At 43.2% G+C, this 70995-nt stretch overlaps 5 protein-coding genes across 7 annotated transcripts; 3 read left to right on the top strand and 2 right to left on the bottom strand.

Annotated features, from left to right (window-relative positions):
- The first annotated feature begins 1045 nt into the window (after window positions 1-1045).
- Window positions 1046-13222, top strand: nfe2l1b (nfe2 like bZIP transcription factor 1b). Of its 3 annotated transcripts, none has more exons than XM_063221649.1 (6): window positions 1046-1171; window positions 2253-3215; window positions 6330-6599; window positions 8508-8600; window positions 8893-9105; window positions 9763-13222. In XM_063221649.1, exons 2-6 carry the CDS (start codon window positions 2589-2591, stop codon window positions 11254-11256), a joined length of 2697 nt encoding a protein of 898 aa, XP_063077719.1. In that variant the 5' UTR covers window positions 1046-1171; window positions 2253-2588; the 3' UTR covers window positions 11257-13222. The 3 variants fall into 3 exon arrangements, with proteins under 3 accessions (XP_063077719.1, XP_063077721.1, XP_063077720.1); XM_063221650.1 differs by lacking the exon at window positions 1046-1171 and adding an exon at window positions 1511-1682; XM_063221651.1 differs by lacking the exon at window positions 8508-8600.
- Window positions 13223-16732: 3510 nt separating this feature from the next.
- Window positions 16733-25371, top strand: phkg2 (phosphorylase kinase, gamma 2 (testis)). Its single transcript, XM_063221648.1, has 10 exons — window positions 16733-16987; window positions 17220-17333; window positions 17622-17797; window positions 19959-20013; window positions 20471-20536; window positions 21686-21849; window positions 22534-22624; window positions 23132-23285; window positions 24328-24450; window positions 24921-25371. Exons 2-10 carry the CDS (start codon window positions 17239-17241, stop codon window positions 25164-25166), a joined length of 1170 nt encoding a protein of 389 aa, XP_063077718.1. The 5' UTR covers window positions 16733-16987; window positions 17220-17238; the 3' UTR covers window positions 25167-25371.
- A 4203-nt stretch (window positions 25372-29574) lies between these two features.
- On the bottom strand, window positions 29575-35370 carry cfap119 (cilia and flagella associated protein 119). The gene is made up of 9 exons (XM_063221645.1): window positions 35220-35370; window positions 34954-34988; window positions 34778-34843; window positions 34523-34689; window positions 33677-33747; window positions 33409-33525; window positions 32402-32474; window positions 31950-32063; window positions 29575-29805 (listed from the first exon to the last, which is right to left on the bottom strand). Exons 1-9 carry the CDS (start codon window positions 35241-35243, stop codon window positions 29642-29644), a joined length of 831 nt encoding a protein of 276 aa, XP_063077715.1. The 5' UTR covers window positions 35244-35370; the 3' UTR covers window positions 29575-29641.
- A 645-nt stretch (window positions 35371-36015) lies between these two features.
- Window positions 36016-43685, top strand: LOC134467191 (piggyBac transposable element-derived protein 4-like). Its single transcript, XM_063221100.1, has 4 exons — window positions 36016-36100; window positions 36992-37055; window positions 37332-37483; window positions 40181-43685. The coding sequence occupies exon 4, from the start codon at window positions 40388-40390 to the stop codon at window positions 42395-42397; it is 2010 nt and encodes a 669-aa protein (XP_063077170.1). The 5' UTR covers window positions 36016-36100; window positions 36992-37055; window positions 37332-37483; window positions 40181-40387; the 3' UTR covers window positions 42398-43685.
- A 10522-nt stretch (window positions 43686-54207) lies between these two features.
- On the bottom strand, window positions 54208-67826 carry nptx2b (neuronal pentraxin IIb). Its single transcript, XM_063221099.1, has 5 exons — window positions 67328-67826; window positions 62405-62624; window positions 59765-60015; window positions 55910-56089; window positions 54208-54993 (listed from the first exon to the last, which is right to left on the bottom strand). Exons 1-5 carry the CDS (start codon window positions 67751-67753, stop codon window positions 54766-54768), a joined length of 1305 nt encoding a protein of 434 aa, XP_063077169.1. The 5' UTR covers window positions 67754-67826; the 3' UTR covers window positions 54208-54765.
- Between the last annotated feature and the right edge of the window lie 3169 nt (window positions 67827-70995).

Below are 70995 nucleotides of genomic sequence, written 5' to 3'. Positions count from 1 at the left end.
AATGGTCAGTTGTCCCTCCCAGGTCCGGAGAGAGGACTGGATAGGCAGGCCCTTTCATATGACTTTGTTCTGGGCTAACTCAAAGCGAGTCCTAACCCTCTCAGTGGAAGAGCCATGGCTCGCAAAAAATGATCTGAGGGTTATTGCCAGATTGGTGGGGGAGTGCTCTCCCCCATCCCACTCCGTGACACAGAGCATGGCAGGTTCCCAGGTGGAGTTTCTGTCGTTCACATTTTAGACTCTGAGGGTTCCTATTTGTATTTGAGATAAAATATATTACATTCCTTAGGTAGCCTATATAGATTCTGAATTGTAACACATCATAAAGCAGATTTTGAAGATGTTTTTGTCATTGAAACCCCAATTTTGATGTCTTTACAGGCTAATGCAGACTGATTTAGAAACATTGGCTACCCATAGGAACACCCATATGGCTTACAAAAGAAAGACTCTTCTCGAAGGGTGACGATTTACACTGATTGTTAAAACCTAGCCTATAGCTCTCTAGCCTACATTGCATTCACAGCTGCTGCTTAATCACTTTAAAGGCAGCAGGTGGTAAGATCCTTAATCCGTATGCCACCATGTCAACAAGTAAATTTGAGCTGAATGTAGATCTGTGGACGGATGGAGCTAAGGCTGTCATACAGTGAAAACAAGTGAATATAGGCCCTACAGTGAATTAGGCCTACACAGTGAATAATATTAGGGAGCCTACTGTGAGAGAACATGGAAGTAGGCATAGGCCTATACTGGGGCTTGAAACTTGTAATAAAGCATTTATTTGACCATTATTATGTATTCATAACATTTCATTAGTTGAAATAAATTAGAACTGATATATGACCTTAATTAACCAGCCTATACCATCTACCTTAATATAGTGTTTTGTTTTGAGTGTATGTTGACAGGCTGGTGGTGCGTAGGTTGAGCTTGCAGCGGGATTCCCCCCAATGATCTCAGACAGCACGCGCCCTAGAAAATTCTACGCATGCGCGCTTCACAGCATGCTCGCCTGTATTAAACTAGCGATTGAATAGCTAAGCTAGCTAGTTGGGTGGAAATTCTGCAAGTCATGGTGGGCCATTCAAAGCGAAATACGACAAATAACGTCGAGGATAGCGTGGACAACAAAAGAAACATCTGCTGGATCTGATAAGGGCCACTGCAGGTGATGAGACACACAGAGCCTTACACTGATGTGGCAATTCCTCATTGTTAGTGTGATAATAGACTTTTAAGCTGCAAGCGTGTGTGCTAATAGAACCGGCCGGTTAGCTTGCTAGGAGCATCAGCTAGCGTGGTGACTTGATTCTGTGGTAAAGATGTTTAGGGGGATAACGCTTCTGCTCAGGCGTTGACTCATAGGAGGTGAAATTGGGTTTGAAATGCAAACAACGAGGATACGTATGCCTGCATTTTCTATTTAAACTTATTTTTTTTGTCTGTGCAAAGATCCGCGTTACCCACCACGTTCCGCCCCTTGTGATTCCTGATTGGCTGGAGTCTTGAAAGGGCCGGTAGATTTATTTCATGTCTGTGTTCTGGGTGGCTGCTGAGGCTGTCAGTCACTGTTACAACACTTGTTGCTACTGAGGATGTTGGGTGCCGATAGCGGAAGTGTGCATGATCAATACTTCCTGGTTGTTTGGCAAGTGTTCGTGCTTTGTGATGCTAGAATGGTAAGAAAATCACTGCTCATAACCTGCAGTAATGTGTCGTTCATGTATTTAGTGCAGATGCGAAGGCATAGTGTGCAGGAGTGCTTCAGAAGCCCACGAGAAGTTTGGCTATTGTTGATAACGACTATCTCTTGCCATGGATGGGACCTAACAGGGATGGGTGGGAGAAATCGTATGACTGGTTACGCACGCTATCTGCCCAAGTTAGTGATTACAGTTGGTTGTGTAATTTCAGAAACGATGGGCCCTTCGGACACAAGTGCCAGTTTATCCGGGAGGAAAGACAATGCATTGAATCTATTTGGTGCATGCAGCAAAGTTATAACCTAGTTAGACAGCTGTTCTAGCATTTGTGATGAATCTCTAAATGGGTATCAGTGGCTAACACAGCCAGGTTCACTTTTGACGATGGAGTCATTATGCATGTTTTGTTGTTAATCTCGGCCAGCGGAGTAGTTAGGGATAAAGTTATCTTGTCTGGGTTGTCTCTTGTGAGTTCTATGAATCTGTCATGTGCCTCGTGAATGTCACATCAGTTTTGATGTCTCTCTTGTGTTCTTTTTGTTGCAGGCTTGGGCGACGACATTGGAAGGACGTTTGCCAACAGGTTTTGGGATATGACCACCGTTTTGACATTTTTTTGAAAGCTCGCACTACCACAGATATTTATCAGTGACTTTCATAAAGCAAGTCCAGAAGGCGGACGAGACACTGATTGTTTTGCTTTCTTTTTGACCTCCCTTTGAGACTGCTGTCTTTCATTTTCCATTTCAAGTGTGTGGTGAAAGCATAAGAAACAGCAGGCCTCTGGGTGTGAGGTTTGGTCAATTTTAACATTTTTAGTTTTTTTTATTTTTTTACTTTTTTTTTTACTTTCTTTTTTTTCCGGGGTGCTTTCGCTAAGAAATGCTTTACCTGAAAAAGTACTTCACAGAGGGCCTGATTCAGTTCACCATCCTACTGAGTCTCATCGGGGTGCGGGTGAACGTGGACACCTACCTGAACAGCAACCAGCAGCTGCCCCCGCTGCGCGAGATCATCCTGGGCCCCAGCTCGGCCTACACGCAGACGCAGTTCCACAACCTCCGCAACACACTGGACGGCTATGGCATCCACCCCAAGAGCGTGGACCTGGACCACTTCTTCGCCACTCGCCGGCTGCTGAATCAGGTGCGCTCGCTGGACCATCTGCGCGTGCCCAGCACCGAGCTCAGCGCCTGGCTGGTGCACCGCGGCGACCCCGAGACCGTGGTGTCGGCCGCCGGGCAATCGGGCCCCAGCATCACCCCCCTGGACAATGGCAACGGAGGCGGCGGCGGCAGCCTGGAGGTGGACGTGAGCAACCCCGAGGCCTCCACCATGAGGGGTGGCAGTGGCGCGTCTGAGACAAGTGGTGGTGGTGGTGGTGGAGGAGGAGGAGGAGGAGGAGGGGAGGAAGGGGACAGTGGCCTGGGAGCCGTGGCCTCCGATGACAGCCAGGAGCAGCCGGCCGAGCGGGACGGCAACAACAACAATGACGATCTCACCAAGGAGGTATAGCAACACCTGCCGTACCACTCTTCCACACCCTGCCTATGCTATTAGCACTAAGGAGTTAGTTATAGTGGCATTGTAGCCCACCCTACCTTACTATTTCATTGATAATCTCACTAATGAAATATAGTAACTAAAAGCTATGTTTTACCCTCCCTACTTTTATTTATGATCTCAACAAGGAGGTATAGTGACACAAGCATGGTGCACTACCCACACTACCATTCTAGGAACATGAGCACATTGGGTTCACCCTTCCACACTCTATTCTATAGATGGTCTCCCCAAGGAGACCATGCCGTACCCACCATACCAGACCCTATTCTGTAGATGATGTTATCAAGGAAGAAGGAGCACAAGCATGTTGCACCCACTGTACCACACCCTACTCTATAGTCACTGTCTGACTGGACATGTCTTTTCCCTCCTCTGGACATGTCTTTATCAAAGTGGATTAACATTCAAGATCTCACCAGTAACACAAGCATGGTGTTACTCAATCTATCACACCTGAGCTTATTAGATAAACAATTCTATTGTCATTGTCTGAATAGACAGCTAGTTTAAAAAAAAAAATATATATATATATATTCGTAAAAGCGAGTTCAAATCTATACACAGGAAATGTTCTATCTCAGTGGGAAGGAAATTGAATTATAATTTATGGATCTGTGTGAAGGTTCTGATTCAGAATTGTAATGTGTTCCTTCCTCCTTGACCTGTCCTTCCCCTTCCTCCTTGCTCATCTCTCCTCAACAACATTGAGAATTGCCAGGCAGGGTTTGCATTACAGCACAGACAGAACCGCACAAGTGGCTAACCACATCTTTCAGTTTCATGTTGTGCTCATGAGTCTATCCTGTGGTTCTTGTCTACAATTGTGCTTTTTATGGGTAATTTGTATTTTTTAAGGGATACACTTTTACTCAAGTAGATTTTGACCCAAGCATTTTAGTTAACTCATTTGAATGAACTCAAATTGTGTTTTCACATTTTTCATAAATTGATCCATCTTGAACCAATGTGCTGGATAGTCAGCCAGGTTCCAACAGCCCATTAGTCTGACCGTACACATAGAGATGCAAGTAACTGGCTATGAATAGCGTTTGTAAATTCACAGTGTGCGTTGAATTGTCCTTCGTCAAACAGTCACAGCATACACTGAGGACTCCAGCTGAGGGAGGAGCAGCACAGCCTGACATAAATCTTTTTAGGAAATAGGCAAGACTTATTCATGAATTGATCCTCACAACATGTACTGGTAGTGTATCGAAACGCACCACACTATTTCTTTTGGTAGGTTACCTAGCCAGTAAAATTCAAGGTCCCACACCCAAATGCAATGAAATCTAGATCCCAAGTTTGAAGTATTGGGCTATCGGACCAATGGCCGACCCCGGGCCCTCACAGTCTTATGATGCTGTACAAAATTCCATGACCTAGTCAGTCTGGCAAAGATGTTGCCAGGCCACACCCCTTCTAGTGACAACACCTTCGGCAGTGCATCTAGTCAGGCCAGGAGCAATATCTAGATATTGTTTCTGAGCTCCAGAGAATTCAGGAAAGCCACAACTTCGTCGGGAAGCAGTCAACTTTGAGCAGCTCCAAAAGTAAAGTGGCATTTTCTAGATGCAGTTTGAAGGTCCTCTGAGAATACTGTTTTCAAGGCAACTTTACCAAACTGCTCACAGAGCTTTGTAGTCATTATAGCCAGGTTATTGGATGATGGCTTGTGCTGAGACTTTTTTTATTTATTTATTTATTTTTATTATTTTTTTGGTGATTTTTCACCTTTATTTAGCAGATAGAACATGAGTGGGGGTAGAGAGAGGGGAAGGATCGGCAAAGGACCTGGTCGCTGGCATAATGGTTCGGCGTCTTGCCTCATTTAGCAACTGCGCTCCCTGAGTAAAGATGCCATTTCCTTAAAATTGTTCAGTACTCTCTTCGCCTCTAGTTCCTATTACCCCTGCTTACCCCTTCTCCTCCAAGATGTATCTTTCAAAGTTAGGGTCACAGGGTTTCCCCCAGCTCTTAATAGTTATGGCTGCCACCCAGACAACAAACACCTCCCACCTTTACTAGGTGGCTCTCCTGGCAAAAATAAGGATTTGATTTTGTGTTTCATTACATGTGAAGTTGCTTTACTGCAAAACGCACAAGCTATGTATTACTTTTGAGTGGTTTCATGCCATGTTTCCTGTGAAACTTCTTAACATTCCAAATATTACCACAGTCACATGTCTGTTCCCCACAGACCCAGGCAATCCCCCTCAGCCACTTTGAGTGCCACGGCTCACGTGTTCTGTGGGAAACACTGGGGAAATGTATACTCTGGGTTGGATTCAACTGTGGGGAAATTGATACTCTCTGGGCTGGATTCAACTGAGGGGGGGAATTGACACTCTAGGTTGGATTCAACACTGCAGAGGGTGGTGGGGGTGGGGGGGTATTGGCAGAGCCAAGGTCATGAGGTCAGATTACAAGACGTTTGCTTTAGTTACTTAACGTGCCATTTCCTATAAGCAAGCAAGTCATTTCAGATGCATTACATGGCTGTCAGGTGACGAGAAGTTAAGACGGAAAGGAATTCTGATCCCATGCCCCTTTTTTAACACCCGTGCTTCCATAGAGCTGTAATGTAGTTTAGTAGAGTCTGGTGCTTCTTGGTGTTTCTTTCTGTATGAATTTTGATGAGATTTTGTCTGTGTTGCTGGTCAAATTATGCACAAGCTATCCACGGGCACGCCTGTCTAATGTTTCTCTTGTGCCAAGGACACTCTGTCCTTCTGTTGTGATGACCTTGCATACCTGGCAATGTGTTGAAGAGATGGACCAGAGAGGGGTGGGTGGTCTGGATATGACCAAGGTTAGGTTGATGTACAACCTAATACTTCATTCATGTCTAATAAAAGGAAGTTGTCCAGCAGTAGTAAGCAAAATAAATAAAGCAGATTTAGAGGCATCTGTTTAGGCATGCACTTATTTATTCCCTTAATCCCTGTGCGTTGGAATGCATATTCACTTGGTCTCAGTGCAAGCAGAACATAAAGGGGGGAAGGGGTTTGAAGATCAAGTCAGCCAATGGCAATGTTTATCTGTGTTTTCCCCCAGGACATTGACCTGATTGACATCCTGTGGAGGCAAGACATTGACCTTGGCGCCGGGCGGGAGGTGTTCAACTACAGCAGCCGGCTGAAGGAGAGCGAGGCCGGGAGGCTGAACGAAGGGGAGAAGCAGCGCAGTAGAGGTGGTGGAGAAGGAGAAGGGGAGGCGCAGCAGCACCAGCGGGCGGAGACCTGGAGGAACGGCATAAACCTGGGAGGAGAGGAGCAGCCAGTGGCTCCTGTGGATGGAGAAACTGGAGAGAGCATACCTGAACAGGTGGGCCCACTAGGCAAACACACCCCTCTCCCACTCCATCGTCCATTACCAGTGGCATTTTACCCTAATAAGAGCAAACCATCTGCAGTGTTTATAAATATATTTGTGTGTCCTGTGCCAGGGAGGGCCCTTACTTGGTCCTCTCACTGCAGTGGATTACATTTCAGACTGCGATGTAATGCACGTAATTGTACAAAAAAAAAAGAAAGGAAGGAAAGAGAAGAGGTTAAGACAGTCTGCAGTAGCGTATTTTATCATGAGGACGAAACGAAGCAACTGTCGTTTAACCCATTGATGCCTGATGTTGCGTTGCGCAACATTGGCCCTGGCGCCTGGAGCAGCATTACGCAACATTCAGGCTCATGAGATTTGAGACAACTTTATTAAAAATCTCTGTTTGTTTGAGATGAATGAACACATTCCAATGAAAGATGGGGGTCTTAGCGTTTAAATGCAACTTAAGTGCATATTTTTATGTGCTTCAGAAACTGAAATATTTAGGTTTTTATAGGCTGAGGGCAGCTTTTCTTAAAAAGGGCTCAGGCATTCAGCGCCCTTTTTTGCAGGTGCCTTAGGCGTCAATGGGTTAACTCTTCATTGGGAGTTGTGGAAAAAGCTTTTATCATGGCTGTGGTAAGACATGCAAGGGTGTCACTGTCAATATCTAATCTTTCTTCCTCTCCTTTTGCCTGTGGCCTCTAGTTTCGCTGATGCCCCGCTTCAGTGAAGAAAACTAGTTTCCCAGCTGTCCGCCTAGTCACAACAACTTTTACGGGACTTCTACTCATTTAACATCCCGATTGCATATGTTGGAAATTACCAATGAATCGTAGCCTGACAAGCCAGACTAAATGTGAATATTTAGTCTGGCCCCAATGAATGACATCGGAAGATTGTTGATTGAAGCAACCCATTGTTTTTCAAACTGTGTGCCTCTTGATCACTCCCTCAAAACTCTTTCCGGTTTCATCAGAAGATTCAAAAACAATCAAATTAAAGTCTCCTGTGTTGTGTTTGATCCGCCAGATTCAGGGCATTGGGGCATTGTCCGAGGCTAGACCCACTCGCAGGCAAGAATAATTTCGCTGCTGGCGGGTGGGGCTAGTTTATTAGGCTAAATGAATTGTGCTTTTGTAAGATATTGAATAAAGTATGTCATCAATGAAGTCATGCCTCGCATCACGAGGCCAAACGCAAAAGGAGAGGACAGGAGGTTAGATATTGAAAGGGACCTGTTATTATGGGGCACCTAACCCCCTCTACTTCCGACCCATGGGGCTGTAGCTCTCCAAATTTTGAATGGGAGTAAATGGAGCGAGTCAAGCAAAACACTCGTCCCGTTTGGAATGTGCTCTGGATTTCACATATGATGGCAGTGAATTTTAAAGGTTTGGATTCGCGTCATGAGACCCCTCGTTTTCGGCACGCAAGGTGCAAAACTGTGTTAGAGACTACAACGTGCGCCTCAGGTATTTGAACCAAGGCTGAAGGTGCACAGCCAGCCCTACCGCTGTACCGCTGCTTAAGTGGCTGCACGTCAGATATGCGACTTCTGTGCTGTAGTCCAAATAATTACATATTTTTGCACGTGCACAACTCAAAGCTTGCCAAGTGAAGTTGACAAGCACACCATTGTTTATCATTAATTCTGAGGTACATTATATGTGTGATCGAGGGGGGAATGCAAGGCGGATCGGAAAATGGCTTTGATCAGTCCATTGCAGCCCAGTCAAAAGTTTGGCTTTCACAGCCCCATGAGCCGCCCGGAAGGGGTGGCGACTTAGGTACCCCATTAGCTAGCTGCACAAATCTGGCATGTGGTGCTTAATCCTGTTGAGGCCTGGCGTAGCGTGGTGAGGCGAGGCGAGGCGATGCTGACCACCATCTGGGTCTTATTTGCTCTCTCAGCTCCCCAGCAGCCTGGGCGCTCAGACCTCTCTGTCCCTCCAGGAGTGTCTCAGGCTTCTCGAGGCCACCTTCCCCTTCGGAGAAGAGGCTGAGGTAAAACTCCTCACAAAGACTTAAAAAAAGACTTCATAGACAACAGATCAAGACCAGTTGCAGGGCAAATAATGGTGTTTTTTTGTGTGTGTGAAATCAGTAACTATTTGGGCCCTGTGTTGTAACACATCACAAACAAAATAAAGCAAATAAAAAAAATAGTTTGATCTCAGCTAATCTGAACAGAAGTTTCAGTCATGGTTTGATTCTTCATCAAATTAATTATACATTCAAGTGCTCATCGTTTCTATCCTGTTCTTTTTTTTTTTCTTTTCCCTCCCTCTCATTCTAGTTCCAGAATGCAGACGTGTCCTCTGAGCTGAGCAGCAGTAGTAACAGCAGCAGCAGTAGTGGTGGAGAAGAGGAGGTGATCCCATCCACATCCACCCAGGCCCTGCCACTGCTGCCTGTGCTGCCCCAGACTGCTGCTGCAGCAGCTGCCGTCGAGCCCCCCCTGGACCTGGAGCAGCAGTGGCAAGACATCATGGCCATCATGGAACTGCAGGTGGGTCTTTTGCCTTGCCGTATTTACCATGCTTTGAACCAGTTTTACCAATTGGCAGACTAGGGAATTGCCTAAGGCCCCAGCAAAACGGCTCACTGTAGAGGGGCACCCCAACTGTCAGCCCTGCCACGGTAAATGACAGCAAAAAAAATAAAGAGGGAAGGTCCTATATTAACGTCGTTTGGGTGGTGTGTATGGGAAACACACTGTTGAGGGTAAAACTCACCAAAGACCAAACGTACCTTTTTGAAAGGGTGTATGATGGCATGGCACAGATCTTGCCATTTTTTCAGTGTCTTTTGCAGAAGATGGGTTAGTTATAGCTAATACTGTTATGTTTCTGTTGTGATGTGAATTGATCTGTGACTCACAAGCACCGGCTTTGTTCCTGATGCCACATGGCTGTGTGACATCAGGTTTCCTTAATTGGATTATAATTAACTTCATAGTCCTGGATGAATCATCTTAATGAATAATTTATGTTAATTTATTTCTAAAATGAATCAGATTAACAGACCTATCATTCTTGAATCTTTAAAAAAATAATTTAATGACATTTCAGTTTTGAAAAATAATCTGCACTACAGCTATAATAATCTTTTCTTACAGTAATAACAATAAAATCTTGAAATTATCTTTCTTTTCTTCCCTTCCAAGGACATGGAAGTGAACGACACAGAAGAGGGTCCCTTCATCGGTCCAGCCAACACTGGCAGTGGCAGCAGCGGTACCACCACCACCACCTCCACCGCTACCACCAGCAGCACCACCAGCGAAGTGCCGCCCGACTCAGTCGCGCTGTCGCGCTCCTCCACCCTAATCAACCAGGACGTGAGCCTGCACCAGGCCTCCCTCCCCTTGCCCGGCTGCAGCCAGGACTTTGCCCTTCCGGCCGCCATCTTCAACCCAGATATGGCGCGGCCCCCCGGTGCCCTCCTCCGCCTCTCCTCCAGCAACTCCACCAACATCAACTCCACCTTCGGAGCCACCAACCTGACCGGCCTCTTCGCTCCGCCCGTCCTCAACGCCACCGGCAACCTCACGTCGGGCCACCACGTTCTGGCCGACCCGTTCAGCAGCCTCCTGGAGGAGTCCATGCTGGACGAGATCAGCCTGCTGGACCTGGCCATGGAGGAGGGCTTCAGCCAGGCGCAGGCCACCCAGCTGGAGGACGAGCTGGACTCCGACTCGGGCCTCTCGCTGGAGGACTCCAGCAACGCCTCCCCGGCCTCGCCCAGCAACTCGGAGACCTCCTGCTGCTCCTCGGCCGCCTCCTCCTCCTCCACCTCCGCCACCTTCTCCGAGGAGGGCGCCGTGGGCTACAGCACCGACTCTGAGGCCTCGTCGGCGGCCTCCTCCTCCGCCGCCGAGATGGAGGAAGGGGCTGTGGGCGGCTACCAGCCGGAGTACAGCAAGCTGTGCCGCATGAGCTACCAGGACCCCTCGCAGTTCGGCAGCCTGCCTCAGCTAGACAACGTCAATCATAACCATACTTACAACCTGCCGCTGGCCTATCCCGACCACCCCCAGTTCTCTGGTGCCTCCAACAGCAACGGCGGCGGGAAGAAGAACGTTGGGCGTGACACCAAGCCCCTCTCCGGCCACCACCACCACCACCACCAGTCAAAGCTGCAGCCCCCTTGCGATTTCCTCGACAAGCACTCGAGCCGCGACGAGCGCCGCGCCCGCGCCATGAAGATCCCCTTCTCCAACGAGAAGATCATCAACCTGCCCGTGGAGGAGTTCAACGAGCTGCTGGCCAAGCACCACCTGAGCGAGGCGCAACTGGCCCTCATCCGCGACATCCGGCGCCGTGGCAAGAACAAGCTGGCCGCCCAGAACTGCCGCAAGCGCAAGCTGGACACCATCTTGAATCTGGAGCACGGCGTGCAGGACCTGCGGCGGGACAAGGCGCGGCTGCTCAAGGAGAAGATGGAGTTCCTCAGGTCCATACGGCAGATGAAGCAGAAGGTGCAGAGCTTGTACCAGGAGGTGTTCTCCCAGCTCAGGGATGAGCACGGCAGGCCATACTCAGCCAGCGAGTACGCGCTCCAGTACGGCGCGGACGGCAGCGTCCTCGTGGTGCCACGGAGCCTGGCGGCGGAGCAGGGCCGCAAGCCTGACAAGAAGCAGAAGGATAAGAAGAAGTGAAGAGTGTGACTTGAGATGGAAGATGGAATGTAACGGGAAGAAAAAAAAAATTGGAGTTGCTGCTGTGTTCTCCCCTCCTTTTTTTCCTCTTTCTCTCTCCTTTTTTTGCGACGGTGTCAAATGAAAAAGAAAAAAAATCTAAAATGCTGCAGAGAAAAAAAAATCCAAGGTTTCATGTGCAGAAAGAGGAGTGTTTCTTTATTTTGTTGATGGAGAAGATCCTGAAGAGGACGAGTGAAAAGAATTGGTGATGTTCATTAATCTTTTCTGCGTTAGTCTTTTCTTTTGCCGTTCCTTCCTTTTTTGTTGTTTTGTTTTTCTTCTGAAAAACAGCGTTGAAGCAGAAGGTCTTTTGAGTAGCTCTGTAGGGGGATCTCATGGTTTCTATTTTCTTCTTTATTTGCTTTTTGTCAAAAAAAGAGATGGTTAAAGAAAAGCATGGTGACTTGAATACTAGCCGATAATTCTAGGTTTTTTCAAAAAATATATCCTACATGGGCTAAGAGTTTTTGGCTAAAATCAGGCTCGAGTATGGAGTGTCGTTTTTGTCAAGGAGAAAGGGTTGAGTCTATTTGCAGAAAAACTTTTAGCCGACAATGCCACCACCACCAACAGGAATGCTCTGCTGAGCTTCGTGGGGTTGCCAGGCGGTTTAGGTTTGGATCTTTTTTTGCCAAGGTTGAACGAGGAAGGGAGGGATTGAGCTGTGTAGCTCCCCCAAGGTTACTGACCAGTTTATCGGGTTGAAATGAGTGTTTGCTTAGGATGTCGTGACTCTTATCAAAGAGTCATTTTTATTTTTGAGAGCAAGGAGATAAATGTTAAGAAGTTGCAAAACTGGAAGAGAGACTCTGAAGGATGGACGAGGGAGGGTGACGGCCAAAACCTTCAACAGGGACACTCGTGTATTATTTACATGTTTGGGCCGTCCTAATTAAGGATTGCATCCGTTTAGTTTGTTTTGTTTTGTGGCGTACCTCCTGGTCTCCAGATCTCCGCTGTCTCGATCGATGGACATTCTATGTATGCACCTTACATCAGATTGAGCGTGCACTTCAAAACTGACAGTTTCTCTCCCCCCAAAACCCATCACCCCTCAATTCAACTGGACCGTTATCTCCACAGGGTGCATGTGTGTACAGTACAGTATGCATACTGTGTACTTCCTCTCCCCGGTAGAGACTTCACTACTGCATTTTAAACAGGAACTGAGACGAGGAGGAGGAGGAAGCCACAAGGACACAAATGAAGAACAGTTTGTTTGAGATGTGAAGGAACAGGAGGAGGACGAGGAGGAGTTGGAGGAGGAGGGGCTGTGTAATGCCTGAGTATTTTCTTTCTTTGTGTTGCTGAAGGTTGTCGTCCAAGACAGGACTGATAACAAACTGGGAAGATGGGAGGACTCTACAGGACTCTTTATCTCTCTCTACTCTACACCAAGATGTCTGTCCTCTTGCAGTGGCTACCAGTGCCCACTGGACAGACTCTGCCACCCTGCCTGCCTGCCTGCCTGCCACCAAGGACAACCATTCTCCTGGCAGGCTTCCAGTCACACGTATCATTTGGTGAAGGACTGCTCCCTCCCTCCCACACAGTACATGTGAACGGGGGTGGAGAGTGAGTGCAAGTGTCAGGGCTGTGTCGCCTCGACTCGAGGCAGGCAAGGCGAGGCCGGGCCGGGCAAGGGGTGGGAGGCGATGGCCGATGATGCCACCGCGTTGGCATTTCCAGGAAAGAACGGCCGGATCAGCTCAGCTCCGTGGAGGACGCATCCCCAATCATCTCCTGCTCTGCTGACACGCCCGCTGGGGTGGCTGTTAAAAAAAAAAAGAAAGAAAACACACCCAGAAGGTCATCGCCGTGCTACCGGAGCAGCACACAGACAAATTTAGACACACACACACGCATACACTTTCTCACACACACACACACACACACACACACTCTCTCACACACACACACACACACACACACACACACACACACACTCTCACACACACACACATTCAAACTTTAACTCACACGCGCGCACACACACATCCAATCATCCCCTCACTGCTTGGGATAGTCCCCAAGGACCTACTGTACAGGCTTTAGCATCTGCTGCTCTTAACTGGCTAATTTTGGATCTGCTGTGTCCACAACTGTACTGTTTCCTTTTTCAGCCCTCTGCTCTGCTCTGCTCGTTCACACCGCGTGGTGTGTGGATGGCACGGCAGCGCATCCAGTTGTCATGGTGGAGGATACTGGAGCATGGACACTACGCACACATGCACACACACGCACACATACACACACACGCCTCATATACTTTACACATGCACATGCATACTTGCATAACACACTGGACTACTTCAGCTGTCTGAATGGCAGACTCATCTATTTAAGGAAGGTTGAATTCTACCGATTTGAAGCACTGAGGATGGACTTTTTAAAGAATGTTGAAAGTTAAAAGACTCTCTTCATTCAAACACGTAGCTCTATTTCTGTCTCTCCATGACAACGGACTTTAGTTTACACTGCATTCAGCAGTTTTTCTGAACGCCACACCACACGCTTGCATATTCGGGTGTGTCACTTCATCGATTGCCCCCACTCCCATTTCCAGCATACAGTAACAATATCAAGCGAATGTGTGACGAGATGAACTCTAAGTGTGTATGTGTGTGTATCCTATTGCCTTTTTGTTCGTACAAGCACACTTGCATTTAGGCAGTGTGTTCGTGTATATACAAAATGTATCTCTCACCAGAAACACTACAATCCGTTTTCTGTTCCCTGCTGGGTTTGTTGGTGAGGAGGGGGGTCTGTTGCATACACACACAGGCTTGACTGTTGTGCGTGTACAGTAAGTAGTTCCCCACCTTAAAACCATCTGGGCGATGCAGCATATTGACCCCCCACCCCAGAAAGGCCTGTTGTAGAGACATGCCCCCCATACCCCATTACTCACTCCACATATCTGGATTTGTGAGGAACTGAGCTGTATAAAATAGCACTGATACGAATGCCTACTCTTGCTAAAACTGTTGGTTCTTCTCTCTCTGTCTCTCTCTCTCTCTCTCTCTCTCTCTCTCTCTCTCTCTCTCTGTCTCTATCTCTATCTCTATCTCTATCTCTCTCTCTCTATCACCGCCTCTCTCTCTCTTTTATCTTCTTATTAGTCTACGTAGCTCTCTTGCACTCACTTCCCACGAAGGAACCATGCAGCATACCTTAATGTGTGTCTGATGCCATTTAAGAGAAATACAAAAAATATGCAAGGTTAATGTTACAAAAAATACAAAACAAAAACATTCATTTTTAAAATCTCAAAATGAATAATTATTTAAAAAAGATAAGGTTGACTCAAAATAGTTGTGTAGATAAATTGGAGCTTCTTGGGGATGGGGTGGGGTTGGGGTTTGGGGGGTTGTTGAATTGCGATCTTTAGGATAGGGGAGTTGATGATGTGAAGCCTTGTTTTGGGACAAGAATGTTAAAAAAATTAGGCCGCACTTGTACTTGCATAGCTACATACTCCAAAGCCCTTTTCTTATGTTGCTGCGCCCTAAGAGCTTGTGTTTTTTGTCAATGTTTTGTAAATATTTTTATGTTTTTCCCCACTTGTTTGCAGTGTAAGAGCTTGTCTCTGAACCTTTTTGTGTGAATGTAAGTGTGTGTGTGAGGGAGTGGAGAGAGATTATGTGTTTGTGTGAGTGTGTATCACACAGCTGTTTTACTTTTTGCTTTGGATTTAGTTGTCCGGGTTACTTTTTTTGTTTTTCTTTTGATGAATTTGCTGGCAATCTGGGATTGTTCTTTTATTAATTAATAAAATGTTTTTATTTTCAGCCATGAATTAAATGGTTTGCTCTTAATTTGTATTGGTGGTCTGATATCTTTCCATTTGGTCTTTTTCGACCTCTGGTGAAATGTTGATATATAGTTGAACTATCAGTAAATGCTAATCTTAAATTAAATTGCAAGGGATGGTGTATTGGTTTCAAGACAAAGGCACTCGTGCTCGTTAGTCGAAGATTATGTTGATCGAGGTGCAGGTTTGATAAATAGATTTTTTTTTTTCTCAAGGTGCTCCATCAATAATAATGCCTTTATTTACAATGATATTTTCAGACACCCTAAAAATTGCCATTTTTGGACGACATTTATGGGAAAAATCACAAGATATTCATCTGGCCATTTGTCATAATTGACCGGGTCAAATTTTGCTTTGTTAAGCACAAATAGTCTTCTAATTACACCACTACTCAAGTGTTTGAAGATTCTTGAAACTGCATTACATGACAGCTTGCTGGAACTTCTGTCCATATAGAGACAGTTACTCAAGTGCAGTTACCGATCTGTCTGAGCAAAATGGTTCTGTTGTGAGGTGATGTTTTATCATTTTCACAGACATGGAGGATTCAGTTAAGCATTAGTTTATTCCCCATAGTCTTCCCTCTGGTACTGGAAAATGTATTTTGTGTGTTGTGTACTTAAGACAGCTGAGGCATTGTAAACATTTTAGTTGTGAGGTTGAAAATTAACTTCAAATACCACATTCTGGAGGTTATTTTGTCAAGAGGAGCCTCATTCTTCATAAGAGGAGCCTCATTCCCTTTTACAGTCATTCCCAAACTGTAACACGACTCGAGTATAATACTATTGTTGAGTCCACTTGCACATTGTGGGTCCTTCGCTAAGTAGGATGGTCTCGTTGAAGATAGACCAATGGGCCACCACCTGTACATTTTGGGTCGGTCTTTAAAATAGGGGCCTTTGAGGATGAGGGAAATTCCCGGTATGCCAGATGGCCAGTCCAGCCCTTTCCATTAACATACTTCAGCACAGGAAATCAATACCCATGCATGTGCCCCTGCAAAATCGGTCTGGCGATGACCCTGCTTGAGACAAACACATTTGAAAGAGGTCCCCACACAATACACACTGATGATGACCCAATTCTGTGCCTATCAATCCTTGGGTCTGGGATCAGGGCGACTGACAGCTTTCGCTGGGCCCAGAAGAAAGTAATCTAAAAGGGCCCCCTACCCAATACATAAAATTTAATGGGTACCCAATTCTGGGCCACTTGTCTCCCTTGGCCCGGGACAACAAACCCCTTTGTCCCCATCTGTCTCCATTTGGTTTGCTTTCCATTTGGTCCCCAAGTTGTCCTGTCTTCAACGCCCCTTGTGCCTTTGTGACTTCCCCAAATCTCAACCAAGCTGTAGTGGACATACATTTCATGCAATATTTATGTGCTATACTTTGTCTTTATTACAACATTGTAACATAAATTGAACTGTAAACCAATCGAAAGGTGAGAACCCTATGAGAGTAGTACAGTCGTCTATCATTATGAGAAGATTAAGAACCCCTTTGAAGTATATTGAGAAGTTTTACAGTATCACATCCCGTCCTGTTGGTGGCAGTATTGTTTCGAACGTGCGCCTGTCAAGGCCAAAAGAGGAACACATGCGTCATCGTGTGTTTACAAAAATTGACTGGAGCTGCAAATCGAAGTTAGAAGTAGCACCATCTATTTCCCCGTCCATTTCTCGTCGATACCAGCGTAAAAAGAAGCGCGTGTTTCGAGAGTTTCAAGTCTTTGGAATTTAAAACTATAATATGGGTGCAGGACGTACGTGACTACTAGTTGCAAACATGGACGTTGGGTGTTGGGAGTAGCTGTTTGCGCAAGGCCTCGAACGCATAGGCAGCCTACAGTTTCTCACTTCCTACTCGGGTAAGTAAATTGTTCTACCAAGCAACACATTGTATTTTGATTATAGCCACATGTCAAATGTGCACATGCCTGGCGTGGTTTGTGAATTTGCAGTGCAATATCTAACGCTTTGCATGGTAGGCTACTAATATTGGTTAAGACAACCCCGAGTACATGTGTACTCGGCGCCATCGCACAATCTTACACATGATTGTAACACATGAACGAACTAATATGTTTCAAATATTTGCAGGTAGTCCAAGTCCACCAATATGACGCGTGACATTGTGGTTGGGGATGAACTCCCAGACTGGGCAGGAGCGAAGGAGTTTTATCAGAAATATGACCCCAAGGAGGTCATTGGGAGGTTAGTACTATGTGATACACTGTTTCTCTGTATGTGGAAATGACCTTACAAACATATCTCTTAAATGATGGTGTTGACAGATGTTTGCATAGTGTAATGGCATAGTAGGCTTAACGACAAAAATGTATTCCATGCTCCACAGAGTACACACACACACACACACACACACACACAGTATCTGTGGAATCAGTTCAGTAAATGTCCCAAGTATGACCCCTGTTACAACATGCTGTGTCACCCTCACCCCCATCAGAAGAAAAGCAAGAAATGTCCCATGTTGTCCTTCAGGGGTGTCAGCAGCGTGGTCCGGCGCTGCGTCCACAAACACAACGGCCAGGAACTGGCTGTAAAGATCATCGAGATAACAGCCGAGAAGATGACAGAGCAGCAGCTAGAGGAAGTCAAGAACTCCACACTCAAAGAGATCCACGTCCTCAACCTAATCAAAGGACACCCCTCTATCAGTAAGCATCCCAGCTTCTCACACGCACACACACCCACACACACACCCACACACACACACACCGGCAACAGGAGGAAGTCAAGAACTCCACGCTCAAAGAGATCCACATCCTCGACCTAATCAAAGGACACCCCTCTTATCAGTAAGCACCCCTGCTTCAAACGTTCACACTAGTGTTTCTCAAAGGGGGCATTGTGGACCCATAGGGGGGCGTTGAGATGGACACAACAGAGTGGAGTCGAGGCTTACTCACCATTGGGGGGCATTAGTCTATTTTATTTTTCAATTCTAAGGGGGCGTTGGCAGGCCAATGATTAGGCCAGGGGACGTTGGGAGGCTTATGAGGACGTTACGATACAAAAAGGTTGACAACCACTGGTACACACGCATGCATGACGTGCGTGGCCACATACACACATACACACATACTCACCAGGGCTTAACACTAACACACGCCAGGTAGCCAAATGCGGGTGAAAGTCGGCGTTGGCTAGTAGATACCGAAGGTTCACTAGCCATTCTGGCGGGTCCGTCACTATTCTAAATGATGAGGCACCGCATTTTGTAGTTTTTTCCCTCGGACCGTCTTTGCTACAAACGCAATGCAATGCGATTTCGCGAGCCTACAATACCCATGAAGCACCTGTGTCACGTGTCACCTGTGTCTCACGCAGGAGAGGAATCTGCAGATAGAGCTAGAATATGAGTGGCAGCAGCGAGCTACCGGCACATCAGCGCGCGTTTGGAAATGTCACTGAAAACCTTCACGTGAAAATAAAGTAGCGAAGTTCATCTCAACTGACCTGTTTTGGGATCTGTCATTAGTACAATGCATAGTAGTAGTGGACATTAAAATGACCAAGGCGAGAGGAGAACACCTCAGTCTTGAGAAAGTCTTGAGACTAATTAGCGCAGTGATAAGACAAGGACACATGCGGCATTAATAATGTTCGGTTTAAATCATTTTCTGATTTGCCTGTATGTCTTCATACCTTAATATTCCTCCATGTTTCTTGTGCCGTTGTTCCCGACTGTCAAACGGGGCAGTAGTAGCCTTCCAGACAGTACAAAATCATGTCCCATGTCCCTTCGCATGTGCCCATCTTGCTTTGCGTCCGTTTATATTTTAAACAACTCAATATTAAGCGGAATGAAAGGAAGTCGTAGCTCCTTCTGTAGTTACCGGCCGCATATGTGTGTGCCTTCTAGTAGATAGCCTACTTTTATGAGAAAATATTCCAGAAGAGGTGTTATTCCACATCCATGACCGAGGACATGCGAAGCTTGGCAATGACTTTGCACTATCTACTTTGCGCATCGAAAGTGCCCTTCAGATCAAAGACGGAAATATTTTGCTCTCATGTAGCTTACAACTGTGCCCTTCCACAACACTGTGCTTGGTGTTTCTGCACGGCTATGCCATTCCTCAGATGAGTTGTTCTTATAGCATGCATGCATGCATTGACCAGTTAACAACAATTCTAGTTATTAGGCCCTATATTATATTATATTATATTATATTATATTATTTTATGTTATATTATGTTATATTATCCTACATTACATTATTACAGCCTATTATATAATTCATTAAAGCTGCTATGATGGTTAAGAAAATTATGGCTAGTGAAAAGGCCCAATGGCTAGTGAGTCACGAAAACCACTAGCCAAAATGGCTGGTAAGCGAAAAAGTTAGTGTAAAGCACTGATACTCACACTCACACAGAACGTAGTGAAGACCTCCAATCTCAAGAGATCCATGTCCTTAGTCTAATCAAAGGACACCGTTCTACCAGTAAGCACCAAACACAGCTTTACACACTCACACACACACACACACTGATATCTTCATGCTTGAATCTAATCAAAGGACACTCCTCCATCAGTAGGCACCTCAGCCTCAAACACACACATATACATACACACACGCAGCCACATAAACACACACACCCCCTTCAGATTATTTCTCTTTCTTTCTCTCTCTCTCGCTCTCTGACCCACTCGCTCACCGGCACGTACGCAAACACATTTACTTTAAACGTGCGCACGTGCACGCACGCACACACACACACGCACACACACACCCTCTGATGTTTTCATGTTTGCACTGCACTTATCTGACGGTTAATGGTAAACATTTCTGCTCCTGCTCTGCCCCACAGTAACTCTGATCGATTCCTACGAGTCCGCCACTTTCATCTTCCTGGTTTTTGACCTGTGAGTATGTTATCGCCTACACACTAGTGTTCTGACATCCAGGATGTTATTGATTGCCTGTAATGCTTTATCTTTTTAGTATTTGACCTTTTAGTATGTTATCGCCCACACAGTAGATTTCTGATATTGAAGATGTTATTTCCTATTTTGTCCTGAGACGCCACACGCCCATCACAATCATTTTTTTTAACCTCCACCAAGGAAGTCATGTGATTTTCTGAGTCTGCAGTGTGTTTGTTTGTTCGTTCGCTGCTGTATGCACGGCCTGCCTCTAAGGGGCTGCCAATTAGATTATGAGCTTGTCTGAATTTGTTGGTGTTCGTGGTTCGTGTGTTTCTGTCCACCAGAGGGCGGAGGTGCGCTCTCTGAGCGCTTTTCTAGTTATGTATAAGATAAATAGGATTCTCTTAATAAGAGGATTTTAGATGAGTTATTGATGTGCACACGCTTTCCTCAGGATGAGAAGAGGAGAGCTGTTTGATTACCTGACTGAGAAGGTGAGACTCAGCGAGAAAGAAACCAGGTAAGAGATCAGGTCAATACAGAGCTGTATAAAATGTGTTTTCAAGGTTTGTTGATTCTCATGACATATGATTGTTACAGTGAATAATAAATGCCACATCAATTCATAACTTCACTGTCATAGTAATCCGTTATTTAGTATGGGTATGACTGGCTGGCTAAACATATGATCTTTTACAGCCCCACAGCTAATTATTTTTTTGGGTGCACAAATGTGTGATATGACAGACAGACCTGTGAATACCTACAGTATGACCAGACAATGGCTATTTTTGTTTCTTTCGTTGTTTCTTCCGTGGTCCCGAATAATATTGCCTTTGTTCTGTGGTCCAGAATTCGGTCTTGTTTCTCCTATGTTCCAGAATCATGCAGTGTTTCTTCTGTGTTCTAGAATCATGCCATGTTCCTCCTGTGTTCCAGAATCCGTTATTTAGTATGGGTATGACTGGCTGGCTAAACATATGATCTTTTACAGCCCCACAGCTAATTATTTTTTTGGGTGCACAAATGTGTGATATGACAGACAGACCTGTGAATACCTACAGTATGACCAGACAATGGCTATTTTTGTTTCTTTCGTTGTTTCTTCCGTGGTCCCGAATAATATTGCCTTTGTTCTGTGGTCCAGAATTCGGTCTTGTTTCTCCTATGTTCCAGAATCATGCAGTGTTTCTTCTGTGTTCTAGAATCATGCCATGTTCCTCCTGTGTTCCAGAATCATGTTGTGCTCCTTCTGTATTCCAGAATCATGCCATTTTTCTCCTGTGTTCCAGAATCATGCCATGTTTCTCCTGTGTTCCAGAATCATGTTGTGTTCCTCCTGTGTTCCAGAATCATGTTGTGTTCCTCCTGTGTTCCTAAATCATGCCGTGTTCCTCCTGTGTTCCAGAATCACACCGTGTTTCTCCTGTGTTCCAGAATCACACCGTGTTTCTCCTGTGTTCCAGAATCACACCGTGTTTCTCCTGTGTTCCAGAATCACACTGTGTTTCTCCTGTGTTCCAGAATCACACTGTGTTTCTCCTGTGTTCCAGAATCACATAGTGTTTCTCCTGTGTTCCAGAATCATGCTGTGTTCCTCCTGTGTTCCAGAATCACACCGTGTTTCTCCTGTGTTCCAGAATCACACCGTGTTTCTCCTGTGTTCCAGGTATATGATGCGTGCTCTGCTGGAGGCCGTGCAGTATTTACACTCTCTCAACATCGTCCACCGAGACCTGAAACCGGAGAACATCCTCCTAGATGACCACGGCCACATCAAACTCTCCGACTTTGGGTTTTCTGTGCAGCTAGAGTCCACAGAGCAGCTCAGAGGTGAGTGCACCTGGGCAGGTGAAGGGATTTAGATCGTTTGTTACATTTAACAGACGATTGTAATAAACGTGTGTCAAATTAGATAAAGACATTTTTTTTTAAAACTGATCAGAACATTTCAATTTCAGAAATATGACAGATACTTACATGTTTATTTTCTCCTAGCATAGAGTTGTTGTGGACTGTCTTGTGGATCAGAAGCCTTTCTGTGTTTTACCTAATAATTTGTGTTTGTGCTAAACTAAGACGGGGATGACATAACAGAACTACTCAAAGGCACACTGTGTAATATTTTGAGCAGTTTCTTTCCGAGATTCATTCTGCCCATTCACAAATGTTGCCTTTTTGACGATTACATGTACTTAGCCACCATCAAATTCTAAGTATTCATTATGACTGTGAAAATTGTTCTTTTCGTACATGAAGAGGTGAATCCTCTCCATGTCTGCCATTTTGAATGTCCAAAAATTGACATTTTTTTAGTTGCAAATCTTACTGTACTTTGGCCATGCTAGTAAATATTAGTTTATTATTTTGTAAATTCGGCAATAGGCAGCACAGTTTCAATGAGCAGCATAGTTGCAATACCTACTCTGACCACCATCCTACACAGTGCACCATTAAACATTAAGTGTTTGCTAGATTCATGTCAGTGCTGGCAGTGACATCGATATTCTAAATTAGAGCTCTGTGGCACACCTGGCTACCTCGCACCTGAGATCCTGAGATGTTCCATGGATGAGACCCACCCTGGCTACGGGAAGGAAGTTGACCTGTAAGTCTCCACAGACACTTATCATCAACTTGTCACCTTGAACTTTTCTTTCTTTCTTTCTTTCTTTCTTTCTTTCTTTCTTTCTTTCTCATGAACTTCGTATAGTTTCTTATTTCAACGATTTGTCTGTGATTTCCCCATGGTATCTGTACCTAAGCCTTGTGCCAAAAACGTTCAAAAAATAAAATGCATAAAAAAACGTATTAAAGTTATTTCTTATTAACTCTCAAAATTAGTGAGAGGATCAGTGGATTTTACTTTTTTTTTAAGATATTAGAGGAAAGTACTGTGTTTGTTTTCAGTGTGTCGTCGCTGTTCCTCTCCTGTTCTCTCCCTATTTCGGTGCGCAGGGTGATCCATACCTTTTGCCGACAGTTTTCCGTGGATCTCAGATCAGTGTGTTAACTCTCTTCTCTTCTCTTCTCTTCTCTTCTCTTCTCTTCTCTTCTCTTCTCTTCTCTTCTCTTCTCTTCTCTTCTCTTCTCTTCTCTTCTCTTCTCTCCCTAGTTGGGCGTGTGGGGTGATCCTGTACACTCTTCTTGCCGGCTCGCCGCCCTTTTGGCACCGCAAGCAGATGCTGATGCTGAGGATGATCATGGAGGGCCGCTACCACTTCAACTCGCCTGAGTGGGACGACCGCTCCGACACCGTCAAGGACCTGGTAAAGCCATCAATCAATCAAATCAATTCATCAATCCATCGATACCAATCCATGAGAGTGCTGCTGTAGCCGTATTTTGTCATAAGCCCTGACGGGTGTTTGCGTATCAGATGTGAACTAGATGGTCCTCCGACACAGACAAGGACCTGGTGAGGCCATCAAACTAGTCTTTAAAAATGTAGGATTGTGGCTAGAGTAGGTATTTCAACTTCACTGCTCATTGAAGCTGTGCTGCCTATTGGTAAAATTTGCTCTTTTCATGAATATTTACTAAGTAATAAACTAATATTTACTTACTACTAGTATGAAGTACAGTAAGATCTGCTGTAAAAATGTCTATTTCTGGAAATTCAAAATGGTAGACATTGAAGATCCACCTTTCATGTAACATTTGTGAATGGACAGCATGAATTCTGGATATTAACTACTAAAATTACACAGTGTACCTTCAAAGCCGTAAATGAATGCACATCCCTCCTCGCTGAGGCCAGGTGCAGGACAAAGACGTATCTATCAAATAGAGACTTAAAGATTTATTGACATACTCTTACATTGTGAATAAACCTTTTAGTCAGAGTTTCTGTGTCTACTCTCTTTAAAGGACACCAAACTATCAATCAATCCATCAATCCCTAGCGAAGGTTCCTCTCCTATCCATGAGAGTGCTGTAACAGTTTTTTCACAACTCCTGCCTCCTGCACTCCAGGTGTTTGTGCACCAGATGCCAACTAGCTGCTAGCTGAGTTCAGCAGGAGAATATAAGTAAACCTCCCTCCCGACCGTTCATTCAAATGTGATTGTGACAGAGCTATCATCCTAGCCCTGGAGCGTTAGCTCAGTGGTATTGAACCTGTGGTTGCAAAGAGATGGTGAGTTGCAAGGAGATTCAAGCCCAGAGTGGACTACTGTGAAGGAAGACCTTGTTTACATATGCTTGTTTGCTTTACCCCAAATTAATTTGAAAAAAAACTTGCCTGTCAATATGTTTGCAATATTTTGTAAGTTTCCCGACTGTGTTTTGTTTGTATTTTTCCCCTCCAAGATCAACAGGCTGCTGGTGGTGGACCCCAAGCAGCGCCTGACAGCTGAGCAGGCTTTGGCTCACCCCTTCTTCCGCCTCTACCAGAAAGATGTGCGGCGCTTCAGTCCCAGGAAAAGCTTCAGGGTGTGTGTGTGTTTTGTTTTTGTAATTTTTACGGATGTTGGCTCTATGGTGCTTGCTTGCCTGTTTTGCTAACTTAAAATTTCACAATGGCAGTATAGCACACAATAATATTATATTTATCCAAATCTTCTGTTTATTTCAGATTACGACAGCAGTTTAGTCGTATATTAGATACTAAACATATATGAATCACATCGCTATAAACCGTTTGCTATACAAGTCATTGTAATATATGGTTATTGTTTATTTATCTTACATTTTTGAAGTAAGGATAATTAACAATATACGGTGTAAATGCACCACAATAAAACTACTACTGAGGCACTTTTTTGCCTTAAGACATTACATTACAGTTTTTATCCTTTACCTGACACGTTTCGATGGTGTTACTTCCGTCTTCATCAGAAGTTCAGAACTACTACTATTTCATCTTATTCTTGTCCCCCCCCCCCCCCCCCCTATCCGATCAGGTTCTGATCTTGACGGCGCTAGCCTGCATCCGCATCCGCCTCCGCTACATCCGGAGCCGTCCGGTGACCCGCGAGATCATGGCCCGCGACCCCTACTCCCTGCGCGGGGTGCGCAAGCTCATCGACGGCTGTGCCTTCCGCATCTATGGCCACTGGGTCAAGAAGGGTGAGCAGCAGAACCGTGCTGCACTCTTCCAGAACACCGCCAAGATCGTCCTGCTCGGCTTCGAGGACTTTGACACTTGAAGTTCGAAAGGTTAAAGGTTACGGTAGCTGTTCCGTCCGACCCCCTTCCCCCCCAATTAACCCCTCTAGAACTCCACAGCTCCCCAGTGAATGGATTGAGGTGCCATTTCCAGGTTCAGGAATCTCAGAAAATCCTAGGTGAAGGTAGGATTAAGTTTAGGTAGGATAAAGTGTATTTTTATAGTGCATTTTATACAGCAAGGTAGATCTTGTTTGACTAAGGGCCTCCGCACATTGGCTCCGACAGCACTGCAGAGCACTTTCGCTTCCAACACAAGTCTGACCCCCAAACCCAATTTCACACAAACATAGCATGGATAGTCAATGGGCGGCTCCGACAAAATAGAACTCGCCTCTAATAGCTTGCTGACATCCGTGAATGTCCGCGGACATCGGCGCCGGTGTGCAGGGTTGTATTGACAACAATGGAATCGAACTTTGGCGGTGCAGTGCTCTGCACTTTGTCGGAGCCGATGTGCGGAGGCCCTGAACCAGCTGCAACTTCCTGCTGCACCCACCAGGCTCTTTGCCAGGTTTTTCTCATAAATGTAGTCACAGGTACAGTAACATCAGTAGTACAGTGCGTCCCAAAAAAACCACACTTTTAAGTTATTTAAAGTACGTAGGTATTTATTCAAAATTTGTGTCATTTTGAAAGTGAAATAGAATTTAAAGATGTCAATTTATTGGGTCACCACTTATTTTGAAAATGGGAGCTAAAGTCTATTGACACCTGAAACAGTCACTTAAAGTGGATACAGCCACTAAAAGAGAATGCGCAAATGTGTGGATTGTGTGTGATTCGCATGGTCAACAGTGCCTGAACCACATTGGATACAAAACAATATAATACAAAACAACATGTATTTATATAGCGCAGTATCATATCTATGAAGATGACTCGAAGCGCTTTGAAAATACACATACAGGCGCATTCTGTACACGTGTACATTCACACACCAGCTTTGGAGGCTGCCGTATGGCACCAATTGTCTGGGATTCACGTGAGCACACACACACACACACACACACACACACACACACACACACACACACACACACACACACACACACAAATAATAGTCCTAAAGAAAAATGACTCTTGAAGTGATAGTAACATAGCCTAATTTCATAACATCAAGACCTACTCTACTAGTACAGGGTGATCTACTTTGTGACACCACATGTGTATGTAGTAGACTGAATACGTGCCAAGGTTCTGCAGCTTCTGAACCTGGGGCTGATGCCTCTTCCAGCAAAAAACACCCTGCCACCTCCCTACACCACCTCCCTCCCATCCTCACGCGCAACACTGTATTGAATTTGCATTGTCATTTTATTATTTTAATGTCATCTTCAGGTCACTGTTTTGTTTTATTTGTATTACTTGTTTATCATCAAGTGGTCTTAACATGTCGTGTGGAGTTGATTGGTTGGTCAATTGATTCAGGAGTAGCCAGCCACCCTGCCGGCCTGTGAGAGCTCTTGTGATGTTTTCATTGCACCCTGCACTTTATTTACCAACGAAGAAAAGAGTGCATCGAATTCCTATGGTGGCCATCTTGCTCTGACATCATAGACCTATTACGGATCTATAGATATACGTAGATACTGTATGTCTATGATCAAACTGGGAACAAAGTGGGAAATTAACATTGATGACCTAGAAACACTGTTTTCCATCAACCGGTCAGCCTTGTCAAAGGAACAGTCCAACACATTTGAAAATATTTTCATTTTTCTCCTCTCCAATGAAGTAATTTAGTTTCCCCTTCGTCCTGTTCTTCCATCCGCTCTCTGAGTCTGGTGATGTTACTTCTTGGCGTGTATCATTGAACTAAACAGGGCCAGTTGGGATAGAAGGGAGGTGTAAAATTAGCATATTTCCTAAAATGGTGGGCTGTTCTTTTACTGAGCTAGTGATGGCAATATAATCCACAAGCCTAACCTTACTTTAATGCTTGCAGGGCTTGACACTGGCACCTGCGAACCGGCCAAATGCTGGTAAAACTTGGCTGTGGCTAGTAATACTTTCAGTGTCACTAACCACTTTGGCTGTCAGCTTATTCCTTGGTATAAGTTTCTATTTGCTTGATACACTTCCATGTAGAAAGCTATGCACGCATCTTGCTTTAGTACCTCATCTTTTGAGGTTAGGCGTACACCATCATGATAAAGAAAAAGAAAACAATATAAAATCAATGGATAGTGAAATACCTGAATGGCTAGTGACTCGGAAAAAGACAAGCCACAGTGGACGGTGGGTGTAAAAGTTAATGTCAATCCCTGAATGCTTGTGCCAGCCCTGAATACCATTCCAGAAAATGTACAGGTGACATCATGGGCACATTCCCACCACAGAAGTATGATTTCAGAGCATTATGTCCTACCTGAGAATTCGAGTAGTGGAAATAAAGGGATAAATTATCATATGCAAGGATTAAGACACTGTGAAATGATATCTTTACCAAGCAAACAACAAAAAAAAGCCTAATTTCAGAGGAACCGTATGCACTATGTCTTTCAGGGCTTAGGGTGGCCAGCTTCTGTCCTGTTGTGTCATACAAACTTGAACTTGAGGGTCTATGTCAGTACTGTAGGTAAAGTAAACAGACATCCAACAGACATCATGGCTTGTAACCGTTAGGATTCCTAACTTAAGAACCATGTTGGAAACAATGATGAACCTTACTGATCCAGTCCAGTCATTCCTGATGTTCAGAAATGATTCCTTTTTAATTTAATTTTACATTACATTACATTTTAGTTGTTCTTTGATTATTTTTTTGTTTGTTTGTTTGTTATTGCTCTACAACTTTTAGAAGTTTACAACTAGGCTCATTCCCATTTTCTTTCCAAGGCTGGAACATTTTTCTTTTCATTCCTGGTGTTGAGCAAGAACAAAACGGAACTGGGTCCATGATGTAAAAAAAAAACATTAACTATCCAACCATTGTTATATTTTAGTCTATTACAAATGTTTTAAATACATATTGTTAGAACGTACGTTACATGCTGTAGGAAGAGCATACCAGTTAGATAATTAATGTCAAAATGTCTTTTAGTAACCCCATTGGTTGAACAACTAGCCGATTAATGGGATTAACTTCTTAACAGGTGTCCTACTGATACAGTGATACATCAGATGGTTAGGTATCATTTATTAATCCTTAAGAGAAATTAAGGATGTTGTAGGCTGTAAAGGACTAGATGTATGACGTTCATTATGTATGTGAAATCAATTCTTAAAGTTTTTGTTTTGTTTCAGATATGTAGTAAGACTTTTTACTTTTACCTGACATGTTTCGACGGTGAAACTTCCGTCTCATGAAGGGGTCATATGGATGTTTATGTGTGACATGCTTTAAAATCCGAAACATGTCAGGTAAAAGAACAGCAAAACGTATGTATGTCTGAAACGAAAGAAAACTTAAAGTATTGTTGTAAAAAGGACTAGCTCAGACTCACTTGGGCATAGCACACTGCTGCCTACCTCTGAAATGATTCCTGCAAGGCTGCTCAGCACAAAGCATCAATGCACAATAATGTATTTCTTACAGATCTTTAAAGGTGTGTGTGTATGAGCATTTTACTGTTTGGTGTGCACAATGCAGAGGCAAAATTCACTTATTTTTGTTCAACATGGGAGCTGCAGACCGTGTGCATAGTTCTCAGTCTACCTTAAGCACACATACTAATTGCAAATAGTAACAACTGATACAATTGAGCAGACAGACTTGAAAGATCTTAGTTTTTGTTTGTTTTTGATTATTTAATTGTATCCACTGCTGGAATGTATTAACATATTGAGTTCTCTACAGTGTGTATAGCAGCACATTCCACTTGGTAACAGTGAAAAATTGGCTTTGTGGCCAGTTAAGAGGTCTAAGGTGTTTTATATTGTTAATTGGAAGTGTTTAACCGAATGGAATGCAAGTTCCCTTACATTTAAATGATCAGCATTCGAAATGAATTGTCATTTAGGGTCGAATATGTCTTTTTAGAGGAATGTTTTATCCCAGTTTGTCAATTAGAAAACTGTTCAAAACTTAACATTGTACTGTACAAGGCAAGAACAATAAATGCTAACGTACTAAACCCACTTGTCCAGTTTTGTAGGTGGTCTGCTAAATGTAATGTTTTGAAAACAAGTTGGTAAGTGCAGTGTATTTTGGAAATCACAGTGTATTTTGTCACACTCTGATGGACATGTCAGGATCCAACAATTTTGATTGACCAGTTCAATAAGATTGGCTTGTGTTTTTGTACGATTTTGTGACAAACCTTCTAATTTATTGGTTGGAATGCAGATTCGAAGAGGATTTTAATCAGTTTGGTTTAAAAAAAAATGCTCCAGAAAAATTGCAGACCACACCTGTACAATAATGAGTCACAATCAAACCAGAGCTATGGAAATAAATCTCTATTTTGGGGTTTGAATTACAAGCATTATCCTGATCACAAGTGCAGGCAGGTCACTTCTTCTTGGGGGTTTGGTTGGTCTCCAGCGTGCTGAGCATGGAGTTGAGCTGATTGGTGCTCTCCTGCAGGCGCTTCTCCAATTGGCCGCTCACACGCTGCACCTCCCGCCTCACTTCCTGCTGCACCAGGATCTGGAGACCCGCCTTCTTTGCCGAGACTTTCACAAGAGACAAGATGCAGTATTTAGCACAAAGATTTTTAATATGGTTAGTAATATAAAGCAACAAATTCAATTTCTATTGAACTCCATACATCCCTGGGTGCGTTCCAATTAGAGGATGACATTTTTCGGGAAGTCCCGTGGGTAAAGATGAACGGGAGTGGGCAGGAGCGGGAATAAAGATGAATAGGAGCGGGATTGGTCGCTTATTTTTTCATTAAAAAAAAGCCTTGATTTTTGACGAAACGGGTGTGGGATTGATTTTGAGAGGGAGTGGGCAGAATTGGGAAACATTCTTTTCAGGAGTGGACGGGACGGGATTTGTTTCTTTTACTCCAGTCCGGGCTGGGACGGGATGGGATTTTTTTTCTCTGACTGGGATGGGACGTCACAAGAGTGAAAATCCACTCCCGTGTCATGGTCTAGTTCCAATATGCGACCTTGCATCCTCCACTTGTGCTTGTGGCCTCATACCAGGAAGTAATACGTCATGATGACATCACTGACGGCATTATATTTCAAAATCTCCCAAAAGATCAATTGTAAAGTCATTTTCTCATTTGCAAACTGGATGGTGAATGAAGAATAGCCCCTCAAAAATTGTTTTGGCTAGGCTGACAGCGGGGGGCCAGGAGGCGGGGTGAGGCCGCAAGCACAAGTGGAGGACGGGAGGCCGCATATTGGAATGCAAATTGGAAGGCCAATATGTGTACTTCCGTCCTCCCTTGCTCTCTGCCCTGCTTGTGACCTCATGATGATTGACAACACATGACATTAATTAAATATCTTGCAAAATCACTATTCTAATGCCATTTTCTCATTTCAATCGAGATGGTGAATGAAAAACAGTCCCCCAAAAGTTGTGGCTAGGCAGACAGCGGGGAAACGTTATTTTCTCCACGGAGGCGGGGCGAGACGAGGTGAGGCAAGGCCGCAAGCACAAGTGGAGGACGAGAGACCGCATATTGGAATGCATCCTTAGTCTCCCAAAGAGGCATGGCTGCACATGGATTCTGGAAGAAACTCCATTACTGTCTCCACCTTATTAATCATTTTTGTTCTTTAGCACATGTATTTTTCACCCTAGGGGAAGTGTATGTTGTCTCCCAAAACATACAGTATTAAAAACAGCTGACAAGACAGAGAGACAGTAGATGTATCACAAACATCCCAACCTTATCAAATACAGAACTAGAAACAAAATGCACTCTCTTCTAGAGCAAAGAAAAAACGCACTCCACATTTCTGAGGTTGACATTGTGGTGCAACACGAGCAGGACCAATTATAGAATAAAAAAGGGAAAAAATCTAGTGCCACACTGATGTCTTTGTGTTATTTCTTACTTATTTTTCACAGTGCAGATTAATGTTTCAACGACTGATTCGGATGAAGACTGTTGTCATCAGAATCCTGAACTCTGATGAAGATGGTTGTCATAGAAACTAGGGATGCACCGATACCGATACTGGTATCGGTATCGGCTCCCGATACTGCTCATTGTACTCGTACTCGTACTCGTCAAGCACTTGCCGATACCAGGAATGATGCTGCTATTACACGAAAAAATGCAAAATCTTGTAACGTTCTGTGGACTTGAAAGCAGCATGGAAAAAAGTGTCACCTCTTACATTTACTAACATTTAAATCTACATGGAAATGGACAATAAAAATATCACAGGTGGAAAAAAACAAGGCCATGCATTTATTTTTATTGTATTTTGGTGGTAAAAGGTATCGGTATCGGTACTCGGTATCGGCAAGTACACACATTAATGTACTCATACTTGTATCGGTTTTCAAAAAAGTGGTATCGGTGCACCCCTAGTCTGCACTGTTAAAAAAATTAATAGAAATGACAAGAAGACATCTGCGTGGCACCAGATTTTTACCTTTTCTATTCTACACCCTCTCCTATTCAGTTCTCATTAACAGTGATGGGCAAAATGGATCCATTAGCTATAATCCAGTGCCGTTTTCCAAATGACTTAGCTTTATACCAGTCAAATTCAGCTAGGTGATTGGCTGGTTAAATTATCACCTGGTTGAAGTGAACAGGTTTAACAAGGTCATTTGGAATACGTGGTAGTAGAAGGTAACTAATGAAACATTTTGCCCTGCTCATTAACACCAAATGAGTCACCTGCTGCCTCCTCTGGAGATTCTGTGCTGAGGTCCTTCTGCTGGCTGGCTGTGTCACTGAACTCCTCTTCCTTGTCATCACCATCTGTGACATGCTCGGACTCTTCCAGACTCTCTGAAACCAAGCACCACACTCAGTTTTTTAAAGGCATTACCCTTGTTTTAATTATGTACGCAGAGTAAAATTAGCAGTATTAATTCAACACTTCAATAATACTCGGGCAATAAATTAAATCTAGAAGATGTTAAATCGGCTCAATGTTGAATTAACACTGCGGGTTTCTTTTTAATGTGTTGGACTAATGAACAGCAGAAATTGGGGATATCAACACATTGCAATAATTCATAATGATTCATGTTGTTACACCTCCACATTATGGGAAGAGTACATAGTTTATAAGCTAGGCAATGGAACAGTAACTTACCATTTTTGAGAGTCTCATACGTACGTACCTGGAGTTTCTGTTTCTTCAGGGTCGAGGTTCCCTTGTGTTCCAGTGTAGGTGAATGAAAGGTCTAAAAACATCTGGGAGAGCGAGAGAGGGAGAAATAGTAAGTGTACTGCAGGGGTGGAAAAGTAACTTTTTACTTTTACTCAATATTGTACTTTAGTAGCTTTTATGAATACTTTGTACTTTTTAAGTAATTTTTTTAAATGAATACTTTTACTTGTACCTGAGTACATTTTGACCCAAGTACTTTACTCAATTACACTGGAACCTGGCCTGAGTACTGAGTAAAAAAAATTGACTGAGAGACAAAATGCCATGCACAATAATGCCACAATCCGCCAGAAATGAAAGATTGTGCAGGATGGCACACAGCATTTCCACTATTTTACTATCTTGTATCAATGTATTGGATGATGGCTGGTGCCAAGCAAGAGATAGAGGTTATGGAGGACGATATTCAAGAAAAATAAACATGACATTCTCAAGAGGAAAGCTAATTAAAAGTAACTAAGTACTTTTTACTCAAATTACATTTTAAGTGAAGTACTTTTTACTTTTACTTGAGTAGATTTTTAGATAGGTACTTTTACTTGTACTTGAGTAGAATTTAGGCAAAGTAAAGATACTTTTACTTGAGTACACATTTTCTGTACTCTTTCCACCTCTGGTGTACTGTATATCCATACTCATGATTATAACACCAACACAGACGCGTTCACATGTGCACACACACCTACCTACATTCACATGTGCGCATACACTGGCCTACTTTGTTTTGTTTTGTTACTTGTATTTGCATGCTTTGCCAACACTGTAACCTAAACAATTGTGCTAACAAGGCACCCTTTGAATCTTGAGAGAGAGAGAGAGAGAGAGAGAGAAAAGAGACGACAGAGAGAGACTAGAGGCAGAGACACAGAGAGATAGAGATCAAAACATCAAATGACAGATCACAGTATTTCCCAAAACACAAAGGCACACCACACGAGAGATATTGTTATTGACTACCTGTGGGGTAAAGATGTACTTGTACAGTGCATAGTGTCTCATGTAAGTGTTTGTAAAGTACGTCAGTATATCCGTCATCTGACTCAGACTGTAAAGGCCAATGCTGAAAGGTGGTCTCTGTAGAAAGAGATTTTCACGACAGACAGAGAGAGAGAGAGAGAGAGAGAATGGAATAAATAATAACTAGATGTAACGATACACAGGAGGTCAATCCGATAAAAGCAGTGTGCAATATGTAAGTACATTGTTGGAATGTTGACTTACACACCCGCACAGAATGGCAGAGTAGAAGTTCACTGCAATAGTTGAAACACTCGTCTGCATTATTGAGGGGAGTGTCTGCAAATTGAACAGCGGAGATTACTATAGTAAAGTGGAGATATTTACTGATCACCAAGGAAATTAAGAATAGAGAGATGCAATGTATGGTATGTTAAGCTATACATAATACACAGTAAAAATGCCAGAGGTGGTACAAGTAAAAGTGGAAGTAATTATATGGTGTAAGTACAACACTAGCTCATGATATTACATGGTGGTTACACCAGCTATTCAATTGTACCTAATGAGGTGGCTAGGCGTTGTCGTTACTGAAAAAAACCTAAAAAGAAAACCCCAAGATTTGATCCAAACAGCGCAGAATCAGGTACATTGCTCTAGTAACTGGAGGCCATTTAAGTTACTCAGTGAAGTTACTTGTGCTGGAAGGAAACTTCTTTGGCCACCTCTGAAAAAGTTGATTTAACATCTTCTAGAGGAGTGATTCTCACCCTTTTTTGAACTAATGCCCCCTGGGCCTCATCATAAACCTCCCAACGCCCCATTTACCTCATCATAAACCTGCCAGCGCCCCCCTTAGTATTAAACAATAAAACAGACTAATAGCCTACCCCCCAATGACAACTAATCAACGCTCCCTCTCAGCTATATCTTTCTCAACGCCCCTCTAGGGCTCCCCAATGCTCCCTAATGTTGAGAAACACTATTGTAGGTTGTATCTTGCCCCAGTGTACATTTTAAGTGTTGAATTAACACTGCATTTTTTTTACTGTGTATGTACTGTCAATAGCACATCATCAGAATTCATTGCATCTTTGAACATAATATAATGGACCTGTATTGGCTTTATGCACTCGTTTAAATATAGACAGCATAGTAGACGTCTGTTCTCTGTTGAACTTCTTCGATCTGGAGAACAGCACTGCATTCACATACATCTCCAGCAGTACACGTTGTTTGGGGTCATCTGGAGTGGTGATTCCCAGCACTGAACTCAGAACCCTACGAGACAATAATGAAGACATTACAAGGATGTCTGTCTCTCAACAGATGTTAGGTTTTTAACCTTAGTCATACATTCTGTCTTAACTTTTCTAGGTCCTCTGTGGAAGTGGCCTTGTTGATTTCTTCCATATCCTTGTAAGTTGCGTCCGCCCTTAAATTTAAGGTGGGGAGAAAGATTATGCAATACTGTAGCCTACTCATGACATTGGTTATCATCACATTGGTTGTAGCCTATTTAGGCCTATGGGCACAGCTGCTTACCACATTAAGATTTGAGCCTTCAGTGGACCAGACACCTGAAAATATAAACACAGACACACATTCACAGTCACACATTCCTTCATGAGTCTTAAGTTGTGAAGTTTTGCTCTTTGTTAATGCCGTTAATGACATAATATTTCCCATCTTCTGAACCGGTGAAATACAAAACAAAGCTATTAAGAATAGCATGCTGATCATTCTGTTGACAAGAGGCTAATTGAATAATTTGACAGCCCAAGAAACACATGTCAACGATAGGGGCCTACCATTAATCCCTTGCTCAAATCCATTCTCTGGCAAAGAGTGAATCAATTTGTTATCATAAGAAGTTCAGGTCCAAACATTAGAAACTTGACAACGCCATGATGAGAAGTATCTAGGTTTGTTTAACTTTTTCCAGTATGTTGTCATAGAAACGACAGGTCCGCTGTCAAAGGTCTGAAAAAAGAAGGAAGATGCTGCCACCCTGAGGCGATTTTGTTACATTACACTTGAGGTCACCAGTCTGGACAATAACATTGCAATGCATGATGCGACAACCAACCTTATCATGGGTCATTTTCTCTTGTGCATTAATTGCATTAGAAGTACAGTTATAACAAACCACACCAAAACATCCAACCTTGCTGCAAACAATCATACATTTGCTTTGAATAGAAGGAAGCTGAACAGCGCGCGCCCACCACAGCACAGCCCACTCGAGGGGTGCATCCCAATATGTGTCCTTGCCTCCTCCACTTGTGCTTGTCTCCTCGTCCCGCCTCCTGGCCCCTCCTCCGTGGAGAAAACTATAAAGTTTCCCAGCTGTCAGCCTCGCCACAACAACTTTTGAGGGACTGTTTTTCATTCACCATCCCAATTGCAAATGAGAAAAAGACTTTACAATTGAGCTTTTGCAAGATATTGAAATATAATGCTGTTGTCAGTAATGTCATCATGACGAGAAGCAAGTGGAGGCAAGTGGAGGAGGCAAGGTCACATATTGGGACGCACTCGAGCATTCCCGCTAAAGAAGCCTGTCTAGAGACACGCCCACCAAAGACACGCTCCATATTTTTTTCAATAAAAGCATGCTTCTTTTTTAGATGACCTGCAACCATCGTCAAGATTTGATTCACTTGAACGTGCAGACATCAGGCGAAAGCAGGTAGATAAAACCGAACGTTTCCCCTGTATCTTACTGTCATTTTGCTCATGCATCGCTGCATGGACTGGTAGTGGACAACTCACCTGCACGGCTTTGGAATGTTCTTCATCCGGACTTTCTGCACAGGCTAAATTCATTGGGTTAATTTGCACTAGTCTATCTATTAACATCCTCGTTTGTTTAAACACGTCGCTTCTTGGTCACCTAATTTAGTTTTCCTATGCCATCCTTTGCCATAGGTCTAGGTCTTCAAAGTTTTGCTTGCTTCCAAACCAAACAGGCTGATTAGCTTCCTATAGAATTCAGTTCAAGTCCTGGGGTGAGCATGTGCTGTCTATGTACTTTGTTTTCCGTACTCTCAACGCAGCTACACTTAGGGGAAGTGATTGAAAATAATCACTCCAACTAGCAACCACATAGTCCCACCAACACAGCAATTTTTTTGTTCACAGGGTCTTGTATGCTGTGTGTTTTAATGAGTTCTGGACTTGTGCAATGTGTGCAAGTGCAATGTCCAGTGGCCTATGCAGAAGGTAGGGACAGGCCCAGACTATTAGGCTAATGTAGGCCTTGGCTATCTGTATGTGAAATAAATTTGACATGAGTGGATTCATCTGTGAATTGTGTATTGTGCATTAGTGGATTTTATATTGCACATTGCTCATTTCCCTCTGGAAATTAATGTCATTCTCTATTCTACCAAGGTGTACTATACTATTATGACAGGAAAAACAGCTTATTTCTGCACTATTGCAGTATTATATTTTGTATGCATTATTGCCATCCAAGCTCTTGCACTGTAATACTGTATACCAATAGGCTACGGTTTACACTATATTATTGAAGGTGTGGTATTGATTCTGCAAAACAACACATTGCTTTGTTTTCCAGGGTGAAAAGGTCTCCAGATGCCAAAACAGTCATTCGCCACTGTATGTTTTCTTCACATTTGAAGGTTTGATATTTTTTAAAGCCATGTGAGCATAATGTCCCCAACTCGGTTTGAAAAAGAGTTTCCTCTTTATCTGTCTTCTTTCTGTGTTTGCTGTATTTATTCTCAAAGTTTTGTCCATTAATTCATTCATTCATTCATTCATTCATTCATTCATTCATTAATTCATTCATTTCCGCTGTTCAAAAGTGTGAAATGAGAACATAACCAAGGGCAATCTGACTTCAACATAATTGACATTTGTTTGTTATTCTTTGTCATGTTGGTTGTGTTTTGTAGATCAAAGCCATAAACAGAGTTTGAAGATCCTAATTTGATCTGGGTGAAGAGGAGATCTGAGCTGTCACACCATTGGATGTGTATGCAGAACAGAGGAAAGACAGCCAACATTATTGTTGTCCCACATGCATAGCCCTTATTCATGGGAAGAGGTGAGTTAAATATTACAATCAATTCATCCTTTTTATAATGATGTCAAACGTATTCGTTTTAAAGCAAAGCAGGTAAAAACAACTACCTGTTTTTTTTTTTTTTTAAACACATGTTTATGTTTATGCCATTGTTTGTAAGTTATAGGCCTACCTGCTTTGAATGTATTGAATCTAAGCAGTCTGGCATTGCATGAAAACGTCCTAAGATGAAGCACCTCTGGTCAGAGCGGTGTATAAGTAGAAGTAGAAGTACTGTTACTGGTGTAATTACAACATTAGTTCATGATCTTGCAGAGTTTTTACAGTTATTTCACTGTAATAAGTCGATACACTCACTGTAAGAGTACTTCTACTTTTACTTTATACGCCTCTGCCTCTGGTACAGCAAGACCATTATTCATTCTATAACAGTCGGGTTTGATCCCTGGATGGTGCAAAGCTGCAACAGTGTTGTTGAAACATATTAGTTGATATTAGAGCGTTGGAATTTTGAAATGTTATTTTAACATGAAGGATATATTAGACAGGTCATCAGCTGGGAAAATTAGGCCTTTAGTCCTACCGCACTTTTCTCTGTGGATTACTGACCAGAAGCCCTATTGGAAGAAATTAAAACATGGTGCCACGTCAATTTTTGCTCAGAATTCAATATGGCCGCCATTTTCCAAAATGACTTGTTGTCATGCATTATTACATTGTACTATAAGGTGATATTCATGAACGATGAACTACTTTCAGCACTATTCTGTCCTAATTCCTTACATACATGTTTACAAAGGTTGACTAAACTAACAGAAATGAAAATAAAGTTGGCCACCTTACAATATCCAAAGGAAAGTGCTGAAAATAATGATTGAAATGCACATACAGAGTCTATGGCTGCGAAAATTAGGCCTATTGTCCTGTCAGTGGATAACAGACCAGAAGGCCTATTGGAAAATATGAAAACTTGGGGCCATCTATGTGCTCCAAAATTCAAAATGTTCACTGTTTTTCAGAATGGCAGACTTTCACACATTTTTCTCAATACTGTAAGGCCATAATTACCAATAAAGATGACCTATTTTTCAGTTAAATTGTCCTAGTTCCTTACAGACGTGAGTATAAAGGTTTTCTAGAAAAAGGCATGAATATACATGGGGTGGACAAAATAACTGAGACACCTGTCATTTTAGTGTCATTTAGTTCCTCTTGCATCCACAGTTAATCCTGTTGGATGTGGTTCATCCTTCTTGGTGGTATGCAGACATCACCTTGGATACTGTGGCTCTTGATACATCACAAAGACTTGCTAGTGGGGGGTGAGTGAGGGGTGGAGGGGCAGAGTAGCATGGGAAGGATGAGTGAGGGGGTTGGAGGGCAGAATAGTGTGTGTGTGGGGGGGGGGGGTGATGAGTGAGGGGGTGGAGGAGGCAGAATAGTGTGTGGGGGTAAGACACTGTAGAGCAGGGGAAAGATGAGCGGGGGATATGCGCGCGCACACACGCACGCACACTCACCCTTGCTTTATGCAGAAAAATGTAGGCCTGAAAAACTTTTGGTCAGAAATCTAATGTGAAAAGTTTGGCAGATCAATAGCCTTTTTTCAGCAGTCAACTGTGTATGTGTAATTCAATCATTTTCCGACAACAATCCTTAGGATATTGTCTATAGGAAATTTACATCTTTCTGTTGCCAACCTTTGTACTCACGTCTGTAGATAGGAGATTTCACTGAAAATAGGTTCTCTTTATTGATAATTATGGTCTTATAGTATTGAGAAAAATGTATGAAAGGCTGCCATTCTGAAAAACAGAGAACATTTTGAATTTTGGAGTACATTTGAGATGGCAACCAGCTGGTGAATCTTTTTCAATAGGCCTTCTGGTCTGTAATACACTGACAGGACAATAGGCCTAATTTTCGTAGCCACTCTGTATTTGCATTTCAATCATTATTTTCAGCACTTTCCTTTGGAAATTGCAAGGTGGCCAACTTTATTTTAATTTCTGTTAGTTTAGTCAACCTTTGTATATATGTATGTAAGGAATTAGGACAGAATAGTGCTGAAAGTAGTTCATCGTTCATGAATATCACCTTATAGTACAATGTAATAATGCATGAAAACAAGTCATTTTGGAAAATGGCGGCCATATTGAATTCTGAGCAAAAATTGACGTGGCCCCATGTTTTAATTTCTTCCAATAGGGCTTCTGGTCAGTAATCCACAGAGAAAAGTGCGGTAGGACGAAAGGCCTAATTTTCCCAGCTGATGACCTGTCTATATGTATTATCATAGAGATGCCTGACATTTACGTGAATCAGTGTTATGGCACAAATACACCACACACGACTACAGCAACACCGGCGTTGGAAGTACTTGACTTTGTATGGCGTCGCTGTTGACAGAAGAGACAAAAGCGATTTGGGAGACCAGATGCGATTTGAGTGACAGTTTTTAGTTTAACTTCAGAGGATATTATGCTAATTAGCTTTGCCGACATGCGACAGCTACTAGCACGACTCGGCTCGGCGACAGCCACAGCAGACAATTGGAATGTCGGTGTGCTAACATTCTGCTTGCATACTCTGTCGCTTCCATCGCTCGTGTTGAACACAGTCCACACCGAGTCTTAGCGACTCGTAGCTTAGGTGGCCTCTGGTGTGCTCGCAGGGGTACACGTGTGTGTTCATTATGTCTTTATGTTTGTTTTACAGAATCTTCAGCAGAGTATCTAACCACCATTGTGCGTCTGAGGAGAGGTTGGCCCAAGAATTAACCCTCTAGACGCCACTGTTGACTCAACCTACACCTAATGTAACTGAATCAGTGTGAGCAATAGCGGAGTAAGTGTACGTGTGACCCATTCCATCAGAACAATATCTGTCAACATCACCTTATTTTTGTATCACCATCAACGTCTAATGGCATCTATAAACAAGATTAAATTCCTGGAGGAGTTGGGTCTTATATTTGCCGACCCTGATTCTGAGGGGGAGTATCTGCCCTCAGACGACGATGATGATGTTAACGATCCACTCTATGACCCTGCTAGAGATGAGTCCCTGACTTGCAATGGTGGAGAACCTGCAGAAAGTGAGAGTTTAGCCTCACAACCAAAATCCCAAACTTTGGATGGTTTGCCGCCCAGTGAAGATGGTCCATGGGATGTGCTGCAAGGCCAAAGAGCCAATAAGCATAGTCCATACAAGCGCAGTCCATCTAAGCGTAGTAGTCCATTTAAGCGCAGTCCATTCAAGCGCAGTCCATTTAAGTGCAGTCCATCTAAGCGTAGTCCGTTTAAACAGAGTCCATTAAAGCGTAGTCTATCTTGGCAAGACGAGGAGGCTAATGCCGGCTTTGAATACTTAACCAATGAAGAGCCGTCTCAAAATTGGATCAGGCCCTTTGATCGGCCAATTGGATATCGGGGTGAAACAAAACTATCCAGTGACAGCTCACCTCTGGATTTCCTGTCGCTCTTTCTCGGTGACGAGTTCTGGAATATACTCGTGACCGAGACAAATCGCTACGCCCATCAGTATTTGGGCTCCCATCGACTCAAGACGAACTCCAGATTCCACGAATGGTGCGATGTGACCACTAGCGAAATGAAGGCCTTCTTGTCTCTGCATCTGACCATGGGCTTGGTAGAGAAATCATCGTTGGAGGATTATTGGGCCGAATACTGGCCGACGGCAACGCCTGGATTCGGGAAGGTGATGTCCAGGAACAGGTTTCAGATGATCTTGTCTTTCCTCCACTTTGCCAACAACGAGGAGTATGTCGGTGTGGGTCAGCCAGGCCACGACAGGCTATTCAAATTGCGGCCAATCATCGATCTGATCGTTCCCCGTTTCGCAGAAGTGTACGGTCCATCCAAGCAGCTGTCCCTGGACGAAATGACCATCGCCTTCAAAGGGAAGTCGGTCCTGAAAATGTACAACCCCAGGAAACCAGACAAATACGGCTACAAGGTGTTTGTTCTGAGTGAGGCCAAGTCAGGTTATGTGCTTCAGTGGTCCATATACACCGGACGAAAACGTCCTGAGGCTGCCAACGCTGAATTTGGTGCCACGCACCTTATTGTCCGAGAGCTGATGGCCCCGTACACAGGGAAAGGGCATGAGGTGTACATGGATAATTTTTACACCTCACCAGCCATAGCGGAAGAGCTGGCGAGCAAAGATACAGGTCTGTGTGGAACTGTTAGATGTAATAGGAAGGGGATGCCGAAGGGATTGACTGGACAACACCTGCTCTTGGCCAAGGGAGATGACCCCGTCTTCATGAGGAAGGGCAAAATATTAGCTTGTGCGTGGCAGGATACCAAGCGCGTCGCCATGATCTCTACCATCCACAGCAACGCGTGCGACAAAAAGCTCATGAAGGCTAGCAAATACACCGATAGTACCAGCGATAACAGGGAGATAAACAGGCCGCTGTGTGTCGCCGATTACAACTCCTACATGGGGGGCGTCGACAGGGCAGACCAGAGGATGAAGACCTACCTCTTCCCCCACAGGTCGAAGAAGTGGTACAACAGAATCTTCAACGCCATTCTGAGCGTGAGCATGGTGAACGCGCACATCATTTACTGCCGCGTCACGCCTGCTCCTCACAAGCCATTGAAAGTGTTTGTGCAGGAGGTCATCACCGCTCTGCTGGATGGCTTCTCCAGGAAAGAGGGCAAAAAAACAGGGCGGAAGGCGGCCTCGATGGGTCCCCTGCCGCAGAGACTCACCGAGCGCCACTTCATCTACAAGACTGAGGATCACCCGGACTGTGTCGTCTGCTCTGACCGGAGCCGCCCCAAAGGTCGGCGTCAGACCACGTTCAGGTGTCAGCAGTGTGGGGTGGGTCTCTGTGTCGTGCCTTGCTATGAGAAGTACCACACCCTGATACACTACAAGAAGTGTCACCTGGATGCATAGGGATTCGTTAGCTCTACAGCAAAAGACCTGCTTTTAAAAAAAACAAGATTTTATTTAGGGCTTTTATGCCTTAATTTGACACAGGTCAGTGAAGATGGTGACAGGAAAGCAGTGGTAGAGAGACGAGGGAAGACCGGTAAATGACCTTGCAACCAAATCAAAGACGTACCTCTACCGTAACAGTGTGGTGCTTTCCCCGTTTGAGCTTTGTTTTTTGTAACACTTTACTTGACGCCGGCGTCATATGCATGACATAACAGTGTCAAAAAGTGTCATGACAGTCATTATGTCGACGTCATAAATGCTTTAAAGTTGACATTGTTTGGGCTGTCTTTACAATAACCGATGATGACAACAGTCATGAAATGTTTATGATAGTGACACAATGTTTATGGCACTTACATGACTGTGTTACAACACTGTTATAACACTGTCATGTCATATGTATGACACTGATATGAAGTTAGGTGTTACCCATTTTTTCATGCATTTGTAGTGTTCTCTTTCGATTTATTAGAAGTCATTTACACTGTTGAGTTAGTATTTACTATTTCCTTATATTGTGTTTATGAAACGCTCCATGACTTGGAGGAACATTTCTGATGATGATGCGTTGTAAATTCAACCATATTTCAAATCAAAGCGCCTACATTTATCAACTAGCTTTCTTTGACACACTGTCAAGTTTTTTGCATATGCCCACACAAGGAAATGATCATCTCATCTTGTGTTATTTCAATTGTAACACTGAAGTTTTTCTTTTACCTCAGACTTGTACGTTTTTTTTATCTTTTACCTGACATGTCTTAAGTAAAAGAAAAACTCAAGTGTTACTGAAACAGTTAGACATGATGAACATTATACATCTGTTGTGTTATTGTGTCAGTAGGCTACAGACACACTCTACCTCTTATACCTTTAAAGTTATAGCCATTTAAAATCTTTGAAGATGTCAAAATCATTTCATGAAAAAACACCTTGGTGCCTAAAGGGTTCCAATGTGCATGATGATAGTTTGTCAAACATAAACACACTGGCATGGAAACTGAGGACACAGAGCCCTACTGATGGCACCTAGACGGACAGAGTGGGGAAGGAGACTCCATCTTTTGCCTTTTATTTGTCTCTCATTTCTCTTTTATTTTGTTAACTTTTACACTAATGCATGAGAGAGAGAGAGCTTTTATTTGTCTTCGAAAACTTTTACATTAATACATAGATCGGAAAGGGAGCCTTCATTTTATCTTTGTTAACTTTTATACTGATACTAATAAATTAGTAACTTGTACTGCATCGTCTCACTTTATTCCTTCATGTCTCAAGTGTATGAGGAAGATGACTTGACACAGTTGAGCAGTTGTCATTGATATAATACACTATTCAGATTTTTTGCAGCAGTGGGATCTACTGGTTAATATGACTACACTATAAAGAGGAGACGTTTCATGAGGTGTTTCAAATCGGAAATCAATATGATGCAAGGCTAAAAGGCAGTATTTTTCTACACTTGGGTCGGGACCCCATGTGGGGTTGCCTGAAATTCAAATGGGGTCGCCTGAAATGTCTAGGTGTGAAAAAAAGAAAGTTGATAAATGTTTTAGAAAATGTATATAACAATAACTACATAATGTTCTGATATACAATTGTAGATACAATCTTATACATTGGCAAATGCCTCATAAACGTCAGTGCAGTCATTAACAGGATTGTGGGGCCCCCAGAAATTGAGGATGTCAGCATGGGGTCCTGGGCCAAAAAAAGGCAACCACCGCTCTAAGCTGCCACGCCCCTTAAGCAGACTATAGGAGACTAGGATAATGAATGGAGTGAAGTGGAAAAGTCAAGCCCCTTTAGGAGGCCGGAGTTCATCCCACCGCATTCCATAGGTGACACATGCTGCGCCTCATCTTGGTTCACCATGCAGAAAATCTTTGCCTACACCAGTGGTTTTCAAAGGTGGGGGCCGTGTGGGGATCCCTGGGGGGGGGGCGGCGTGAGGGGATGCCAGGGGGGCCGCAGCAGGTTGGCAGGGAAAACATAGCGGGAAAAAAAGAACAATTTAGTAAATTGAATTACTCAAGTAGCCAAAATAAACCAAAAATAGGCTTAACAATCCCAGTCAGCGGTGTAGTGGGGATTTTTAAAGTGGGGGTACGCGATTTTTAACGTCATCAAATAATTAGGCAACTTATCATGCCAAACCTGCTAACTGTCCTTAATCTACCGTCATTGTTTCTCTGTTTTCATCTGTTTGGTCAATCACCTGCAATACTGCTATGTGATCACTCCTTTTTGTATTCAAACATGGGCAGAAGATTTTTTGTAAATCTCACTTCAGGAGAAGTGGGTGGACTGCATACCCCCGCATACCGCGCCCACTACACCCCTGATCCCAATGGAATCATTTTCCTCTTTAAAATGTTTATGTATTATGCTTTCTGTAGTACTTGAATGGGTTTAGGAATGCACCAACTTCATCACTGGGTGAACAGGCGCACGGCTTATGTCAGAGGGGCCTTGGCTGGAATGTACTGGAAGGGGGAGCTTTGTCAAGGTAAAGTTTGGGAATCCCAGGCCTACACTACGCAGTAAAAAAGCCTTGTCCAGTGCTGGACTGGGACCGCAAAACAGCCCGGGCATTTTTGGCGTAGGCCAACCCCCTGCTGTTCTTCAAAATCTAAAAAGATTATTTCTGTCCACTATCTATGTTACATAGGTGGACCAATGGGCCATCCCATCAAAATTGATGGCTGGTCTCAGAAAAAAACTCAATAAGCAACAGCATCGGCGCCTGAGGACTGTTGGCTCACCTGGAAAATGCCCTGTATGCCAGATTACCAGTCCAGCCTTAGCCTTGTCAGTGCAACCGGCCTACCACAAGGTGGCAATCTTTTCTTTATAATCAGTGCGGCTCTGTGAAATGAGAGGTGACGGTACTCACTGACACCCCCACTTCCCCTTTTTGTGTGAAGATATATTTGTATGGTTATTGCGTTTTTTATTTTTGCAAGAGAACAAAATAGCCTTCCTCATGTCATCGTCTTGTCATCATAGTCATCTTGAGATTAGTAGGCTACACAAAGCAACTCAAAGATAATGTCAAGATCACCAATCACCATGACCAATGCTGAGAAGGAACTAGCTTAAAATGTATCGGGAAAAAAAGAGAAACTCAACATGAGCTTATATTTACAAGATCCCCAAACACCAAAACATTTGTATGTTTGCATTTGTATAAAGTAAAACTACAACATACTTAGGTACTGTAGGCTATGTAGCCTAATATTTTTAGTAGTTTATTTCTAATTCATGCTGCTCATTCACAAACGTTACCGTCTTCACCAATACTTACCACCACCATTCATTATTACAGTGAAGATTACACTTTTTATACATGAAAAGATGGATCTTCTTCCATGTCCACCATTTTGAATTTCCAGTAATAAACATTTTTAGCTGCAAAATTGAATGCACTCTTGTCACACTAGCAAATATTAGTTTATTATGTAGTTGTCTAAATATTTATGAAGAGATCAAATTTGGGAATAGGCAGTTGCAATCAGCAGCATAGTTGGATCAATACATAGGCCTACTCTGGTCACCAAACTATGTTACAGCATACAAAAATCTGTACAAGTATCAGTGATATTAATTGCTGTCACAACAGGCTACTTGGGTATTTCAGTGTAATTTGGTTAATGGAATAATAGCAACAACAAAATAAGTCCACAGCACCAAACTCTGTTTCTCTTATTTAATGTGTATAGTTTCTGCTGCCCGAAACGTTACACATTAAATAAGACAAGCGGAGTGTGGCAAACGTTATTTTTTGCTAGTACAGTACCAATTTTTTTGAGGTGGATGTGAGTGGTTTTCTTTGTTAAATTCGGTAAATGGAAGCCATAGGCTGCACATTATCCGCAGTTCTAGTCAAGGATGCACCGATACCACTTTTTTGAAAACCGATAAGTACGAGTACATTAATGTGTGTACTTGCCGATACGAGTACCGATACCGATACCTTTTACCACCAAAATAAAAATGAAAATAAATGCATGGCCTTGTTTTTTTCCACCTGTGATGTTTTTATTGACAATTTCCATGTAGATTTAAATGTTAGTAAATGTATCAGGTGGCACTTTTTTTCTATGCTGTTTTCAAGTCCACAGAACGTGACAAGATTTTGCATTGTTTTGTGTAATAGCAGTATCGTTCCTGGTATCGACAAGTGCTTGACGAGTACGAATACGAATATAATGAGCAGTATCGGGTGCCGATCGGGTGCATCCCCAGAGGGCTGTTCTTAGTAGTTCTCACAGCAACATAAAGAACTGAACTCTGTCACTCCTCAGAGGACAAATAACTGTCACGCACACTTTCCTAATTCCACAGAACACCACATTCTTGCTCTAAGTGCTCATATTTCATAGAAAGACAAACAAAGAAACCAAATTGCCCATAACCTTTATCTTTTATTCCCCATTGAGTGCCTGCCTCCTTGTCAATGAAACTTTTGAGCTGTAGGCTACATACGTGCTGAACATAAGATGGTAGTTCTGCAGCAGACTGTACTGTATCACAGACTATGGCTACTTGAAATCAGCTATTGAGAGTTTGTGGAGCAGCAAGGTCATTTGTCAGGTGGAGCTTCTGCACTGCGGGAAATGAAGCACGTTTGTGATGTGAAAGATGTGGAAGACAGCTATTTAGGTATTTGAGTCAGTTTTGGTGTACATTTTAAATTTTTATCAAAAAACTTTATTTTTTGTTTTAGATCATGCTAAAAATCTATATCCCTTATAATGTTATCATTATTATACATTACTAAGGCAACATATATTATTCGGTTACAGGTTGAAGCTCATACCAGCATGAACCATCACCATAATATGAGAGTGAGTCTCAGCATCCCAAAGAGCTTTTGCAAGATTTTGCAATCTTAGATAGTTAATTATAGCATATTGCATAGCAGTACATCAAGGTGACATTAGTATTGGGTTGACAACATTTTACTTGTTGGGAGAACATCATATGAGACTGGGTTACGCCTTGAAGAACAAATCTGTTATCTTTTAGCCTAGGTGCAGTCATTAGAGTTCAGTCAGTGTACAAGAGCAAGGTCACTTGTTACTATGCTATGACTTGTAATGAGACATTTTTTTCTTTCTTATGTGTAGAAGATGAACTGCGGGAATGAGATGTAACTATGATGACTATGGAGAAGAAATGCACAAAGTTTGTAATCTGGAGGATACGTACATTATCTAAATAGCCTTTATATATGGCAGGCTCTGTTTGCCAGTTTTTTCATGATTAACGGTTGGAGAGATACTGTGTTCCTATTAGGAGGCATGTTGTGTGGTATAATACCCACCCTCACCCTAAAGTGCCCTCGAGCAAAGCACGTACGCAAAGACAGCCTGTAACCAAGATGATGTACCTAAATAACTTAAAATCACCTTGAATAAATGTCTGCTAAATGTAATGACCATTCTGTGTGGCCATTGCAAACATTTATTTTTAGCAGTGGCTGATTCCTGGCATCAAGAACAAAACAAACCAACAATGAGATGCTGTTGTGCCTGCTTTTCGATGAAGCATTAGTACAGTGGCCATGAGCAGCCCCTGCTTGTTTTGTGTTAAAGACATAGGATGATGATATGTCATAGAAAAGCAGATACTGTACACAGCAATATGCCCTGCTTCGAGACGGTAGCCTCACACTAATTAGATTTTCAAGTATCCATGGTTTTCCTGAAGGATTTTTGCTGTGTTAATGGCTCTCTCTGTTCTCTCTTTCTCTCTCTCTCTCTCTCTCTCTCTCTCTCTCTCTCTCTCTCTCTCTCTCTCTCTCTCTCTCTCTCTCTCTCCCTCTGCCCCTGTGTGTGTGTGTCTGTGTCTGTGTGTGTGTGTTTGACCTCTGTGGTGATACATAGCATTTGCCGTGAGCGTGGTAGAAGCAATAGATGAATGCATGCAGTGACTGGAGACTTCACAAAGACACACACACACACACACACACACACACACACACACACACACACACACACACACACACACACACACACACACACACCAGAACTAACAAGGTCCCCCGGCCTAGTACCAGCCTCACATGCGCGCGCGCGCGCGCACACACACACACACACACACACACACACACACACACACACACACACACACACACACACCGAACGAGAGTTGAGAGGTAGAGAGAGCAAGAGAGAGAGAGAGAGCATTGTGCTGGTGAAGGTGAAGTAAAATTCATGAGTGATAGAGGGCACCCGCACCGCCAAGGATGGTGCCTTGAAGGAAAGAGAGGCAGTGTAGGGGCTCCAATAGCTCAGATATCCTTGCCGCATTCCCTCATTAACAGTCACACGCACACACACACACACACAATGCATTGAGTAGTGGCATGCAGGCCCGCTGGCAGGGGAGGAGAAATGGGTCAGTTGTCCAGGGCCCAAAGAAAATGCGGGGCCCAGATTTGAGTCCCCATTACATTATACCATTGGGCACTTTCAGATGATTTTGTCATGGCCCCGGTCAACGCTATAAGCGTCCCTGATGTCATGCCTTTGCATCTTAATACTAACTAACAAAAGTGAGAAACAACATACAAAAATGAAAATAATAGATTGCCTTAAGCGGCCACGGAAATGAAAAATACATACTCAATCATGCAGGCTGGAAGATGCGGGGGAAAAAATTGCAGCTTTTGTCTTCATGCTCATTATAATGTGTAAACAGAAGCGAGAAGGCATTGGCCATGGCTCAAGAGGTTAAGGCACCGCTAGAGTTAGAAATAGTAGTAGCTTTATTGTACCCCATGGGGGACATTTCTTCTAGTGAGAGGAGCGTAAGACATGAAAACAAACGCAATACAGTCAAATTCCCAAAGCACATTATCCAAAGCACTCTTCCAAAAAAGTTAAAATAGCTTTATTAGACAGCTAAATCATTATTAAGACCAAGATGTGGCCTTAATCAGGGCAGAGTCAATTGTGGAAGCGTCACAGGCGCAGGTCAAGGCACCACACCGTTGTGCCGAGGAACCAGGTTTGATTCTGGCCCAAAGTCATTTCCCAGTCCTTCCCCGCCCCATCTCTCTCCCACTCACGTCCTGTCACCATCGCAACCCAAAAGCTCCCAAAATCATAAAAAATCTTCAGAATCGAGAAAAGTGTTTGTCCTCTCAGAGTCAGTGTGAGCATGGCCTTGGTGCCTGGTGGGTTTTGTGTAGAGATGCACCGGATCCAAGATCCGGATCCGGATCCGGCAGGATAATAGGGTTTTTCACAGGATCCAGGTCCGGCAGGATCTTACAGTTTTTCTCAGTTGGTTTTAAACATTTCTCACAACAGAATAATGATTCTCAAAAGTCTTTGTTCAATTGTGACTTCCTGGTGTTACCTGTGCACATGGTCAAATCAGTTTCTCATTGTTTTCGGCATATAGCAAATGCTCTCGTCCACCATGCCATGGCTGTGTACAATTCTCAGTGATTTCGAACATTATCAATTGCTTTTGTCATATCACTCAAAAAGCTTTGTCACTGAATGCATGAAACTATCTCAATCTTGTCTGATCAATGTAATATAAAGCCGAATTTACAACATTTCCCATCCAATCTAAACAACATTTCACTTCAGAAAAGATCCTCAAGAGTGTACTACTCAATTGACAACATGAGAAATTGATTTGACTATCATACACTATGACACAATGACTAACCATTCTGCTGGTGCTGATACGTTCATTGACACAAAAAACTTGATTTTGAAAGACAAATAAGGGTTTTGAGCAAGAGACTCAGTTTTGCAGGTTACCCACGGTGTTTTGCCATTTGTTAAAGCTGTTTTGAGAATGAATATTATGTTTTGCAAATTGCGAGAGAGATTCGAGAAATGTACAAAACCAATTGAGAAATACTGTAAGCAGTGGATCCGGTATCCGGCAGGTACCTAAAAATCAGGATCTGGTGCATATCTAGCCTAGGCTTTTCAGTCAGTCTTTCACAACCCCAATCGCTGCATGGAGTTAAAGCCCTTTGGAAGCGGCCGTTGCAAGCAGTGTGGCAGTAAGCCAATGAGTCTAAAAAATAGTTTGAGCCAACGTAATAAAAAAGGCCCACGTGTGCGAGTAGGCCATGTGTTTCAACCCCTTCGTAGGATCTGGTATCCGATTCAGTGGATCTGGTATCCGACAGGATCCTAAAAGTCAGGATCTGGTGCATCTCTAGTTTTGTGTAATTGTGGGACCGTCACAAAAAAGGCTGTTGTATTGAGTGTACTATCTGTACTTGTTGCCATTTATAGTTTTATTTATCGCCCATGGTGTATAATCTGTCTGTCCCTGACACAAGTGGGCCATTGTACCCTTTTTGTCCCCTTGTGTTTCTGATGTTTGTTTTTTTTCTCTACTGTTGGCAGAAGCTGAGTTTGTTCCATTCCTGTTTTTCATCAAAGCAGCCATATGTGTATTTACCCTGTCTTGGTTATCTGCATTCAAATGTGTTGGTTAAAACATACTGGAAAGACAAAACCAATTTCTTTTTTATGGTTATGAGAAATATTACCTTTGGTTTTCTCTACTGTCCCTCTGTTATAATGACACAATATAAACGCAATATCGTCCGTTAAAAGTGTACTTTTTGTTTGTCTATGTTTGTAGTCTGGTGCTGCCCTTACTAGGCTAGGTGATATACATGGGTTTCCCATTTGTAAACAATCCCTGTGCAACCCTGGCTGCCCACTTTTCAACCTATGATTGTTGGAAACTGCTGTCACAAAAAAAAACGCACCTTGCACCTACACACATCGCGAATGTTTACCCGAAACTTATCTATACCTAGTTGAGTGAGCCAATAGAATTCTGTAATGCTTCTACTAGGAAGCCCACAGGTGTCATTTACGGTATGGCGTAAAGCAGTCAGTTCTTAACCGTTTTTTGAACAAACACCGACTTGACCTCTTCATAAGTCTCCCAACGCCCCTTGACCTCATCATAAGCCTGCATTTATTACCATGTGATATTACTACTAGTGTTGTAATTACATCTCTGACAGTACTTCTACTTCTACTTTATACAATGCCCCCTGGTGGGCTGTAGATCCCCTGTTGAGAAGCCCTGGTGTAGAGGGAAACCCACAGTGTGACGTACTGTATGGTGCAGGCCTTTTGAGTGGTGAGCTGCCTCATCCTCTAATCCAGTGTTTCCCAACATTTTTTGTCTCGCGTACCCCCTAAGCCTCTTAGTTGTGCCAAGAGTACCCCCTAATTCACGTTCTATATCGCTTTCTCTGTCCTGATGTGACTGCTCCATACATTTGTTATAATAATACATTTTTTCCAAGTACCCCCTGCAGTGTGCTCGCGTACCCCTAGTGGTACACGTACCCCTGGTTGGGAAACACTGCTCTAATCCTCACATCTAATACTCTGAGTCTGCACACCACCTGTCCTTTACACCTCGCTAGCTCCAGGAACACCACCACAACACGTGTGTGTGTGTGTGTGTGTGTGTGTGTGTGTGTGTGTGTGTGTGTGTGTGTGTGTGTGTGTGTGTGTGTGTGTGTGTGTGTGTGTGTGTGTGTGTGTGTGTGTGTGTGTGTGTCACACCAAATACACCTGGTTCACGGTTTGTGAAATTGTGAAAAATAACCACATTAACTAGGGTGGGTTTTTTTTTTTTTCATTTCTTTTATTTTAGTCTGAATTTACATTCATTGAGAAAGGCATGATATGGATAGATGGGACCTTTAGCTGGACATTCTCATGTCATTCACACCACTGTTACTTAGGCAAAGGTTAAACTATTACCTTTCGCTACAAATCACAAAAGCATTGACAATGTTGACCAAAAAAAATCTTTGAATAAATAATAAAGACACTGTAAGTCCTGCACGTACAAAAACAACAAAAATCAAAAAGTTATATTTTTTAGGCTTATCAGTCCACATCTTTCAAATTTCATATGATTTCGACCTCTCTGGAGAATATTCATGGCACTTAAAATAAGAAGGCATTGAAGTGGTTAACATAAAACAGCTAAAGACGCACACCTGCGATATCAGCATTAACATGAATACAACTCTGAATACAAAGAAAGACCTACGCATAATCCCAATAAATATAAAAATAATCATATAATTAATAATAAACACAATAATAAGTCCAAAACCTAGAGACAACTTAGACCAGAGATGTGACATAGGGAACTGCCATGATTAAGACAAGCAGTATTAAAGGAATAAAGGAAATGTACTAATTTCTCACCTCTCCTAGAGTTAAGTAATTGAGGTTTACCTTTTACCTGTTCATCCGGCCATGCTCTGACTCTGGTGACGCAACTTGTACCTCCAATCTTGCCTGCATCATTGAACTGAATGGTACCAGCTAGCAGCTAATGGCCCCATTCAATTCAATGATACATGATAGCTTGGAACTAGCATCCTCAGACTGGGAACGGCTGAAAGAACAGGAGAGCTGTGACACTCAATTTCTTACAGTAGCTTGGTGGGGAGGTGGGAAATTAAAACATTTCTGGTGGACTGTTCCTTTAAAGCCAAAGCTATTATGCATCTTTACTATCTCATACATTATAATGTTTACTGAGCCATTCATCATTTTACCAACTAGCTACTGTCTGCAAACAATATATCGGCCCAAGGACTTGTTTGGGTTTACCTAATTCAGAGTAGACTGTAAGTAGACTGGTTCACCCTCTCATCTCACTGATGGGCAATGAGTGGACAAAGACCTGTTTTGATAATGTCTGATAAATTCATGTATTTGTAGATTATAATGACCTATTCATATTTGACTTTTTGTGAAGCTACGTATTTGTGTAGGCCTAAGTTGTCAAGTTATCTGGAGTTTTTTTGTGCTAATTTCCCATCACCGAGTACAGATACCTAGGGAATTAGCACTGGGAATTAGGAGCTTTCAGCACACTGAAAGTGGCTTGTGAACAAAACACAGCATGCCGCACACTCACCATCCTTTTAGCTCAGTGGTTCTCTACCTTTTTTTTTTTTTTTACAAATGCCCCTCTTGACCTCATTATAAGCCTTCCAACGCCCTTTGGGCTCACCATAAGCCTGCCAACGCCTGCCTTAGTATTAAAAAAATAAAATCGATCAATGCCCTCCTAATGCAACTGAGCACCCCCCACCCCCCAAACTGTCTCCTTCTCAATGCCCTCGGAGGGCTCCCTAACGCCCCCTGGGAGGCTGTGGAGCCCCCGCTGAGAAATGCTATTTTAGCTAAAGTGACAGCCAGTGTCACATTCTTTATCAAAGAGCCACATAAAAGTCAGCTCTAATGCTTGTTATCAAAACAACTTTACAGCATTTCAGCATACAACATTTAAGCTTTGACAAGATATAAAAACATAGGCGTGCCCATTTGTGTCTTGTGTGACACATTAATGTAACAATTCTATTGGAATGATGGAAATGTTCTGAGGTGCAGCCTACGTGGGGCTTCCGGGGCATGTTTCAGTTTAATCGATATGTCACCCTGCGTTTCTTCCACTAAGACTTGGCGTTGGCCTCAGACAGCCAGCCTCGTCCTGACTTTAATTCTTCCCCTGTTAATCTGTCAGCCTTTGACCCACGAGACCAGCAAACACGTTTCGTGACAAATCCGCCGCCAACAGCCACCCACAGCTCATAAGCTCGCGGCTGCATACTATTAAAATGGCAACATCTCTGTGTCGAAAAACTCTCATATGGATATTCAAAGCATGTTAAAAAAGTAAAGTTATCGTTTTATATTAAAATCTTAAAAGGGGTATTATTAAAACATGCTTTGGACCTGTGAAAGCAAACAACCGAACAAACACATGAACATAAATATTTGCTTCACCATGTCTAATGTTGCGTAGATGTTACATAATTAACAAAGCAGTGGATGAATGTGTGATTGCCCTGTAAGAGCAGAGGAGGCAACCCTCACACTGCTGTGAAAGCCTCAGACAGACAGACAGGCAAGCGAGGTAAAAATATCAACATGGGTGTCACTGTTTCATAAATCTGAATGTTACCTAGGGAGTATTCCAAGAACATGGTTTGGTGATAACGATTAAGATTCAAGATTTCTTTAATTATGTAGGCCTACATCTTATTATAGGTAAAATTCTTTGTTTTTTTTTCTCCTCAAAAGATAAAAAAAATGACCAATTAACCTACAGGCAATGGTAAACCTAATAAAACTAGATAGACCAAGATGTCCTTTAGTTAAGAAAATTCTCATTCAATTATCTGACTCAAAGTTAAGTTAACCTGGTTTATACTGAGCCAGGTTCTTGGAATACCCTCCTGGACGTTATGTACTGTACAGTATACTTCATTGGATTGCCAACTAGGAGCTGAAGAGTCGGTCCTCGCACTGCTCGGAGGGAGCTTTGGTGGCTCCGCCAAAGACCTCCACGTCGCTGTCACTCCAGGCCACCACGTTGCCAGGCAGGTAGCTGGTGCAGTTGGCGATGCCAAGCACATCCTGCGGCCTGAGGACGCGGTCCCAGATGTTAAAGTGGCTCATCTCGCCCACGAAGGCCTGTGTGGCGTCGAAGCGGCCGCCCACCATGTCCTGTTGAGGCCATAAACGACAGGCCTCGTTAAGACAACAACAACAGGCAACCTTTTAATCTTCTCTCCTCTTAGGAGGACGTGCCCCCGTGGCTAGTGGCTAGGCTAGGCTATGCTAAGCTACTTCCACCAGGAGGCCTAGCACTATTCGTCTACTCTGCCCCACAAAGGCCTACGAAGTGCAACGTATGCTAACTAGCCTTTGTGAACATTCAAACTAAAGCCCATCTCCGCAATCATTTGGCCACAGCTGCCAAATGTTTAAGGCTGCCAAACAAATGCTCTCTCCCTCACTCTTACGTCCATATTCATGCTGCTATCCAAGTAAGAAGGATGTCATTCCTGGGTTCAAAAAGTAAATCCCCCCTAAGACAAATTCACAGCAAATTTTGCATTGTAAAGAGTTGTATTTGACACAGAAAGTGTTGGTTCTATTCTTTCAGTGTTGAATACACACTGCAAAACAGCTCTGAATCACCAGATCGTAATTAGCACTCCACAGATTAGCTTTTGATTGCCTGGTTCTTTTTGTTTTGATAGATTGATTGAGTGAAGTCACCTGTGTTTGAACTTTCTGAACCCAAGATGGACACCCCTGCAAATAAAAGTAAAAAAAGACATTACAAAACTTTAGCCCCAACTTAAAAGAAAAATGACTGTTGTTAAGTCTTAAGTATCTACATTTTATTTCGTCAATATATTGTGTTTTTAAGTGAAAAAGAAATGACACCAAACAAGGAAATGGTGACTCAAACACTCTGATGAAGGCCATAGGACCGATACTCTGAGCAATTTTAATGCATTTGAACGCACTATTAAAATTGTTTTTCACTTCATCAATCAACTGAAGTAAAGTGCCTGGATCAACGATCGTTTTCCTTCAGTGTTTGAAGGGAATGGTGATGTTCTCCTCTCACCTGTTCCTGGCCCAGGATGATGACCCCGTCTGGCTTGATGGGGTGCCATGGTGCCAGGTTCTCCCCGGTGCCCACTCGCTGCCCGTCCTGGTAGGCCTCCCACTGCCCATCCCTGGTGGTCCAGGTGATGCAGATATGGTGCCACCGCCCGTCGTTTAGCGAAAAGGGCAGCCGGGCCACCTGCAAAATGGTGTGACCAATGACACATTATTACTATGCAATCAATGGGTGAGACAGAATGGCACAAGCCACAAAATATTGAGGCAAAAAAAAGAACAGAATCAAAAGCGTGACCAAAACTGTGACAATAATGCCCCAATACAATAGTCTCTATAGCCTGGTAAGGCAGCCGGAAGTTTCGGATGTATTTTGATCTATTGAATAAATGGCTTATTTTGAGAATTGGACATCGCGCTCTCTGACTCATGTAATGACATTCACGTTTTGTGTCGAATAGCTGAAATCTAACATCTCTCATGGTAATGGCACTGTAAGCTTGTACAGATCTGCACTAGTAACACCAATATTATCCTGAATAGGTCTACAAGCAACATGTGGTTTCCATGACAACTTGAATGAAGTTTATGCCACTATCTAATACAGGCACACTATGTCATGGTTACAAGGTCCTCTGCACACGAATAGAGAAATGTAACATTGTTTTTCTAGGGACACTTGTTGCATGGATTTCACTGAGATTACAATTAAATCTGCCATATCTAATTAATGTGCTGTATAATCATATAGGCCTACACAGTAAATGTTGCAGTGTTAATTCAACACTTAAAGAGTTCATTTAAATCCAAATGATTTCAAATCAACTCTCTAAGTGTTAAATGTGCACTGCAGAATTTTCTGTAGTGCATCACAATTCAGTACAAAATAATACCTCAGAAACATATGCTTTAGACGGCCACTAAAGACTTTTCTTCTAAATGTTTTGTTGTTTTTCCCATTCCCTTTAATGCATTATTTGCAATGCCCTCGGTATCCAGATCTTCTATCATATTAATGGCCTGAACAAAGGCCCAAATTCCAAGGCACACCCTTACAGTTAAAAGCTGAAGTAGATTTTGAAACCAAGCCAAGGAGTGTGATTGTGAATGTGCAAAAAATACATTACTACTCTCGTACTTTCACTTTGATCTTGCATGCCTTTTGAAGTAGACTGGGGCTCTTTGAGCTAGCATCATATCGATATTTATGGCGGAACACAGAGGCATACCAAACACCCTCTACAAAGTTCAGTGTGTTTTTAGAAGGACACACATCGCCAGTATGTTATCCTTACTTTTTGTATGTTTTCAAGTGAGAGTAAGATTAAGCATTATTTATTATCATTTGTAGAGGCCTTCAATTGGCATCGGTAATGACCAGATTATTTTAAAAGATGAACTGCTTTGAATTGAAACTGAAGACAATTTTGGTCTAGAAATTGCCCCTTTGGACGATCCTCTATTGTGCTCTACCTATTCTCTGTGGCCTCTCTCTCTCGGTTGTAAACACTTTTTAATGTTATTGTTTATGTGACATTGCGTATATTGATTTTCCCCCATCACACTGGGTTTAATAACATCCGATGTCCCTGCGAGCCAGTTCATTTCCAGTCTCGGGGCTTTGGATCATGGTGTGGTATGATTGATTTTGACTCAGGACAGACAAGGCCCAGAGGGGCGCGAGACTAAATGGCTGTGTGTGTGTGTGTGTGTGTGTGTGTGTGTGTGTGTGTGTGTGTGTGTGTGTGTGTGTGTGTGTGTGTGTGTGTGTGTGTGTGTGTGTGTGTGTGTGTGTGTGTGTGTGTGTGTGCAGGCCCGCCGACAGGGGGGGACAAAGGGGTGTGTTGTCCCGGACCCAGGGAGATAGGGGGCCCAGAATTGGGTACCCATTACATTGTATGTATTAGGTAGGGGGACCTTTCAGATGACTTTGTCCTGGGCCCTGCGAAAGCTGTCAGCGGCTGTGTGTGTGTGTGTGTGTGTGTGTGTGTGTGTGTGTGTGTGTGTGTGTGTGTGTGTGTGTGTGTGTGTGTGTGTGTGTGTGTGTGTGTGTGTTGACTAAATGGCTCCCCATCAAGGCAATTACAGAAATGTCATCATCTTCCGGCTCACCACAGGCGATGGTCCTTACTTGCTGTACTAGATGTCTTCCACAGACCGCTGGCACACTGCATCCTGAATACTATAATGCAGCTTTATAGTGTATGTTTGACATGGCCATGTTACAGTAACAGTAACTGTAACAGTTGTTTTTCACCCAAAATGATCAGGTGTTGCAGTAAAATGTGTGTTTTATATTACAGCACGCCTATATACTTTTTTGGCATAAAGTACAATACAAAGTAATTGTAATTATTGACATAGAATATAATCAGACAAAATGTTGGCCTATTGTTTCTGCAAATTGCAAAAAAAAATGTAATTTATCATAAGTCTGTTCCATTTCTGCAATAGGAGCACACAAGGATTTTTCTCAAAGTGATTTAACAAACAAGGCTGGTATGGTCTAAAAAAACTGGCTTGCTTTCACTCAGTGGGTTGTTGGTTTTATTACTTGGAGATCAAACACAGCCCTGCCATCAACTGAGCTACCGTATTGTATTATACATATCTGACAGCTGAGCTTTCAAGAATTCAAGTATTCACACGAGTCGACACACATTGACATACTAAAAGTATGGCATGCAGTGAAATTCGTGAGGAAAAAGAGAGATATAGGGAGAAAAAAGACAGGAAGAAAGTTCATGACAGTTCTTTTTATGTGAATTTTCTTGTTAACGGGCAGTGGCAGATTGATGCGTGTCAGGCCATGATCAGAGACACAGTCACGAAGCCGCACAGTGTATATTGACAAATAAATATCCTTGTACGCTTGTACACGGCCTTCAGACAGCCTTCGAAAACAGCACGATTAGCATTCTGAGAATCTCGCTGTGAGAAATGTTTTCACAGATCTTTGTGGCATGATGAATTCATATCTATCTATCTATCTATCTATCTATCTATCTATCTATCTATCTATCTATCTATCTATCTATCTATCTATCTATCTATCTATCTATCTATCTATCTAGGGTTATCTATCTTTGTCCTCCCTCTCTCCTTCTCTACACCTTCCTCAATCCTTCTCCTCCCCCACCCCAATGCAGTAAACAGATATCCTGCACACCGTCCATTACACACACACACGATTTTATTGCTCACAACTTTTAGGCCGTTCAGACCTTCTTCAGGGCGAGTTTCTCTCCCTCCCAGTCATCCTTACCTTTTCATTGATTAGCAGTTCGATTGGGTTGTTGCTGTTCTCTATGAGTACGATCTCATTGGCCTGGCAGAGGGCAGTGTAGTGAGTGAGGTATCCTCTCACTACACCTCTCTCTTTATTTCTATATCTATCCCTCTCCTCCCCCCTTCTCTACCTCCCTCCATCCTCCAGCCACCCTTCCCTCCATCCTTTTCTGTCTCCACCAAGTACTCTTACCATGACAATGGTGGGCTCGATGGGGCTGCTCTACCACTCTGGACCACTCTATGAACACGATTTCATTGGCCTGGCATGGTGCACTTTCGCACTTTCACACTTTTTTCCCCTCTCCTTCTTACAGTAACGACCCGCTACCCACCCCCCCCTCCCTCTCTCCCCACTCTCTCTCTCCCACCCTCCTTTTACATGTAATCTGACCTTGTCATTAATGAGCAGTTCGATGGGGCTGCTGGACAACTCTATGAACACGATTTCATTGGCCAGGCATGGTGCACTCCTGCTATGAACTCTTTCTCCCTCTCCTTCTCTACCTCCCTCCACCCTCTCCCTCTCTCTCCCCACTCTCTCTCTCTCCCACCCTCGTTTTAGTCTCACCTTGTCATTGATGAGCAGCTCGATGGGGTTGTTGCTCCACTCGATGAGCACGATCTCGTTGGCCTGGCCGGGCACGCCGTAGGAGAAGGGGGTGCCGATGCCCAGCGTGGAGGTGGAGCGGAGCCACATGCAGACGGTGAAGGCGTACATCTCGGGCAGGCTGGTCTTCACGCGGCCGAACAGGTAGTTGGTGCGCAGCGGCAGGGAGAGCTTGAAGTTCTCCGGGGAGCGGAACAAGCTTCCTGTGTTACCTGGTGAGGAGGTGGAGAGGTGGGAGATGGGAAGGTGGGGAGGTGGGAAGTGGGGAGATGGCAAGTGGGGGTGAGAATGATTGTTATCACACCTTACAGTAAGAGTCACAGAGACAGTGCGAGAGAGATAGAGAGAGAAAGTGTGAGTGTGTGTGTCAGAGAGAGAGAGAGAGAGAGAGAGAGATAGATACAGTGCAGGCAGACAAACAGACCGCAAATGAGAAAAGGAAAGAGACATAGGGAGAGTGACGGAGACAAAAAGAACTTGGGAAAAGGTAAGCGAAAACAGAGAGAGAAGGAGATAGAGGAGAGAAGTAGAACGAGAGAAAGGGAAAGAGAGATGAATAGAGAGTTGGAGAGCTGGATTGAGTGTGCTCAAAAGAGAGAGAGAGAGAGCTTTTTCGCTTTTGAAGCAAATGAATGAAGGTCAAAGAGCTACATGGTTGAGAGATTGCATGGGGGGTGGGGGGTGCGAGAGGCGGTGGAGGAGTGTGTGTGGATGCATTGAAGGAGACTGGTCTGTTTGTGTGTGTGTGTGTTTGTGGACATTGCATGCTTTTGGTCCTTAGTTCTTAGTCCATTAGTTAGTCCATGGATATAATATAATATAATATTTGTTATTGTTCTTAGCTTCATTTATCCAATACTGATGGAAAAGTACTGTGTCTGTGTGTCCAGTTTTCAAGAGTAAGTTTTTTAATAAACGGTCACATCTTTACAGAACATTCAAGCTCACAGACGTCCAATCGCTGACTGCTTTCAGCTGATTCAACTGACGCTGACTGCTTCAACTTCTTTAAATCTCCACAGAATCTATAGAAACGTCAGTTCTTACAGGTATATGGGTCATGGCAACGGGTCAGTCCTGAATTGCAAGACACTGAGCGTTTTCACTGTTCGACATATTTCCTAGGATGAAAAAACAGGGGCTAGTGTACACGGTGTTCTCTCCGTCTCAGAAAATGCCTGTGAACACAGTGGGTACTACTGCCACACATTACAGTACTGTGCTGTTATATAGACAAGCATGAGAGTAAATTATGTGAGTCAGTGAGTGAGGTGTATTTGAGTGAGTGAGTGAGTGAGTGAGTGAGTGAGTGAGTGAGTGAGTGAGTGAGTGAGTGAGTGAGTGAGTGAGTGAGGTGTATTTGAGTGAGTGAGTGAGTGAGTGAGTGAGTGAGTGAGTGAGTGAGTGAGTGAGTGAGTGAGTGAGTGAGTGAGTGAGTGAAGTTCATATTTGAGTGGATTATTGACCCAGCCAAACAGCAAAAAAAGGTGTGTTGAGCTGTGTTGAAGCAGTGACTTCCTGTGTTGAAGCAGTGACTTCCTGTGTTGAAGCGGTGACTTCCTGGCTACTTGTTTGTTGATGCAGGGTGTTCTCTATCTGGGCAGAATCAGCAGTGAATGAATGAATGTATTTTATGAGTGAGTGTCCCCGCTTATAAGCTTATACTTAGCTTCATTTGACGACCCTTCCCTCCATACTGTTATACCTTTTCATGAGATGTAACTGTAAGTCATATGACGGTGTCAAGAGAGAAATAAATCAAATCAAAATGAATCAGTGAAGCGTAGATATGTACATCCAGACCTTGGCCATGGCTCACCACACAGCTAAGGTAGTATTGTTACGCGGTGGGGACCATGGTTCAATATCGTCCCAAGGTCATTTCCCCAGTCTCCCACTCATTTCCTGTCACACTCTCAAACCATCCTGTCAGGAGGCCTAAAAGTCTCAAAAATATCTTTTAAAAAAAGGAATCTGTGAGTGAGTTAAAATATTAAGTAAGTGAGTGAAGGAATCACATCAGTAGTGCCATGGACAAATCTATGTACCTTTCTCCAGCTCACTTGATACGGTTCATGAGAGTGCCGAGTGTGTCTTTTAAGCCTACTGTCCTCTAAATAAGGGCTAAAAAGCCAAAAAATAAATATATCAAACCTTTCAAATCTCTTCGAGACTTGGTCTGACCAAAAGCATAACAATTAACATTTCCCAAACGGCATGGTTGACCTGCCCCCTTAGGTTTGCTACTGGTCAAGGGCAGAAAAGACTTCAAGTTTAAACTAAACATTTTCTTAGTCCCAATAGAATATCTCAGCTTAAACCATGTCACTGCCTTGAACACGCCTCTACCCAGAGCCGTTGGAGCTGCTCAAAGTCCATTGGGTCCCGACAAAGTGGGTGGGGTTCCTGATTTTTCCAGAGATCAGAAACAATATTTACATTGCTCTTGGCCTCACTAGGAGGGCGTGGCCTGGCTAACTTTTCCCAGCTCCTTGATGTGGTTCATGAGTGCGCTGAGTGTGTCTTTTTCTCTCCTATCTCACTAAAGGCAAAAAAGCCCAAAAAACATCACTTAAAAAAATACACAAAAACCAACCGTACCTTTCTCCAGCTCCTTGATGCGGTTCATGAGGGCGCTGAGCGTGTTCTCGGTCTGGGCCCGGTGGGCGGCCGTCTCGTTGTAGAGCTGGGACTTCTCCTCCTCCAGCTCGTTCACCTTCTTCAGCAGCTGGCTCTCCAGGTCGCCCAGGCGACGCTGCAGCAGGTCCCGCAGCTCGCTGGGGAAGGAGGCCCCCGACACGTTGGCCCGCATCTGCTGTTGCTGCAGAGGGAAGGAAGGTAGATGGTAAATGGGCATTTTTTACAAAGCAGTATGGATGGACCAACTCATATTCACTCAGTCATTCACTTAGTAAATGAGCAGTCTTTTATGTTGTTCACTCATTCATTCACTCATTCACTCGCTGGGGAAGGACGCCCCCGACATGTTGGCTCACAAATGGGTGTCCTTTATGAAGCGCTGTGAACCAACTCATATTCACTCAGTCATTCACTTATTGGGGAAGGATGCCCCCGACACGTGGAACTGCTCCTGCTGTTGCTGTAGAGGGGCAGGGGTACCTAAGTCTCCACCCCTTCCTGTCACCTCATGGGGCACGGGGAGTCAAATAATAATTACTGGGCTTGAAATTAGTGTTTTTACGACGCCAATCCAAACCTTGAAACTCCTATGCACCACAAATCCAGCACGGCGCACCTCGTGCACTTTTTTTGCAACTTATTGTCCCATGGTCAGGAAGTAGAGGGCCTGACTTGGGTCACAGGTGCCCCATGAAGAAATACAGTCAATGGTCTGTCTTATTTTCACTGTTCACTCATTCACTCATTGGGGGAAGGACACCCCCGACACATTGTTCCACATCTGGTAATGTGGGCAAGACAATAAAGTGGGTGTCCTTTATTATCTTTATTATTATTATTATTATTATTATTATTATTATTATTATTATTATGGTTTTAGTATGGTTATGTAGAACACACTGCAGAAGACAGTAAAGGGCATTGCCATTTATTTGTATTGCTTAGTTTCTAAGTTCAGGCACTCCTTCATTCAGATTCATCAGATTCGGTCACCTGACTGCCCATTTCTATTATATTCCAATGGTCATAGGAAACGATTAATTCCTCCACACATGCTAGCTTTCATTTGCTGCGTCTGTATGGCTGAATACACGGCTGTATTCATGTATGCAATAATTTTCCTTTATATCCTGCAATGAGTTAGCATAAAGACATTCACACAACTCGCTGGGGAAGGATGCACTAGACACAGTGCCAGGCATCTGCTACTGCTGTTTTGCATGGCCCAGGGGCTGTTTGCGGGCCTTGTGGCCATCTTACCCCACCCCTGATATGATTTTAATGTTGTGCAGTTTCACATGAAATATGACATGTTTTGTAAAGCAATCTTAGAAATTATATTTGCAATACAATCAAGTTATGTGGTTATATGGCCGCCTTCAATATAGGCCTGAAGTGCAGGGGGAAACCCTGATTTGCGTTCATTCATAGTTTGGCCGTTGGGGGACTTATAAAATTTGAAGTGGCCCTTTTCGAATGAGAAAGGTTCCTCACCCCTTCTGTATCGGAAGATAATAATGTGAAAAATGTCAACATTCTGATGCTTGCTGGGGAAGGACACCACCGGGCACTTTGGCCCACATCTGCTGTTGTTGTAGAGGTGACAGAAGACAACAACTTACAGTACAATACAACATGTATTTACAGTGCCCTCCATTATTATTGGCACCCCTGGTTGAGATGTGTTTTTTAGCTTCCAATTATTATTATTTTTCTCTAAATAATATGGGACCTTAATGGAAAAAAAGAGAAAAATCCAACCTTCAATACAAGTGCATTTATTCAGTGGGGAAAAAATCCCACATAAAGAAATAATTATTTGACATCAAATAATGTGTGTCACAATTATTAGCACCCCTGTTGTTAATATTTTGTACAACCCCCTTTTGCCAACAAAACAGCACCTAATCTTCTCCTATAATGTTTCACAAGATGGGAAAAGACAGAAAGAGGGATCTTCAGCCATTCCTCTTTGCAGAATCTCTCTAAATCATCCAGAGACCTGGGTCCTCTCCTCTGTACTCTCCTCTTCAGCTCACCCCACAGGTTCTCAATGGGGTTGAGGTCTGGGGACTGAGATGGCCATGGGAGGAGCTTGATTTTGTGTCTGGTTAACCATTTCTGTGTAGATTTGGCCATATGTTTAGGGTCATTGTCTTGCTGAAAGACCCAGTGACGACCCATCTTCAGCTTTTTGGCAGAGGGCAACAGATTTTGATTTAAAATGTCCTGGTATTTCAAAGCATTCATGATGCCATGCACCCTAACAAGCTTCCCAGGGCCTTTGGAAGCGAAACAGCCCCACAGCATCACTGACCCACCCCCATACTTCACAGTGGGTATGAGGTGCTTTTCAGCATGCGCATCTTTCGTGGCACGCCAGACCCACTTAGAGTGTTTGTTGCCAAAAAGCTCAATCTTGGTCTCATCTGACCAAAGCACACGGTCTCAGTTGAAGCCCCAATACCGCTGGGCGAACTCCAGACGTTTGCGTTTATGATTGTGGGTGAGGAAAGGTTTTCTCCGTGCATGCCTCCCAAACAGCTTGTTGGCGTGTAGACATCGCCTGATGGTTGATTTGGAGACTTTGTGACCCCAGGATGCTACCATTTGTTGTAATTCTGTAACAGTGAGCTTTGGAGATATTTTGATTTCTCTTACCATCCTCCTCACTGTGCGTGGTGGCAAAATAAACTTGGGTCCTCGTCCAGGCTTGTTTACCACTGTTACAGTTGTTTTGAACTTCTTAATTATTCCTCTCACAGTAGATATGGGCAGCTGCAGTTGAGTGGCAATCTTCTTGTAGCCTCTGCCTGACCTGTGAAGGTCGACGCACATCTGCCTCACTTGTATGCTGTGTTCCTTTGTCTTTCCCATGTTTAAGAGTGGATAAGAGAAATGGCCTCGGTGTCACGTCATATTTATACCCCAGGGAAACAGGAAGTGATGAATTACTAATTAAATGTTCCTACATACTCTGGTAAACTTTGTAAACTACTGTAGAAATGACAGAAATGCTTCAATTATATTTATTTCCTGGGAATTGTTAAGGGTGCCAATAATTGTGGAACAGGTGATTTAATGAAAAATAATTATTTTTTAGTCAGGGATTTTTTTTATTTTCCTACAATTCATTTGAGTTGAAGGCTACATTTTCCTAAAATTTTCAGTGTGACAGTATTCTTCTGCAATAAACACTGAATTTATTTTAAGGCTTTTAACACATCTCAACCAGGGGTGCCAATAATTATGGAGGGCACTGTATATGGCGCAGTATCACAACTATGAAGCTGACTCAAAGCGCTTTAGTCTTAGTCACTGATTGATTGATTGATTGATTGATTGATTGATTGATTGATTGGATTGATTCACTGATTCATTTATTTCATTCATGTAGCCTATTCATTCATGTATTCATTCATCCATTCTTCATTCTTGTCACATATTTTGTTTGCTTATTCATTTTTACATTCATTCATTCATTCATTCATTCATTCATTCATCCATTCATTCATCTGCCAATTTCTAACACATTCTGATTGAGGAAGGATGCCCCAGAGACATCGGCCCACATCTGCTGTTGGTATAGGAAGTTATGTCAATGTCAATGTCAACTTCCTGATGTCCGTTTGGGAAGGAGGCCTCCCGACATGTTGGCCGGGTGACGGAAGACCACAATTTAGTCACTGATTGATTGATTGATTGATTGATTGATTGGTTGATTTATTCATTCTTCCATATGATTCATTTATTATTTCTTCCATATATTCATCCATCCATTCATTCATCCATCCATCCATACATACATCCATTGATACAGACATTGATTCATTCATGGCACATTCTGAGCCTCATTGAGGGAGAATACTCTGGAGATGTTGCTGTTCCTTTGGGGGATGGTTGTTCATTCCTTCCTTCCTTCCTTCCTTCCTTCCTTCCTTCCTTCAATCATTCATTCATTCATTCATTCATTCATTCATTCATTCATTCTCTCATATTAAATGTGATATGTAATAGATTTATTTATTAATTGGTCTGTCCTCTAGCACACGATTCTGATGTTACCATTCTGAATGATTTCAGTAATGAACAAAATATGAATACTGCTCTGTACCTTCCCTTTGTCTGTTTTTGTTGCATATATCATGTGGTCTTTGTCTGCATCAACAGTTGTAAAAGAATCAAAAGAAAATTGCAGGACCAAAAAAGGTTGGCCACATTCTACTTACTTTCTTTCTAAATTCTCTCTAGGCGGACCTTGTTCAAGGAATGCTCGACTGATATAATTTGTGACGACCTAGGCTACTCCGTTTGACCCAAACAGATTAAAGGTCAACACTGCATAGCGTGTGTACTATAGATTACTGGGTAGGTGTTCCTCTCATCCAAATGGTTCCTTGCCCTTAATGAAAACTTCCGCTTTGAGAGGCAGGCAGCCAGGCCACTTGGCTTTCTGGACGGACTGGAGGGCTCTGGGGGGAAGGATATACATAGCCGCATTAGCGGGATGATCCTCACAAATCCTCGACGCCTACACTAAACACTAAAATAAACAGGTCTACACGAATGTTCCCGTCCCGTGACATGTGCCCTCTCAGCCATGTAGTAGTAGTCTAAGCATTTAGACATCCATGCCTTGAAAAAAGTAAATGGCTGGGTGCAATAATTGGCGGGCTGGAATTATTTTTTTCAGGGGAAAAAAAGAAAAACTGAAACAAATATAGGCTACCTGGAATCCAGATAAGTTAAAGTCAGGTCTCGTATCAAAAAAGATGATGTGGTGATGAATAGTGATCTCAGTTTCAGTTAGGCTAATTTGCCCAGCTCGTGTGAGGTTTTGTGGAAAACGATGAAACCACAAAATAAACACCAAACAAGCCTTACCTCTAAATTCTCCAGACGGTCTTTGAGACTTGCCATGGTCTTTCCCAAGTTGTAAACGGTATCATTGGGGTCCCTCGGGACATCATCCATCGTGTCCAGTTTGTTTTTCCGCCATGAACTTGAGTCCTCAGAGGCGGTCTCGCACAAAGTTAGCTTTGAAGTCAACTCCTTTATAGTTCCCAGCTGGTTAACGATTGTTTCTTTTTGTTGAACAATAGTCTCGCGAAGCTGCATGACGGTGTTGCGCAGCTCCTCTTCTAGTGCCGAGGAATACGTCTGCATCTGCTCCGGGGGAATGGGGCAACTATCCGCCCCGATTGGTACGGCCGTGCAGAGAAAACGCTCACCTTTTTGCACCTGACCACGCACGACCTCACAAAAAGTGAGTGCGTAAAGGCAAAGCAGTCCGAGCTGGAGGTTATTCATGATGGAACTGGTCGGGTCTTCTCTCAATTCACAGAGCAACTTACTGTAATAGATAGATTGAATAGCAACAGGTTTTACGGTCTTCTCATTGCCATGATAACTTTATAGGAATACTTTCCAATACGCACTGACCGAAATATTTCAGAACCATAATCAGTAAATTGTTGTCTACGTCCCAATGTGCTATCGTTAACGTGCCAATGGAAAAAAGCATCAGCAGATCCCGGGCATCCTTGACCTGGCGTTGTGGTGCTGAAAAGACAGCGACTTTGACACAAACAGATTACCGCCGTGCGTTCACTGGCCCATATGGAGAAATTGGATTGGTTGTAGCGCAGACGTCACCACGACGAGAGAGTAGGCGTTTAGCATGGCCATGGGACAAGGCAGACAACAACAAAGACGAGAACCCATGTAATTAAATAGGCCTAAATTAACCAATAAGTCGTCCCATACCTTGAAGTCATGGGAAGAAAAGTTCAATGTCATAAATGTTCAACTTGTGACTTACAAAAGTGTCCGAGTGAATAACAGCATTCAATAAATTACGCATTTTTACGCAAATGAGACATGCTCTGTGTATTTTGGGGGTCGCACTCCAGCCTGGCAATATGTGGTGGGCTACATTCTGCTTTACAGTCACCAACTAGTCTGGTTCATGCACTAAGGAAAAAGGGCTGAAAGAGCAGTATGGACCAACATATGAAAACTAGAGCAATCAGAGGAAGTAATCTGACCCCCTGCCCAATGTTAGTGCACATAATGTGTTTTGACGCCACCTGCAGATGACTCAGAACTCTGCGGGCAGAGACCCACACCAGCATACAGTACATATGGGCAGCAGGGGCCTGCCGTGGGCAACCGGTAGGGCACTAATCTACCATGCAGCTGACCCGGGTTTGATTCCTGGCCCGGGTCTTTTGCCGACCCCTTCCCCGTCTCTCTCCTCATTCGCTTCCTGTCCACCTGTCACACTGTCCTGTCGAATAAAGTGGAAAAAGATTTTTTTTAAATCTTTAAAAAGACAAAACAAATGGGCAGCAGAGCAGACACAACAGGGCGATTGCAATGCCTAGCTCAACCCCCTCTGTCGGGCAGGTGAAAATGAACATAAAAAGGAATCTGAGAAGCTGGCCTTTGAATATGGTGAGCACCGGAGTCTGTCAGTGTGTGTCAACTTAGAAAGTTAGAAACTTAGAAAGGTCAACGTTTCGACCTGCAAGGGAGCAAGGGAGCGTCTGCTAGTGGTGTGCATTGGCACTGGCCTTGCGATTCAATCCAATCACGATTCGGGTAACGGTTCGATTCGAATCGATTCAGTCCGATTCGATGATGCAGTGCAATGCATTACATTTCTACGGAAAGCCAGTAAATTTTCAATGCTTTGAAGTGCTTTAGCTTAATTTAAAGTGCATTTGCTCTGGAAATGCCTATGGAAGAAACTGAAACTTTTTTTTTTTTACTGCATCCATTATGGCATTTGCCGAATCGATTATTAAATTGTCCTGCCCCGCATTGAGATGCATTGGCGAATTGCTTATTGTTGAAACAACACTAGCATCTGCGGTGTGCGGGTATTTCCTCTTTTTTCCTTATTATGCATTCTTTTTTATATCATGCAACTGCAACCATTATTTTCCGTGTTGTGTGCACACCTCACACTTTTAGGTTTTAATCCCACCCAGGCCAATAGGATGACGGTGTATTCGTTCCTCTTCATCCATGGCTGAAGTGTCCTTGAGCAAGGCACCATAACCCCACATTACCCCAGGGACTGTAACCCATACCCTGTAATAAAATCGCTTTGGATAAATGTGCCAGCCAAGTGTAATGTAATAACAAAATAGATGGGTATATTCATTTCTAATATGAACATCTAATTATAATCCATCCCACACGGTTCTACATGATTACTGTTGGAGAGTAATACTGCACTAGACTCATTCTGAGCGTTTGTATAGCACAATGAGAACAACCCAACAGACAAGACAATCCCAGGGAACACATTTTTTATGCTTAATTATCATGGTACTTATATTAAAACAATGAAAGCAATACTATGCACTCATCATATAGCAATACCATTTAACAGGCCATTTGGAGTCTTATACAAGCTGACATTGCGATCTAAGTTCAACTACAGATCTTTGTCGAAGAAACTCTTCAGTCACTCTGCAATGTTTCAAGTATATAAGGTCAGCATCTTCATCTCTACAGCCCTGCATGATTAACCTTGAAGAGTAATGTAGGCCTACTGTCATTCTTTTGGGGAGTTCACATGCCTAAAACACAGTAAATGTAGCAGTTACTTAATTAATTCAGTTACTTAGCAGTTAATTCAGTTACTTAGTTACTTAATAGCAGTTACTTAGTTAATTCAACACTACTTCTGAGCAATATGGTCTAACTCAATGTTGTTAAATTGTCATTGAGACACCATATATGCTCAAACACAGAGTTAAATATAACTCTCTAAGTGTTACTTCAACACTCAAAGAGTTGAATTTAACACTAAATCGAGTGGGACCATATAGGCTATGCTAAGAGCAGTGTTGAGTTAACATTGCGAGTTAACTGTTGAGATAACCGGCCCTGCCGTGACCTAATGGTAGGCCACTCGTCCACTATGCGCCCGACCTGGGTTCCATTCCCGACCCGTGTCCTTTGGCGGCCCTTCACCGTCTCTCTCCCCAATCGCTTCCTGTCACCATCTTCACTGTACTGTCATAAAAATAAGTCAAAAAGACCCAAAAAATATTTTAAAAAAGAAATTACCTTTAAAACAATAATAAAAAAACTGTTGAGTTAACCACAGCAACCCCAAACAAAGTCGGCAAAAACCTTGGAGTCATGATTGACGACGAGCTGTCATGCTCCAACTACATCAACTCAGTCACCTGGACCTGCCGATTCCAGATGTCCAACATGCGGACAATCAGACCCTTGCTGACCCAATATTCTACACAACAACTGGTTAAGGCCACTGTCATGTCCCACGTTGACTACAACTCCTGGCAGATCTACCTTCTTGTGCGCTAAAACCACTGCAGATAGTCCAGAATGCGGCGGCACATTTGGTATTCAATAAATGCAATGTTACTCCCCTATTCATTGAGTTGCACTGGCTACCGATTGTCGCTCTGATCAAGCTTAAGGCCTTGACCCTTTCCTACAAAACCATTGCAGGAACAGCCCCAGTTTATCTGAAGAACTTACTAACGCCTTATGTTACTGGAAGAGAA

This window comes from Engraulis encrasicolus, chromosome 17, assembly GCF_034702125.1.
Source record: "Engraulis encrasicolus isolate BLACKSEA-1 chromosome 17, IST_EnEncr_1.0, whole genome shotgun sequence".
NCBI classification, from domain to species: Eukaryota; Metazoa; Chordata; class Actinopteri; order Clupeiformes; family Engraulidae; genus Engraulis; species Engraulis encrasicolus.
The sequence above is the reverse complement of the archived record's forward strand: the minus strand, read 5'-3'. Positions and strand labels throughout refer to the sequence as shown.

Coding starts and splice junctions, on each gene's coding strand:
- nfe2l1b (XM_063221649.1), top strand. CDS start 2,589: ATGCTTTACCTGAAAAAGTACTTCACAGAGGGCCTGATTCAGTTCACC. Junction 3,216..6,329: donor ATGACGATCTCACCAAGGAG/GTATAGCAACAC, acceptor GTTTTCCCCCAG/GACATTGACCTGATTGACAT. Junction 6,600..8,507: donor GAGAGAGCATACCTGAACAG/GTGGGCCCACTA, acceptor TTGCTCTCTCAG/CTCCCCAGCAGCCTGGGCGC.
- phkg2 (XM_063221648.1), top strand. CDS start 17,239: ATGACGCGTGACATTGTGGTTGGGGATGAACTCCCAGACTGGGCAGGA. Junction 17,798..19,958: donor CAAAGGACACCCCTCTATCA/GTAAGCATCCCA, acceptor TCTGCCCCACAG/TAACTCTGATCGATTCCTAC. Junction 21,850..22,533: donor GTCCACAGAGCAGCTCAGAG/GTGAGTGCACCT, acceptor ATTCTAAATTAG/AGCTCTGTGGCACACCTGGC.
- cfap119 (XM_063221645.1), bottom strand. CDS start 35,243: ATGGATTTGAGCAAGGGATTAATG. Junction 34,844..34,953: donor AAGGCTCAAATCTTAATGTG/GTAAGCAGCTGT, acceptor CTTAAATTTAAG/GGCGGACGCAACTTACAAGG. Junction 32,064..32,401: donor TGAAGAAACAGAAACTCCAG/GTACGTACGTAT, acceptor GCTTGGTTTCAG/AGAGTCTGGAAGAGTCCGAG.
- LOC134467191 (XM_063221100.1), top strand. CDS start 40,388: ATGGCATCTATAAACAAGATTAAATTCCTGGAGGAGTTGGGTCTTATA.
- nptx2b (XM_063221099.1), bottom strand. CDS start 67,753: ATGAATAACCTCCAGCTCGGACTGCTTTGCCTTTACGCACTCACTTTT. Junction 62,625..67,327: donor ACCGTCTGGAGAATTTAGAG/GTAAGGCTTGTT, acceptor TTCCCTCTGCAG/CAACAGCAGATGCGGGCCAA. Junction 60,016..62,404: donor CATCAAGGAGCTGGAGAAAG/GTACGGTTGGTT, acceptor CCTCCTCACCAG/GTAACACAGGAAGCTTGTTC.